Source organism: Cyanistes caeruleus, chromosome 2 (assembly GCF_971803275.1).
Source record: "Cyanistes caeruleus chromosome 2, bCyaCae1.hap1.1, whole genome shotgun sequence".
NCBI lineage: Eukaryota > Metazoa > Chordata > Aves > Passeriformes > Paridae > Cyanistes > Cyanistes caeruleus.
The window spans coordinates 72,435,973-72,508,061 of record NC_141702.1 but is presented as its reverse complement, the minus strand read 5'-3'; the positions used below and the strand labels follow the sequence as shown (position 1 = coordinate 72,508,061).

Here is a 72,089-nt window from a genome sequence, read left to right as displayed (position 1 = left end):
TATTCACTATCAGATGGAGTGTTTTTGGGAGACAAACAAAAAGTATGATTATTTACCTAGTTCTATTCTTTGGTGTCATCAGCATGCAGGAAGGGGCAGGGATACTGAGAAATCTCCATAAACATCTCAGCTGCAGGAGCATGCCTGCTATCACATCCTTTGCTGAGTAATTGCATATTTTCTCCCACAGCCCCATGAACCATGTTGAGGATCCCACCTCATCCTAGCTTGTGAAGTGCATCATGCTCATGATGAGGCACAGGAAGAATAACCTGTGTTGGGACTACAGTCTGTATTACTGAAGAAAGTATGTGGGTGTCATGTTCACATCCTCACCTTTAAAGGCATAGGTAGGATTGGTTGGGCTCTGAAGACCATTTTTTTTGCTCAGGACATGTCTGTGTATACCAAGTCAGTAATTTTCCACAGAGAAGGATGGCACCTACAAAATCTGAAACTGAACATTCAGTAAAAAAGAGCTTTAAGTAAGATGGACAGGTTTTCCCACAGCTAAGTGCTTTTCAGTTTTTTCAAGGAAAAATCATACTTCTTAACATGGTAAAAAGATGTAGACTCATCCTGCTGATGCTTGGGTGTATTATGGTTGCAGTGGTCACACAGCAGAGAGCAGCAGCATTGGCCAGAGTGTCTATCCATTTGTTTTAGTTCAGTTTGCCAAAGAGGTAGTGCTGCAGTATCACTCTCATGTGTGTGTTTCTTCACCTGTCTGTCTGCACTCCGCTGTGCTTCTCCCGCACCAGTAACTTTTGAATCTGTTAACTGATTTAAAAAAAAATGACAGACAATAGAAGGCCTCCAAGGTGTTAAATTCCAACACATTTTACAAAAATTGGCAGCTGGCTAGAGAAAAATCCAATTAGTGGCCTGTTTCACCTGTGGAGGTGAAAGCTGCAATGTGAATGTGACCCTTATTAGACAGTGAAGATCCCCCTGGGAAAGAGATATTATAAATGTCCACAGAGGGAAAAACAGATCAGCACTTACATCTTATTAGATACCAGACAATCCAATGCAAGCCCCAAGTTGTGTTCCAGGAAAATGGCTTCTTCAGCTCTGCTGCTCAAAGGACAACATGTCCATAACCTCCAGCTGGGGCACTCATAGCCTTCTTACATGCAGGCAGAGATAGAACTGAAGAGGAGGGAAAAATCAGTAAGGTGTTGGGCTAAGGGAAAGGGAAGAGCCTTCTTCCAACAGCTGTTGAATGCCTCCCATGATCATCCCTTCCAGCCCTTTCACTGATTGCTCTCAACCTTCTTTTCCATCTGTCCTGAGCATCTCATGAATCCCTTCTTACCTTTCACTTCCCCATCTTTTTGATTTTCCCTAAACAAGGCTCCAAATAATCCCCAAACAGCCAAAGGTCTTCACTGTTGTACTTTAGATCTCTGCCCTATCACCTTCTCAGAAATGTCCTTTGCTGTAGCCACAAACTAAATGCATAATTTTCAGGACAGTTTGCCCTCATTTTTGAAGAAGCAGAGTTAGTTTTTCCTGCACTGCTGGGAAACCTTGAGCTAGCTCTAGAATCATGGCACAATGAAACAGACAAGGACATTACGAATTGGGCCTGTCCTCAGGGACAAATTCATCCTTCTTATAACCTCCCTGAGGTCACTGTAGAGAAAACATAGCCCTAATTAATCCAGCCTGCTTTCATTACAAGAGATAACACAGCCTAGAGAAAAGCATCTGACTTAAAGAAGCAAGAGGGTCGTGATCTTACATGACTTTGTAACTGACTTGATCACTGCTGTTGAGCACATTCTTGAGCTGCATTTATAAATTCAAATTGTAGGACTTCAAGGGTCTGGATTCTCAGCTCAGATGGGCAACCATGTGCAGGCTACACTTTTGCAGCTAAAGCTATGTGAATCCACAGTGGCTTCACTGGTTTGCTGCTGAGGAGTGGAAAGAACTTACATTGAAAGGCACTGAGTGAACTGCAGGCTCACAGTAACACAGATGTCCTCCAAGGGTCTCCTTGGCTGTCCTTCAGCCCCTATCCTGTGTTCTTCCTCGGGAAAACTGCTTCCTTGTTATAATCATGCAGATCTCCAGCCCTTCTCTCTATGCTTCTGTTCCAGCTTTTCCCCTCCCTTCCCATTCCTCTGGTAACAAAATGTTACCAGAAACATTAAAAACCACTGGAAAACATATTTTAACTTTTAAAGTGAGAGGAATATAATAACTTCTGTAAAGACAAGAATAACAAGAGAAGGCAAGAGAGGGTCCCCACAGGAAATTATTTGGATTCTCCCTCTCCTGATCTCTACATAACTATTTAACCGAGTGGCATTTGAGATAAAGATTTATCTTATAGGAAAGTTCTGATAAGTGACTGGACAGATCTGTAGGTAATTGATCTCAGATATGTTTATATTTACTTAATTAAGTCTGCATCTAGTTAATTAAGGAGTGAAGTATTTGAAAACTCTGCAAATTGTGCAAAGAATTCACATCTGGCTAACAAAGCAACTCTGATGTACCACCAGTGAGTGCTCCATTCAGAAAATTTTGGGAATTTCACATACTGATATGTATGTAACCCAGGAGAACCCAGTGGCTCATCATAGTTATCAAAGGATAAAACCACAAGGATTTCAAAAAACCTTTCTGAGAAGGTCCTAGTAAACTCTAGGACACAGTTGCAGTAAGTGATGCTCCTGAAGTCAACAAAGAGCCTTGTGTAATTCAATTGAGAATGCTCCAAGAAAATGCTGCTGTCACCACACAACTCTCATGTACCTACCAGCTGTCTCCATTTGGAAAAGACAACCTTCATTTTCTAAAAGCAAAATATTTACCACTGTTCCAGTCTGTCCCTCCAGGATTCTTCCCCTCCTTGCATATGGATTTTCCTGAAGCTGCAACACAGGGCTCTGATGATCTCTCCAACTGTCTCCATCACTAGATGTCAGATGTCGGCATTCACAACAGCGCAGGCTTCTAGACATAGACTTAACACCAGTGCTTCAGCTGATTTGCTTTAAAGTCAAACACACATGGTTACATATGAAAGATTTGGTAGAGGTGTCTGATCCAAATAAGCATCCTGTTAGTTCCACAGAGCAAACCTGGAAGTCTCATAAGGACAGGTTCCACAGCCCTTCTGTGTATTTGCTCAGGCTATTAAAAGAGAGTCTTTAATCAATTTTTCACTAATATGATCCCAGTTATTTCACTAGAGTTGTTCTTGAGTAATGATTCAAGGGCATGCCGAGGAGTGGATTAGACTCCCTTAGTTTCCTCTTGGCAAAAAGCAGTAACAAAGGAAACCAACTACCCACATTTTCAGAGCTTTAAATACTTCTTAGTGACATTCAGTTCTGAAAGCAAGCAAAGGTTTGGGAACAAGCTTTTTTCTTCTTAGCCATTTCTAATTCCCCTTCTTATTACCATCCCTTGGATTTTTGAGCAATTACCTCACATTTTCTGACAGTCCCTCATCATTTTTCTACCCTGCCTGACCAGTTTGCTTCTGTTTTGGCCCTGGGCTGTTTGAGGTATGCCATACTCCAGAGAGATTGTCCTGGTTTAGGCATCGTTTCTCCATGTACCAAGCTTTGGCACCCATCCAGGAAGCCGTAATGTCAGCATATGGATTGGTGGATTGGCTGGCTAATCACAGGCCAAAAGTGCCGTATGTTGTTACTGAGGAGTTCTAAGAGCCAAATGCCCAAACACATCCAGGCTCCAGGGACAGATCACGTGGCAGATGCTGCGCACACTTAAGGCCCCAACTTCCAAAGCCATCCTCTTAATCTGACATCCAGCTCCAAAGACACTCCTTTGTTTGACATGACATTTCCTTGTGCACATTCCTCACAGCAGAGTTTTCTGTCCACACATTCCAAGGCTATCCTGTTCAGATTGCCCCTGAAGCTCTGACCAAGCCCCACTGGGATGAGGATTCCCATCTTGCTTGGGTATATCAGCTAGGGTAGAGACGGAAAGGCTCTCAGGACAAGTTATTGTCTCGAATTGCATTAAACTAATCACAAAATATTAATCTCGAGTAGGTCACAGCTACATTTATTCAGAAACTCATGCCAAGAAGTTCCCATAATTAAATAAAAATCCACTGACTTCCATCCGATTGTACTAGTGACTTTAAACCCTCCAATAGTTAGAATTTACGTAAACAAGAGACCTAATTGCCTGGCTGTAGCATGAAAAGCAACTGAGTGGGGCTGAAGTATACTTTGCATTTTATAAGAAGATTGTGGGATAACTTAAGTGTTCCACAGCACAGGAATAGGCAGAAACCTTAGCTAAAGGTTTTTTCCTATCCACACTCTGAGCCAACCACAGACAGTGTATCTCAGATAAGAAGTCACTTATGCCAAGCTAACATGGTTTTGACTTTCAGCAGGAACTTATTATGAGCCCTCTGATATGCACAGGGCAAACTTGAACCTTTCTGGTCTTTTCAAGTCTAAGGATCTCGGTATGTGAACAGAATGGATGGCATGCACTAACCTTTATTCTTTTGCTGGACAATTTGCAATGAATAAAAAACAGAAACAAGGATTGGTTGCTAAAACATTAGCAAGAACAGAAAACAAACATGAATACTTTTCTCTGGATATTGCCAATGTAAAAAGCTGATCTTTCTCATTTGCAATGAGGGTGGCATTTAATCTCAAACTGGAGTTGTACATTCTGGCATTTACTCTACAATACTGGGGAAGATGAAGGGCAGAGAGAAGGGAGACTGTTGATGTTGAATGATCGCATATTGACAACATGGCATTGTTGTGCTTGGGGAGGGGCAGAATTATGGGACCCACCACTGGCACTGCTAGGCCTGGGCTGCTTTCTGGCATCCCAAAAACTGCCAGCAGTGTAGTGGAACTATCATTTGACTGTGTACAAGGCTCTCACAAGTAGCTAATGGTTCAGCACCATCTCCTCAGGTGATGTAAATGCATCCATGCTCCTCTCAGAGGCAATCAAAGTACAGACTGGCAGGGAATTATGAGAATCCCCTTTGCACTGACACCCTGTCACTTTGTACCCCAGGGCTGACTGAAGGAAACATCTTACCAGCTGCAGAACTGGAAGCAATGTATGACCTACATATTTGTACTTCACTATGGACCTAAACAAGGGCTGGCCTCATTTCTTATTTTACTGTAAACTACCAAAATATATCTCCATCAGCCTGCAGGTTGTCCTAGTGGTCTCCCCAGCCAAGCACCACTGCCAAGGTTCCCCACTGTCACATTGTGCACCTTGGGAAAGCCATGTCTGCTGGCCTTGGCAGTGTTGATGGGCAGGAAAACCTCCAGTTAAACCTTCCTCCAGCACCGCATGCTGTGCTGGTGTCATGGACTCTCTACCTGCTTTCCTCACCTACAAAAATATGTGATAAGATGTGGCTGCATTCAAGCTATGGCTGGAAGTGGTGCTGAGAGGATATAAAAGGTGTCCTTTATACCCTCTCAAGATAATATTCCTCAAAATAAAGCCCCCCCCATCACTAAATTTCTTGCTTTGCTACCTTCCAAGGAAAACCAGACAATTCTACCCCAACTGCTTACCATAAATTTCAAGTGAAATGATTAAAACAGTTTTTGTTTGCTCTTTTATGGAAAGATTAAGTTCAGATTTTATTTTGAAAATCACAAACTCTCTCCAAAGCTGTTAGTCTTTGGCTGTAATTTGTGGCATAGCACATGATATTCTCTATGATAACAGACTGCAACACTAGTGGGACTGAATTGAGATTTATTGCTTTCACAGCCATGTATATAACCACCTATAGGTCATGGAATTCCCTATACATGCATATGCTGAATGATACGTATATACAACAGCGAGGGACAGGAATTAACAACCTTTCAGAGAGCAGAGAGTGATTTCTATGTATCTCTATGATCTTCAGAAAGGAAGCCCTGGGCGGAGATTTAATCACATGTCATTGTCTGTTATGCATTCATAAAAAGATGAATAATTATGGCAATTCAAGGAAACCTATCATCAACTGAGAGAAAAAGACTATTTTTCTGAAGCATACAAATTCAGTCTTTTATGACAAAATGACTACTTAAGACTTAAAACTCTAATCATTACCATTTGCTTCCTAAAATATCCTCCTCCCTTTATGTGCACATTGAACTGAAAACACAAATCTCTCGAAACGTTGCTGGTCTCTAAAGGGGTGAATGTGTTTTTTTCCTTTCCCAATTCTGCAGCCAGGTAGAGGGGGCAGCACTTCTTCTCTCTTGATGTCAAACAAGTCATACTGGGCATAGCACAACCCTGCAGGAGCTGATCAGTTCCTGCCTAGGGTGCTGGCACAGGGGCAACCGTGAGGTGTTCCCGCATCCCTTCCTGCAGGGCCATACAAACAAGCCCCCACCACACCCTGTAGTCAGGAAGGTGGTGCTAATGGGAGATGGTTTTGAAGGTTTAATATAGCCTCTGCAACACCTCTCAGAAGAGGAAAGGGGTGCCCAGCTTACTACAGCTGAAAAAACAAAGAAAGGAGGGAGAAAAAAGTAAGCTATTTCCTCTAAGTTCCTAATTTTTATTGCACTTTCCAGACACAAGCAAAAGATGCCCTGTCAGAGGGTGGGGGGGGGAAAGTCATGCAGCTCTGTGCTGCTGGGACTTGGTTTGCTAGGGGAACTCAAAGCTCTGGGCTCAGGACCATTTCTACAGTCCTTACTCATGAAAACCACTTTGACAGGACATAACTAAGCTTGGCCAGGCATCCAGGTAGCTTCGGAGGGGAGCCGGCAGGCTGGCAGCCCTGTTTCTGAGCTCTGCAGACTGAGGACAGTGCCGCCCTGTGTGTTCCAAATTTCTCTTGCCTCTTCTTCCATCCTCTGCATCAGGGAGCATGGGGTATCTGCACATCTCTTTTGCCACTGGAGTGACTGAATCCCTTTGACACACGACAGCCAAGGAAGTGGATGTGGGTGTGAGTGCCTATGGCTCTGCGTGGGGCTGTCTGAGTATCAACACTTTGCTTTTAATCCCTCTCCTGTGGTGCAGAGCAGAGCAGTGTCAGTGTATATCCAGATTGCATCCAGCAGCAAGGAAAGGCCAATACCTGTTCCACTGGGGAATCTGCCACCCAGGCATGTCTCTTCTTCCTGATCAAATTCTCAAGCAGCAGGTTAAATGGGTTTACAGATCAGCTGCACTGCACTGCACTGCAGAGCAGAATCGAGAGCACAGAGCAGGGATTGGGGCTCCCCCTCCCCTGTGTCTGATGAAGCCCTGCAGAAGGTCTTGGCTGCGCTGGGGAGCGACAGCAAACTGCTGTGCCACACAGCCCATTACACACCATGTACAATGAACACCTTCTTCCTCTGTGGTGTCAAACACAAAAGACCCTCAATTATTATCTGGTTTTGGGGAAAAAAACACATTGAAATCATTGTACTGGCAAGGGAAGCTGCATCAGGAAGAACTAAAGCTTTAGTAGCCTTTTTGCTAAGCTATGGACCCCCTCACTCAGTGCACAGCAGGCAACCAACACTACGGTAAACCTTGGCATGGAGAAGCAGCAATGTCAAAGCGAGCTGCCTCCCCTCCTTCATGTGAAGCTCCACTGTGTTTTGCAGGGAGGTTGCCATTTCCCCTGTGCTCCTGCCATGGCCAAGCAAGCCCAGTTGAGCCTCCCCAGCTGAACTTCTGGTCCAACACTTCCTTCAGGAGTTTGTGCTGTCAGATTGGAAGGGTGGGCTCAGGAGGATATGGGTGGGACGCAGTGGCAGCAAGGAAACCCTTGTTCACAGCTCATTCGGGGAGGAAACGGGCACCGATCCCAAGGAAATTGTTTTGTGTTCCTGAGCAGCGGCGGGGGGAGGAAGGTGGCGGTACAGGCCGGACTTTCCCGCTGCAGCCAAAGGCCAGCGCTGCTCCAGCGTGGACACGGGCATGGGGCTCCAGCCTTTCGTGCCCTGGACAATGCGCCCCGCAGGGACACGGGGACAGCAGCCCACTCAGGCTCCATGGTGCCAAGTGTTTCTGCTCGCCCCACCCGAGCGTCAGCACAAGGGGAAACCACAGGGGTCCCAGCCAGGCCTTCCCTGCTCTCAGCGTCTCCCAGAGGCACTGGCACACGCACCAAAGCAGGAGGGGAAAAAAGGGACCTGCCCTTTGTACAAAGCGCCCAGCTGGACATGCTGGCTCCCATCTCTTCTTCCCCCGCCACTCTGTCCTTGCCCCTCCGTGGAGGTGACTTGGCCACACTCTGGGAACTGACGCAGAGATGTCACAGACACTCGATGCAAGCCTGAAGGCACAGCCACCTCTCAGAGCTCCTCCTGGAAATAAGCACATATTGTCACTTGCGGTCTGGACCGGGCTGCAGAGGGGCCCCGTGACTCGCTCCAGGGGGCATTAAACATAACCTGCAAGCCCACAGTGTGGAGCGGGGAACAGGGCGGGAGCTCTCAAGGAAATATTTTGCTGAAAACAAAACTTTCAAAGCCTTTCAACAGCAGAGCACCGAAAATAGACTTCAGACTCCAAGGGAGGGGGAATTGGAAAAGGTTAGAAGCGGGGGAGAGAGAGAAAGAGGGAAAGATCAAACGATCGACGACAACCCTGGGGAAAAAGGGGGCGCAGAGGTTGCCAAAGATTTTTTAAGTCCATTTCCTGCAGGAGCTGGAGACGAGGAGGGTCAGTTTATTGCAGTTTGGCCTGAGCAGAGAGCTCTGCAAGAAGCTCTTCAGGCTCACTCCAAACACAGCCATTCATTACCCACTGCTGCATCCTTCAAAACAGGAAGCGTTGCCAGAGCATTAATTTATCTCTTAATCGCCGTCCTTTTGTTGCCGTGAAAAATGTTTAGTCATAGATTTAATTCCTCTCACTCCACCCCCCTACATCCCGACCACCTCTGATCACAAACACCATGAAGAGACAGGGCTTGACGGCTTTTCTGATGGTTTTACTACAATTTAACTTTCAGAAGATCAGCTAACTTGCTCACAGATTCTATTGAAGAATCCTGCATAGCAACAAGAGAGCTGCCTCTGGCTCAAAGTGGGAGTGTAGTTCTTTGGGATTTCGCCTTGTCATTATTATTTCTTGCTCTTGTTATTGTCTCCAGTCCATCCTCCCCAGCCCCAATTTACTTTAAACAGATGTCTTATTTGTTCATAGCATGCCGAGGATTTGCCCTGGCAAAGAGATCTTTTTTTGTATTTTGTTTTGCCTTTTTTTCCCTTAAATCTGTTTTAAATTTTGAGACGAGCCCATGAAACAATAGCAGATGTGTTGTAGCTACAATTAATTGGATAATTAACCTAATTCGTGTATTGCATTTTAGGTTTGTGTTTCTTAGGCAAGCGAGCGTGTGTGCTAGAAGCTGGGGTGGGCATGAGCAGTGGGGAGGAAGAGAAGCTCTTGTTGGGGAGGTACATCGGGGGGGTCCCAGCCCTGGGTCCCCCAGCCAAGGGCATGAGCAGTGGGGAGAAGGCAGTGCAGAGAAGGGGCCACGCATTTCAGCAGGGGCCAAGTGACTAAAGCTGCAGCCAGTGGTGAACGCAGGAGCCTGGGCTGCAGCAGTTTCCTGGGGTTATGTCCCATCAGACACGCACACAGAGGACTGTGGGGTGTATGGATAAAGTCTGGGAGGCAGGGATTCAGATCCCCTAAGCCTCCAAGACACCTCCTGAGGGAAAGCAGAAGGATGCATGGACGACCAGTCCATGCCACCAGGGCCATTGGGATATACCTGGGATGGAACCACTCCCCACCAGCACCAGGCCAGCTCAGCATCAGGCTGCCCCATATTCAGAGCTTGTGGCCCACCAAACATGCCCACATCTCATCTGAAGCCATTTGTCAGTGAATGTCTGTCCTGCAGTGAACAGCCTCAAAACCTCGGTGACCTCTCAGCTGTGCACTGTCTGCAGAGCCCAGGACGCCAGCGCTGCCACCCAGGCAGGCCGGCCATCCGTAGACGTGATTATTGCTCCTTGGTATGGAGCCCCGCCAGGCGACACAGTTCCGGCTGGGCTGCACGCCCGCCCAGTGGGAGGGTCAGGATCTGGCCCTGAGTGTTAACAGCCCTCCATGTCTCCTACTTAAAACTTTTTCAAAGTCCTTCCGTGGCTATTTCATGTTAGCCCTGGCTGCTGTCATCCTTCGTGTGTAAATGCTCCCAGTGTCTTCGGCAGCAGCTGTGTCCACAAGGCACCAGGGTGTATTCTGCAGCCCCAAAAATACCCTTTGTGACTTAGCCTGCACCCACCCTCTGGAGGACTCAAAACATTTCACAAACACTAAGCTCTCAAGACAGGTACAATGCCCACTGCCATTCATAGCAGACTTTCTGGCTGCAGCCCTGGTGAATTTTCTTCTCTTGGCTTTAGCATGGGGCTCGAGAGGAGGGGCTGAGAAGTGGTGTCAAAGCAACACCGGGTCCAGTTCTAGCCCAGCTCAGAGCAGCTGAATGACACAAGGAAGAACAAGGCTGGTGACTGCAAGGCAGATTTGGACTGGATCCTGAAGCAAGCTCCAGGCAGGCAGACAGCATCCACCCAGAGCTCTCTGACTCCCAAGGCTGCCCATGCTGTGCTCAGAGCAAGACCAAGACTTTGGTTCTTATTAACAAGAGCCTGTGTGCGACTTGAGGTTACTAACTTCACTGCAAGCATTTTTTAAGCAGCATTGTCCTTAGGAAACATCACAGCACTGGTAGAAGCATCTGTCTTTTATGCACTATTGCTTATAGCAATCAGAAGAACAACTGCAACAAGAAAAATCTATTTTTTATATTAAAATAGATTTTTTTTCTATAAAATTTGCAGTAAAAATGCATCCCAACAAGTTGTTCACGAAAACAGAACAAAAAACCCTTCAAAGTGCTCAGATGAGAACAAATGATACTGCTAATTGCAGTGTACAATGCCAGATATTGGCATTTAACTCTAACTATGCTAAATGCAAATGTCAGCTGGAATGACACAGTTCGGCTTCATCACCCAAGGCATAATTTCCAAGCCAGGCTTAGACAGATCCAAATTTCCTACATTTTTTTCTTTTCTTCTCCTGTGGCAGCAGATGAGTGCAGAGAATGGAACTATTTAGCCTTCAAAAAGGCTGGGAATGGGAACCCACAGAGGTCCTGGTTCATGCTTGACTAACAAATTACGGTAAAAACACAACATCACTAGCAGGGCTATTGGAGAGAATTATACCCAGAAGAAGTCCTCAGAAGAGGCTAAAAAGAAAATCCTGTTTAAACTAAAAGGGAAAATGTTATTCAGTACAGCATTTTTCTACTCCTTTCCTTCTGGGTTGGTTTTTTTCCTACCATATTCAGTTTCTTTTATTTTGGAGGCTGCAAAGTTGCCAATTATTCTTTTACTACTTTGTTGGGGGTTTTTTACCCCTACAATGTCAGCAATATTTGGCACTTTTCTGGGATGCAGAGCACCTGGATCAATGGAATTAATGAATATTAGCTGAATTCAGACAGGGAAGAAAGAGGCATTTAGCCTTTGTGGTAGAGGACAGAGCTCAAACTTGCCATGAACCTCAGAAAAACAGCTATAGCAGTGAACCAAGTAGCCTGTAAGGCTCAGGAGCCAGAAGCAATTAAGAGGGACCCCAAAGCTTTAATGTTTTGTTATTGCACATGATGATTTCTAAGGCAGCTGCAACAGCCAGGGTGGGAGAGACAGAAGCTGAGCCATGATTTATGGATACTTTGGGCTCATATTACTGGCGTCATTAATCACAACTGCTGATAAATTAATCCACCTTCTAATTTGTGTGCAAGATGCTCAGCTGAAAATAGAGGAAATACCAGTGATTCACATAAGGTGCTCTTAGAGCTTACCACAAAAGGCTGTGTTTGAACCTTAAGCAACCTGGTAGTTTCTCCTGACAAACACCAGCCAACGGTGAGCACAATACAGAAAGTGGCTGCTGTCACAAAGGGGGTCCCAGGACATGAAATCAAGGGAAAGGATGGAGCCAACCACAGTTTAGCACTATGGTGGCTAATCAAAGCCTCTGACCTAGGCTGAATCCTGCACTCCAAACAACCATGTTTGAACTTTTTCCAAACCAGCTTCCTCCAAATCTCTGAAGGACATTCCTTACATTTTAGTGAAGGCCACAAGTTTTCATTTCTCAAGTATTCAGAGACAGAATGAAATGACCACATATGGGAAGGATAAAAAAAGCAGTTGCTTAGCTATGGTGAATTTCTAATAATGAATATAGACAAAATGAGAAGTTCACTCATTCACAGATCCTTAATGATAACTGTATATAGAAGACAACTCCAAGAGAGGAGCTTGAGATGGTTCTGAGAAAACTTTTCAAATTACATTTCATTCATAAAGTTACTTTTGTATTATTTTAAAATATTTTTGGGACTCTTCCTGACCTCTAGAAAACCACACTCGGAACAGATAAATTGTCAAGCTTCATAAACTTCATAAGGAGGAAATAAAAAGTGATTAGGGTATGTTGATTTAAAATAAAAACAAACTTTCCAATGCATCCTTACATGATTATTTTTCAGTTAATTTTGTAGCCTATGCAGAACACCTGAAACTGTGGTTTAAAAATTTCTTGAGCTATAACACTGAGAAAGAAGTTGTCCTTTCACAGAAAGGTTTCAGTGGTTTCAGACCTTAAGCCTGTGGTTAATTCATGACTGATTTCCATCCATCGTAAAATTCGGAATGAAAAAGTGCTATGTGTAGAAAGACAGACGGAAGCACCTATTCTGACAGGTTGATTTGCAGAAATAATGGTGCAGAAATAATTTTTGAAAATGATCAGACTTTTTGATTGCTAGAAGCAGTCCCATTAGGAATGCATTAGCAGGCGGAGTGCAGCTGAGGTGGTCAAAGGTGCACCATAAATGAAATTTATCTTACCAATATCACTTTCATGTATATGATGTCTAATGTTTGTATGCCCTGGGTATATGTGTGGTTCCCTGGGTATGTGTGTGAGGTGTAGAGAAGCAAGTCCAGCTCTGCTTTGGTTTACTCCTATACAGCTATTAAAATTGCTAGTTCTGTAATTGGAATAGTGTAATATGGCTAGTTCACATAACTAGCAGAAGCAGAAGTAGATGTGACATTTACTTTGAAATGTAAACTCCATTGTGTGAGTGCCATAACTTCTATGGTATAATTTTGTATTTCAAACCCATAGGTTGCAAGCTGTTATTATGAGACAGATGGATGGATAAATCAATCAGTTGATCAAATGATCAATCTTTCTTTCTTTTTTATTGTCCAGGAAGTCAGAATGCTTTTTCTCAAGTATTTTCCACTCACTAATGTCCTCCCTCTTGAGTACATGTCAGTGAATTGAGTCCGGTATTTCCTCAATTAAGATATCTAAAGTGAAAGCAGAGACAACCCTGCTCCCACTCCCTAATTTTGACTCTGCCAGCCCAAGCTTTTCCCATACACTCTTCCCTGTCTAGTGCAGTGGCACCAGAATTTACAGCATGGTGAAGAGGAGATGAAGCACCTTGCTGGTCAGCTATCCTATGCTCGGGCCTGCAAACAACCAGGTGCCATTGTATTCATGTGCTTGCTTGGGTGGGAAAGCACCCCCTTTTCATGAGGGTAAGGTTGATCAGACTTTGCCATATCCCCTTCTCTGGTTGCAATGCACTGAGAGTATCACAGCAATGTAAGGAGGCAAGTCCCTTCCATGAGGATGGGATTTACCCAGGGACCCCTCTCTAATGTGAAATCTTCATCTGTCATCATTGCCAGTTAAATAGTCATTCCTGTTTTCCATCAGCAAGTGAAAGCAGTATGAGGTTTCCTTTGAGCTCTGGGACAAAAGAGTCATGGAAATTGTCAACACAGGGCAAGAGCAGTTTTAAGAACAGGCCAGGTCTCAGCAATCTAAAATGCCAGTTTTCTTTTCCCCTCCTCCTTTTCCCTTGCAAACTCTCTGCCATCCCATTTTATCAACCACATGCAGCCCTGGGCTGTGCTGGCCTTGCAGAGCTCGGCAGGGACAATTACTACATGCCTGGAAACCCCTTTCCAGGTTCCCAGGGCCTCAGCAGTTCCTTTAAAGGAGCTGCTTTTCATGACGTGAAAGTAAATAGACATAATTTCTAATCCCTTGAGCTGCAAAGTTATGGAGAGTTTAAAGCCTGCTGCTCCAACAGCAAGTTTAGCAGTCCATTAGAAAAGAAGGGTGTCCCCAGTTATCTGACCTTTCAGGAAATTGAAGCATCTTTTCTACTGACTCTTTCACTGCCCCCAGAGAGCCACTGATGAGATCTGGATATGGACTGGAGGAGCAAAGAAGAGCTGTGATTTATTATTCCAAGGAGAAGAGAGACAGGTGGCAGAGCTGCTGCACCTTGGAGATTTGTGCTTGCCTATGCTATGCTGGGGTCCAACACAGTGCAGCAGATCCATCGTCACCAGTTTGAGATATCCAAGGGCCTGGCCCCCTCCATGGAGGCTGTGACTCAAAAGGAGCAGGGAAGAAGGGAATAAATACCAGGAATGAATCTATGAGGGCCGTATGCTTTGTTCGGGCTGCAGAGGACAACCTTTGGGATCTGCAAGGTACATTAGTTCTCCATCTGCACCAGCCCTGGAGGCACTTTAACAGGCTGCCGACTTCTGTCTCTTCTGAGGCTCTTCCCCCACAATAGATTGCCTTGCTGACTAATACCACCTGGCATAGCTGAGCTGTTCCAGCCAGAGGTGAGGGTATTCCTGCCTGTACTCCAGCTAACCTCTGCCAGCTTTATGGCCTTCATTGCCAATTCCATCTCCTTTTGCCAGGAAGACAGACCATTTTCATGCACACAACAGAACTGAAGATAGTCAGAAGCCTGAAGCCAGGATGACTCTTGCCTCACATTTCTCCTAGGCTTGGATATTCAGGGTGAACTACAAATCTTGCCTTCAGAAACCCTTTCTGTTGATTTAAAAGGGCTGCTCCTGCCAGTAGATGTTTTATTTAGGAACAGTCTGGTACATGATAATTAATGTTAAGAGGCCATGTTTCCCTGCTGAGCAGTAGCATATGTCAGGAGCAGTTCCATTTCCTGTGCTGGGAAGGCATCGGGATCAAGGCGCTGCCCTCCAGGAGTAGGGAGGCTCAGCTCCTGGCTTCACAAACACCTCAGCCAGGCTGGCAAGGGATTTGCCATGGGGCAGCCTAATTGAATTAAACAAACACTGGCACCAGGATGAGAGAGGCACAGAAGAGGACCCCCAGTCACTGAGGGACACTAGTGGGTGCATTTATTAAACCAACATTGATAAAGCCTCTGACCCTCTGAATCTCTCGGCCTGAATAAAGCCAGCTGCGCCAAGCAAGCTTACTTCTTTGTTACTGTCTCACTTCCCCATGAACTTCTCTCTTCTTTGTCCTTAGCTGATGTTTGCTTTGCCACAGGATTCATGTTCCTCTCTGGCTCCATCTCTCTGGCTTAGGAGATGGAGATAGAATCAGCAAAGCTGGGTTTTAACCCTGCATCCTTTCACACACATTCCCCATCAAGCACATTTGAGGGACGTGATGTCACCCTCTCAGGTCACATTTTAACTTTGCAGGACACACAAATGTAGTCTGAACCCATGGGGTAGTCTCCTTGTAGACCTTCTATAGAGAAAACTCTTTTCCAAAAAAAAAGATCCACCTATCCAAAATCAACCTTCCGGTCATGTGCACACACACCCATGCAAGAGTGCACCAGATTGAGCCACCCTCCAATTCCACCCATCCTCTGCACTGACACACCTTGGGTGTGCACATGGCCGCTCCAATCCCCTTCCCAAGTATTTTTGGAAGGAAAGAGGTTAATTCATTCAGAGAATATCAGCTAGCCACTCTAAAGAGTTGTGGGCTTTAGTTTTCGGGTACTGTGGGATTTTTAAACACATACAGTGCTATTTTTAGTGGAATCAGCATTAGACAAATTCAAAGGAGGGATTTCAGCACAAGCGGAGTCAAATCAATGTTAAAAGATTATGAAAAGCTCCAAGCAATAAACACAGCATGAGAGGGCCGTGATAGTCAGAAGAAAGGATAGCCATTGCACCTGTATTATTCTGCTATATAAACATTTTCCAAGGCCTGGTACCAAGTATATTAAAAATGATGCCAAGTTCCCAGGGCCCTTTTTCCTCCCAAAGCCTCCTCCCCCCTCAGCTGGCTCTTTTGGCGACGCTTTCAGCCCAGCTCTTCACAGGCGCCAGGAGGAACGATGAGCTAAAAACACCCCCAAACACCCAGACTCTGCCCTTCAGGGAGGGATAGGGAGCAGGCAGGGGAGGTTGGTGTTGTTTCAGCTTTACCATGCAGCCTGGAGCACTACTCCTGCATTGCACTCACCCAGAGGCATTGCCCCCTCCCAGGAGATTAGCTCAGACCCAGCACTGATGATATTCAGATCTCTGTCTCTTTTTCTCTTAGATATAAAAGCATGTAGGAACCTACAGGGAGTCAGAAGTTCACAGACCGTCTGGTACTTGCTTGAATTGATGTGAACCTCTGCTGTGGAAATTTTTCTGGGACATGCTTTCTCATGAGCACACCACACTTTCAGTCTGGGTGAAAATTCCACAAGAATAACCTTTCTCATGGTATTTCAGTATTTATTTTCTGGTTCCTGTCCAACCCTAAATCAGGAAGTGCAGAAGCGTGAGAAAATTTTATAAAAAGAAAAAAAGAAGTCAAATAATAGTTTTCAAGTCTAGAAAAAGTTTCTGTTCTGCTTGAGCCCAAGGCAAAAGTTTGTTCTTGTTTTATTCCGGCAGGTTCATCCATTTTTAGCTGCTGCTGCAAGAGCTGTCACATCACTGTGAGGCTTTCAGCAGAGAAGCCAGGGGAAGCCCTGAGCCTTGCCCTTGACTTCTGATGTGCTACAGACTCCTTAGCCAAGTCACTTGGGCACTGTGAGTGTCTATTCCTAGACTTTCTATGAAGATCACTAATGGTTAGCTTGCTTTGAGAAGTGCTTCAAGATTCTTGGGTGAAACCTCCTATGCAAGTTTCAAATTCTTTCCAAAAATTAATATCTCTATTAATACCTTTTCTCTTTTTACCCTTTACGAGTGTGACTGAGCCTGTATGTACCCCTTTAAGTCTTTAAACAGTGGGATCCTTTCATAGTGACTTAGGATATGATGTAATGTCTATGCATTGTTAACGGGACCAAAGTGTAATAAACATTCATTTTAATGAACAAAGCAAAGAGATGTAACTCAGAAGACCCACGGGGAGATGTGTTGTATAGAGTTGCCATGTTTGCATACATGCTTTTCTGACTGCAGTCAGCTTTAACAAGGGTAAAATACTATTGATGTTAAATCACATGTGGGTTTTTGTTGTTGTGGGGGTTTTGTTGTTTTGGGTTTTTGTGTTGTTCTGTTGTTTTGTTGGTTTTTTTTTAACGAGCCTCAGAATTGCAGGGGTGTTCCTGAAGACACAATGGCTACATCTGTACTAATAAGCTAAATGCATCCAGGGCTGTGCCATGGCCCCAAGGCTAACTGGCATGGAAAAGCCCACCTCCATGCTATTGAACTCTCCTTGTCTCCAGAACAGCAGGGCCACATCCAACCCACCTCCTGGGAGCTGGCGCTGGCTGGCACTGGCTGCAGCACCGTGCCAGGAATTGTTTGGGAGAGCATTAGCTGGCACCAGGCTCAGCCATGCCAGAGACCATTCGAACAATTAACAGCGCCGACATGCAAGTGCCAGGGCCTGGCACCATTCCCTGTCACTGCTCGATTTATTAATATCAAGTAGCCATGTGGCCTGCAGAGCCTTTATTGCTGGTGACAGTACCAGGAAAGGAGAAAGTTTGGGTTACTTTTGCAAGGCTGGCAGATAGAAAAAAAAAAAAAAAAACCAACAGGCTGCTTGGGTTCTTTTCTTGTAAACTCCACATGCTTTATATGGAAATTATTAAGAGACGATCAAAGTGGGAGCCTGCAATGCTGCCTTGGCAAAGCTGCATTTCAGCCTTGCAGTGTTTTGAAAAAGACTTCACGCTCAAGAGTTCTCAGTACTAAAGAATACCTGGTCAAACTCATTTTTCTTATTTTTATTTGAATAAAGTGACGTAACCAGGACAACGTATTGTTTTTACAACTCCACTGTGTCCCATGAAGTCCCTGGAGCCCCATGGCACCTTATTTAGTTGCAACTAAATAACTAGGACATCTGATGTTACCACATGTAAATCCTTTACATATAAAATGTTTTGCCCAAACTCCTGTGCTTCACTGTTGTTTGGATGATGTTCAATTAAAATTAAAGAGAGCTCTAGAAATCTATGTTCTTTCTTTCATGTTTTCCTAGAAAAAGTTTGCAAGTAGTACATAGAAATCAGAGGGAAGCTATTATGTTCCTATCTAAGTACTCAGTGTTTTTTCTTTTCCAGAAATTTCCTTGCATTAGAGAGAAATTATCAGTACCACATGTGTACAGCAGAAGCATCTGTCATTGATGTATGATCTGCATACCTAGTGAGAGCATTAGGTTATCAAATGCTAAACAGTTCTTTAATACCTTCTAAATAGCTGAATATGAGAAACCTGCCCATCCAACCCAGCACTTCATTGGCATATAGGAATTTCAGCCTTTTCTTGTTGGGAAATGAATCCTCAATCACTCAAAAGAGAAACTGCTTAACTTTCTCTTGTTGACATAGCAGTGGATTGACAGGGTAAACAGGCTTCTGAATTCTCCCATAAAAAATTGTTTCAAGAAGTGATGGTCCAGGAACAGACAGCCATGACAGCAGTTTTGTCTACTTATTTCAGTGTATCACCCAGCACAGAGTCCAGGGCCCCACCAAAATAAATGTTTTTCTAATCTACAATGGCAGTTGCCCTGAGGACCTCATGGTGGAGCAGGTTCTGATGCTGGTTTGGGAGACCCAAGTTCTGCTACTGTTATTGCTCACTAATTTATTTCTCTTCCTCCCTGCCTCTGGGCTCAGTTCAGCAAGCAGCATGTGCTTAACCTCTCTGTTTTCAAGAACAATTTAGGCACCAAACCAGGGCTGTAAATGCTTTTCTGAGTAGGCATGTTGGTTGGTCAAGCCAGAGGCTGTTCCATACCTGATTTCTGCCCGCAAGAGCTTCTCAGCTGCCTGAACACACACCTAGGCTTGAACATTTAGCCTTCATTTGGAAGAGGAGCTAGGCTTCCAAAAACTGCAGACCATGAGCTCTTTGGTTTGGATTATTTTCCCTTTCAGTCTTACCTCTTTCTGCTTTACTCACCTGGTCCAGCCAGAACAAGGAGCCTCATAAGCAAAGCTCACTTCAGCCTCACGGCCAGGTTTATCCCACTTGAGAGATCCTGGCAGTACTGAAAACCACCTGGCCTGAGTTTGGTGTTGTTTCTAAATGTTAGTCTGAAACCCAATCTACGTGAGCTCTAATATTATAGTATTCATGACCTCCTCTCCCCTCTTCACCAGCTCAGGCTACAGGACTTTGATATGAGCAAGCTGATGTCAGTATGATGTCAGCAGAACAAAAGAGCATTTCTGGGACTTAGAGCTGACCAGCATGGTCTCCTCTGCCTGGTCCCTGGACCAGGGCAGCCTCTGCAAAGACTTGCTAGATTGCCATAGACTATGCACAGCCAGCTGGTCAGGTTTGCCAAAAACTGCATTAATTCATGATGATGGCTGCTGCTTTACAAGGAAATAAAAGGCTGCTCTGCAGACACTCAGCCTCCTTGCAGCAGCTCCTTGGTGGTGTTTAGCTTTAAATGTATTTTGCCCCAGCACCTTAGCAATGTTTTTTGGTCAATAGGAAGCTTAGAAGCCAGAGGAATTCATAAGGCCAGTCCTTGATTCATCCTGTAACCTAAAAATACAGACTGATTCCTGCAGTGGTTATTTTAGTACCAGACAGAAAACTGCTTCCTTGAGATGAAAAGGCTCAAAGACCGGCACCCTCCTCATAAACAGGATCTTGAGGTATAGGGAGAAGAGTAAGACAATTTAGACCGCACAAGGCTTGCACAAATGCAGACACAAAAATACACAAACATGCCAGCAAGGCAAGATAAGCAACACTGCTCTTCACAGAAATTCCTGCCTGTCATTCCATTTGAGGCAAGATAAGCAAATAATAATAGTAATAATTTACCAAAAAAAAAAAAAAAAAAGCAATTAAGCTCTCCCTTTTGTTTCTTCTAGGCTCTTCCTGCACTTGAGAGTTACCAGTCTAAACATGCTCTCCCAGCCGTTCTACACCTGAAGGAATATGAGTTCATAAAAAAAGTGTACAGATCATGCAGTACTTTAATACAGCACCCAGTGTTCTCCTTGTCTCTCACCCTGGAGGTTGGTCCCAGTTTATATAAGAAGAGAGTGGGGGAAGAAAACTAGAGAGAAGGTGTGTTTTCACAGCACATTTTCTGTCAGCCCAAAGACACTCCAAGTGTGAGTTTGAATTGTAAAGAGTTGACACTTTGCAGCCAACCCTGTTGCTGGAGCTTCAGCAAGAAGGGACACATTTTTGGGGAGTTCATGTTCATGTCTTTGGGGAGTTTCATGTACAACCCTTTGCCATTGCTCTTGCTGATGTCTTGAATCAATCAGTGCTACACTCTCCTAAATGCAGAGTGTCCAGAAATATCTGTGAGTACTCCATGACAGGAAATTTAATTCTCCTTTGCAAACAAATATCCAGATTCCAAAAAGGACTTTTCTGAAGTAAACTGCTCTCAAAGGTTTGACTCCCTACTTATTTGTACCACTGGGATTTTAAGGGCAGCTTCTGTGTGTAAAGATTAGCCAAGTGTGTCTGAACCCTGGTGAATCACCATTCAAAAGAAGTTTTCAAGAGTCCAGCTACTATTTTAAGGTCTGACAGTAATATAGCTGTAATGCAGGTTTCTTCAATGTAGAAAAGGGTAGTGAGAGTTTCCAGCTGAAGAAGTCCTTTCTCATCACTTTCAATATCTTTTTGCTTGTGCTTCACTGAAAATGAGATGCAAATAAATAGTTGAACTAGGAGGTTTTGAACCTGAAACAATTTTTATAGAGAAGTGAGAGAAGACAGTAAGGTGAATAGCCAAACAGGAAGAACAGGGGTATGAGCTCCACTGTAACACCACTGGAGATGCTCCAAAGAGGAACTGTAGTGGAATTCTCTTTGACAAGGATGCTGTTTCAGGGGATAGCTGTGGTTTTGGTGTTGGGTGGAATGATGCTCTTCATGGAGCATGGACCCACCCCTGTACCTCTGGAGTGGAGGAAGAACAGTACAGATTGGACAAGCACACACAACTCAGGGACTCTCATACCTCTCAGCCTCCAGTGTTGCATCAGAAATCTCACAGGCCAGTTTTCATGTGTTTACTCAGCTACATTAACCTTTCCTTCCGAGAAACACTGTCATGACAACAAGAGAAACTACTTTTCTTCACACCTTAGAAAGGGTTCATCACAAGTTTGTTTTGCTCTCATGTTTGGGTTGGGCAGATGCAAGGGTGTTGTTTCTGATTTCTTTCCCAGCTGGTTTATTCCTGCTTTTGCTTTCGTGTGCCTGTTATCTTTAGGAAAGCATTCCCTGCAGGAATAAGGTGGCATCTCCCCAGACTGCCTCCAAGCTACCGCTGACATTCATGCTGCAGCCCATCCCCCGTCAGAAGGTGAGTAATCAATTACACATAGTCCACAGCTCCTCAGAACAGATTTTCTAAGATCTGGTGAAGAATAGGAAAAACACTAATAACTATGTCAGGCTACCCCATGCTTCTTACAAGAAAGAAAGCAGATAAAGAGCTTAGTGCCTCAGCTGATAGCTTCTCTCACATGGGCTCACACAGCAGCCAACAGCCACTTTCCATGTGCCCCCACGGCTGGGAGACAGCTCCAGAGAGGGGGCAGGAGAGCCAGGGAGACTGGCTCGATTGTTTTCAAGAAGGGATGGCAAAATGAAGCTTTTAAAGCCTTTGCTGATGTTTGGGACAGGCACAAACACTCTCACGCTGACATCACACTGATGCCAGAAGCTGCTTCTTACCACTCTCCTTCCCCCCACCCGCCACACCTCTGGCAAGGAGACCAGTGTCCCTCTTCCTAAAATTCAGTGGTGGCAAGGGGCAAGGGGGTCACCCAGCCCTGTCAGTGGTAGCAGGGCAGTGAGCAAGCCTACATATGAGCACCACGTTCATGCACACCATTCAGGATACACATACAACAGGGGCTGAATTTTACTGGTACAGATTCCCTCTGCTTTGGCCCTTCTCAGCCTGTGAGTACTTTTCCTTTACAATCTGCACAGCGCTCAATCTGCATAATTTTCAGCACATGCACACAGCATTTTCTGAGCATGCTGCTTCTCAGAACACTTTGAACAGGCTCAATAAAAACACATTTATGCCAATGTTGGCTTCTTTTGTCAGAGCAGAAATAGTCCAGCTCCATCCCACAGACCTCCTACTGCTCTGCGTGTGTTAGAGCCAGTTCAAGTGCCTCTGCTCCGCCCTGCCAACAAGCAGGCTCTGCCCTCACACCCTCTTGCTTTCCTTAGCACCCCCCTCCATCTTAGGAAATAATTAGCAAAGAAGAATTAATAAAGCAGCGTGGAGTGCACTCCTGAGGCCTCCAACAGCTGTTGGCAGCCACTCTCACTCCTGGTGCTGCCCCACTTCCCTAGAGAACCACGTAAGCCTTCCCTTTCAGGTGCTCCCAGCCTCTGCACACCTGGGCTGAGGTCAGAAGAGAAAGGCACCAGCCTCTTGCAACGTGGAAATTCTGGGAGCTGGGGACTGTGCATTTCCCTCGGGGCAGAAAAAGCAAGCCTTTGCAGAGTCACAGTGCCCCTCTGCCTAACACCCTGACACAATGAATAGGTAGGCTGGAGGTACAAGATATTAATAGGCCCTGCAAAGTGCTGCTAAAGCAGCACACACATCTGTGGTGTTGCTTGCCTCAGCCAAAAGTGTCCCAAATTATGAGCACAACAGCAGAAAAGGATATCACAGCCTGATGTGCACTCGTGAGTGATTCTGCAATTTGAGAGATAATGGAGCAACAAGTGTGCAGACTGCAGAGCTCCCTGGCACCAGGACAGGCACCAAGGGGATATCCCTTCACTTCCTACTTCTCAGGAGAGATGGCCAAAGGGGAAGACACAGCCCCTTTGCTATCTCCTCTCAGGCCTCAGCTGCTCTATCAAGAGCCACTACAGAGGTGTCAGTAAATAGCAATGATGAAAATTCCTCCATAATTGTCCAAACAAGAGTCAAGTACCCCAACACAAAAGTACGGCCAGGGAGTGAAGCAATACATTATTCTTGCACAAGGCCAGACATAAACAAGCACTCCTGATGGGGCTGGGGCAAGGGCTTTGCCATCCATTAGCTACCTGCTGTGCATAAATGTCTTTGGCTGCATGGATGTACTGACATGGGCATGCTCATATGCTCTTCTTCTAAATAATGAGAACAGACAAAAATATGGACTGTTGTAGAAGCCACGAGAAATACCTGTAGGTGCAGTCCTGCAAGAAAGAGGATTTCTGGTTCTGGGCAGCTTAGAAGAAGTGGGAATAGCTGTTCAATGTAATTTTGTCTAATATCTGATCTCACCTATGGATGTCTGCACCAGGGAGATCAGGATTTTCTGACGTTCCAGGAAACTCTGTGCCACCTTGTGTAGTCTGGAACATTCCTTCCACTTTGCCATATACATAACATGACATATGTTCACTGGTTTTCACTGATGTCATATGATTGCATTATCCTTATCTGATTAGCAAGCTCAGGCATGCTTGGCTCGTGTTGTATCTCAATTAATTTTACTGACAAACATTGATGTACTAAATCCTGAAACAATGCCTACATAACTCCCCAGGGCATTGTTTTGATTCCACCCTGGAACAAGGTCACTCTCCTCTTGACGGATGGTTTTTCATTCTTTATCTTTTCCTAACAGTTGTTTCTTAAACAAGATTTTCACTGGCAATAAACAGAATAATGTTCGCAAACTGTTTCAAAATTTAATGTCTCCTGCCAGCTGTTGTTCAGAAGTTTAAAGTACATATTTTCATTTTAGTGCTTGTTGAATCCAATAGCCAAATACGGATTTGATGTCTAAAGGCTTCCTCTAACAACCTGAGTATGCTGCAAAACAGGGATGCAGATGTCGTGAGCACATGGTCTCCAAAGTAAGCCTGATTGCATTTGCAGATTGCCAAACGTACTGACCTGAAATTTTCTGACCGCTGTCAGTGCCCAGGCTGCACCTCTCCAGAGCACTGCATTGCTCCACCCTACACACCAGATGGGCACACCAGGTACTGCCAGCTACCTCTCACCACGGACAGCTGGGAGAACCTCTTGAGGAAGATGTGCTTTCACTATTGAAAGTATGAACCCTACTTGTTCATACCTCCCACCTGCTCGGGAGGACCATGGATCCTTTCCAGGATGCTTTTTTTACTCCCTGCCTTATCAGCTCTGCTGGAAGAGTTCTGAACTATTCCAGGATCCTGGCATGCTGCCTCACCCATCCTGCCTGCTGCTCACAGCACCACCCAGCCCATCCCACCACTCTATCATCCTCCAGTGACTATTACAAGACACTTATCTGGAGACCATGATTCTCCAGGCACTTGCACCTTTTGAAGCTTTTCATCCAGGGCACCTGAGAACTTGCCCCGCATGCTGGGTGGGTGGTGGGGGACTGTGGGCCTCTGCCAAGGGGTTCAGTTCCAGACTTACCTTCCAGAAAATGACCTGCAAGTGAAATGTAGAAAAAGTAGTATCCAGATCATCATCTGGTATAAATCAACAAAGCCCCACTAAAGACATTAAAGCTCTACTGGTTTACACCATCTGGAAATTTGGCCACAGGGGAGGACTTAATGTTTTTAGCCTTTATCACAGATATACATGGGATGGAAGGCTAGTGCCCTATCTGCTCTCAGCTAGTGTTACCAACCCCTACAGAGATCAATAGGAGCTCCCTGCTCACATCAAGAGCAGAATGATGCCCTAAAATTAGCATGTGTTTGAATCAGTGCATTGTATCTTGTTTGCAGATTAGTAGCACTGAGCAGATATTGAGGGCATCGGAAAGCTAGCCAGTTTAAACAAAATAAGAATTGACCTAAATTTCTGCTAAGCTGAAACTGATCTCTTTGGAAGGGAAAGAAAAAAGGTGTCCAGAAATACTCATATTTTGGTTCATTTGATTATTTCATGCACAGCTTCAGCAGACAAGAGGTAGTAAAATTCAGCACACTTGGACTGAACCAGGAGGTGTCGGGCTCCTGTCCTCAGAATGGAAGGTTTCAATTCTAATTTATAGACCAAACAGATAATGACAAATGGGCTTTGGGTGGTTTATCTAAATCCTCTAAAGCTGTGTCCATCAACTAGCTATAAGCTTGGGCAACAACTTGGTTAGTCAAGAATGTCTTGCAAAGACAAATCATATTTGCTGTGTAGTGTTACAGATATTTCTGCATCCTGTCTCACAACCACATTCTAAATAGCAAAACTGGGGGAAATCTGGAGTGAAACGAAAGTAACATGTTTATTCTTTATATTTATGGTGGCAATAAATTTCCTTAAGGTGCTGCCTTTTCTGTTTAATGCAGTGAGTACCAAATATGGGCTGGGTAATGGATGTTTTATGAATACAGCCTTGCCTCAAGCAATTGATTTCTTAATTAAAAAGATTAAAGATTGAAGCAGGCAAAATTAAGAAAGAAAAAAAAAACTACCATGAACAGGTTATGATTATATATCAGTTTCAGCAAGCTAGCGGGTAAATTACAATTATAACAGAAGATTTAATATAATTAAATCTTCAATAAACAGCCTCTTCTTTTAAGAACACTTGTGTAATATTTTACAATTTCTGTACTTTTCTGAAAGAAAAAGGTCCCACACTCTGCTTTGTAGTTTATATTACTTTAAACCAGACAAGACTTTTTATTTTTCTTTTTTTTTTCTTTGTCATTGTATATTTCTTTTTCTGTGGATAACATTTTTCCTGCTGGAAGAATGTAGAGGGTGTATGCAGAGAACTGTTTCCCCTAGGTCCTAGTGCACTTCCTCTATCTAAGCCATGAGCCAAAGAGTACCTGAGTGAATTGCTATTTCACAAAGCAGAAGTGTAAGCACTCTTCTTTTCTTTCTGCTGTTTTTTCATCCAGCTGTGCCTTTTTCTTGTTTATCATAGAGATATATATATTTTTTTTCATCTAATATAGCCCATGGGTGAATGATTAGAGACCCAGTGAAAAGCAAAATTACTGAGATGGACTGGTTACTAATGTGAGGTGTATTTGCTAGTGTATTTATCCACTGATTCCACTGTTATGAATAATACACATATTCATCACGCTGCTGCTTCAAGGGACAATGTTCTCATCCAGGCCCTCTGTGCATTTTAAGTAGCTGGGGCTTCCCCTGAGATCTGGGACTAAAGGGCTAAATTTATCTTTGGTGTAAACTCTACAGAGATCAGTGAAACCACTGAGACCTAGGATGAATCTGACCCAGGGAGAGAGACTCCCAAGAGCTCCATTTAATCTCTGTCACAGCATGAATTTCCCCAGGAATCACCATAGCCATCCATCTCTCTAACACCCATAATAAATAATTTACTCACAGATATAAGGAAGCACTTTGCCTCAATCTACTAATGATTTTAGCTCTGAAAGGGGCTCTGCCATGCTTAAACCCTCTTTACATTGCCTGAGAGATTCAAAGTGCCATTATGGTAAAATGAGATAACAAGAAATGAATAGGAGACAGTACAGTACAGTAATTATCAGCATTTCCACTGCAATTTTCAGGTGGATCTTCAACTATTTAAATATCCAAGTGAGATTCATCTAAAGTCTGTCTAGTCAACAGAGACCAACACTTCTAGAGGGGGTCTTTTTGTATTACAGATGGAGCCTGCGTGATCCGTAAAGGTTTTGACAGCTAAAGCTAAGTGGGATTAATCCCATTCCTAAATATCTGTTTGAACTCAGTCCTTTCTCGCCAAGCTTGGTGTCCCTCTGACACTTGCCTTGCGTAGCTCTTAAGCCACAGTGAAGGGGCAACAGTAGGACCTTGGGATTTGGCTTCATCCATCTGCAAACCCCACAGCTGGAAGCAGGATACAGTTGCAAATGTCTAGATAGTCCTCATCTCCAGAGGCCAGCTTCCAGTCTTGTCTACATCCCGGCCCAAGACCCGCTAAGTGTGGCAAGTGCAGCAGCAATCCTCAGAGTTGATGTCTTTGTAGCAGAGAAACGTACTTGCTGCAATCCCTTTCTCACTTGCACAAGGTCTGTCCTCTATTTGTCTGACTCCCATGCTACGTACATTTGAGGACTCTCCTCTCTAGGTCAAAATTACCTGCATGCTGGCTTTTCCTATCAAATGCTGTTCCAGTCTAGAAGCTTCCAATATAAGTCTTTCATGGCAGCTTTAATATCGCTGGTTAATTTCCTCCTTGATCTGCCCTTTTTTATTGCCCTAAGTAATTCATTTCCATCCCTGGCACTGCACCTTTTAAGAATTGATTTAAAATTAATACATGAATAAAACAGTATAAATAATGTATGGTTGCTGTATTTAATATTAATAGCCATTAAGTGAAGAAAAAAATTGCATACCTGCAGATGATTTGCAAAATCATTTTGTGGGGCCATAGTATTACATTCCAAAGAGAGACATTGAGGCTGCCCAATGCTTCCTATCAAAAGAGATTTTTTATTTCAGCTGCCTACAGATTTGTCAGACTTCTCTCCTGTAGAGATTCTTTTGAAAACAGACTTTTGCCTCAGAGTGAATTATTCACTGCTATGCACATTGTGGAAAACATCTCCCAAATAGCTCAGACATTTCTGTGAATGAAACAAGGCAGAAAAGTGTGTTGTCTGCTGGCATAAGACAAGCTAAGTGTGCAGAGTTAGTAGCACTGTGCTGTGGAGCAAGAACCAGGCAGAGACCTAGCCAGTCTGTCTTGCAATGCCCCTGTGAAAATTCATCTCCTGCCCCAAATCTGGCCTTGTGGAAGTGTTTGAAGCTCCCAAGCACTGACTTGCTGGAACACCTCCATACACATTTGCTTGCCGAGCAGTCCGTCCTCCTTTCTGTGCATCACAGCAAGCCTGGGCTCCTACAGCAGAGGTTCTCCCCTTGACCTGAGCTCAGTAGGCAAAAGGATCACACCAAGGAGAACCAGGATGGGGCATGAGGACAGGAGCCATGGCAGAAAATAAGACTGCAGGCTGGTAGGCAAGACCAGAAAGGTACACTAGCAATTAGAGAAGAGTCCCAATGTGGAGAAGAGACCAGGATTTAGTAAAACTGGGAATTAAGGAGAGTAAAATAGAGAAGAAAACACTGGGAGGGGCAGTGCCATTCAGAGAGATGCTGAATTTCCTACCACTGTGCATTTCAATGTGTCTTTGCACCTGTGTCCCATAGCTAGTGTGCACTACAGTGTACCCAGAACTTCTACAGGGCCATGACCTTCCCTGCTGCCCTGCCAGGAGAGCAAACAAGCAGAGACCTGGAGGTTTTGTCCTGGCTTTCAAACATACCTCTCTCTTTCATATGCTGTTTTATTCTGGAAGACGAACGGGGAGGCCCTGGCATTTAGGAACAGCTCTCCTCCAGAAAAACTGCCCTTCCTCATCCTGAGCATACACAGGGATCACACACCACTGGCCATCACACAGGTCGGATGAGCTGGGCTGGCTGTCAGGGATGGATACTAAGGGGAGAGAAAGGCTGGGATCAAGGAGACCAACATCCACAGGATATGTTTGGTTTCCAGTAAGCAAGGGGTTAATGCTAGTTGGAGCCCTCACACAGGTGTAGGGAGTCAGGGCCAGAACTGATGGCTGTCAAGGAGGGAACACAGGAAACTTTCACTCTTTAGGAAGGAAGGTGGAGGGAAGAAAGGATTGTTTACAATCTTGATGAACACAGGGTTTTGTCCATCAGTGCAGGGATTTCACCTTTAACAAGTCAGTCAAAGGCTCAGAGTTTTTTCACACACTTTTCCATGGTGCAGACCCAGCTCTGAAAGCTTTTCTTGTAGTGGCTTTTTCTTACCTGCTTGTGCAGTTGTCATCCCACCATGACCTCATGACTCCCTTGTCAGGTTCAGTGGGGAGAGAAGGAGCTTTATGTTGTTTTCACATTACAGAGACCCTGATCAAGTTTCAGCTGCAATGGCTGGGATGCTAGAAGCAAAAAAAGGATGTCCCAAAGACAATTTACATGCCTCTGTCGAGGTTTTGTGAATATGTTAATAATTTTTCTGTTTGTGTGTGATTATTTGTGAGGCTAAGACAGGAAGGTGCAAGTAGCGAGATGAGGCTAGTAGAGCTCAGAGGAGCTTCTTCCATGAATGAGTGCCTGCAGTGCCTCATCCATGGGTGATTAGTCCTCCTGCATTTTGTCTTGTCAGGAACCCTTCTGTGCTTTGGTCACAGCTGTTTCCATAGTCTCCCTAAGAAGAGAGGTTGCTTATTTATTCGTGGGTAACCTTCTCAGAAGTAGGCAATGAGGATTTCCAAATCATCCCAGTGGTGACAGTAAATTCCCAAACTCGCTGGATGTGTTTTGTATACTGTTCAATTGTTATAGCAGCCTGGCTTTAGAGGTAAACAACTTCTGTCATTGAACAGCATTTACTTCATCAAGACATACTTTAGCTACAAGGCTGTCCCATGATACAACTCAACTCCATCATATTCAGCTAAAGAAGTGGGACTCAGCACCTTCAGATGAAGAAGTAACACTAGCACCAAGAAATTAACGGCCAGATACTACAAGACATACCTGATTTATTGAAAATATTAAAATGTTTAAAATATTTATTTTATATTAAATAGTAATTTTGTTCAGAGATAATTTCATAGGGCAGAGCAAGGTGAGTAGACCCTTCTCAGCCCATGCCTACACTGTGTCTGATATCCAAGTGCAAACCCCTGACATCCAGGTGGGAGCAGGCTTGTCCGGAGCAGCCCAACGGGGATGAAGTGATCGTGCCCTGCAGAACAGCAGTTCAGATTTGGCAGAGGTCTGCAGTGATTTTTGCTTCCAGAGGGAAGCACAGACTGTTTCTGCACACAGTGACCGGCACCAGTTCCGCTGCACACCTGCCTGCCTGGGGCATGAGGAAGGGAGCTGACCCGCAAGGGCTGCGTCCCCAGAGGCCACTGTGGGGCCATGCCTTGTCCTGTGTGCCTAGAGAGTGGCAAACTGTGCCGGCAGACAGAGGGGCTGGGAGCCTTCGCCCACCCCTCCCACAGCACAGCCCTCCCTGTGCAGCCGAGGCCGCAGGGCTGGGGCCTTATATGGAGCAGGGAGCAAACATGGAGAGCGTGACTGTTTAAATGCCTGAAGCCTGAATCGCCACCGCTTTCTTGGAAGTTACGTGCTGCGCTTCCCGGGTGAGCGGTATGCTGACAAACAGTGCGCTTGTCAGTTCTGAGAAACAGAAGAGAATGAAATCCTAAGTTGCTGAGTTGCTCAACCTTTGCTGTGGTTTGGCAAGGAAAAAAATGTGTAGGAATTTTTTACAACTTCCTGCAAAGTGATGGATATGTCAACTAAGGAGCGAGGTATATTGGGAACACCTTAACATGTGAAGGAAAGGGGGAGCACCGGAGCCAGGTTTCAGCCAGAGGCGAGAAATGCTGCACATCCAAAAGATCAAGACAATCTGTAGGGATGGGGACTGCATGGTCTCAGCTTTCTGACAGCTTCTAAAAGTCACCCTCCTTCTCCTCTTCTGCTCCCCCAGTTTGCCTGACCTCATCTGCCCCTCAGTGACGCATCTCTGGTGCTGTCTAATGACCCCCCAGTCTCCTTCAAACCTCAGAAGCTTAGTGGAAGCTGCAAGAGTTAGATCTTCCCCAGCTCCAGAGAAACGTAAGAAATCCATGAGGAAGGACCACCATGCAGAACCACAGCAGCCAGTGGAGACGGAGTAGGTGTGTGGCTGAGAGCAGTCATGTCTGCTGGCATTGAGGGAAGCATGGAAGTACAAGGCACCCTCTAGTCCTTCCAAACAAAGGAACTTGAAGCGCAGAGGAAACAACTGACCACATTATCAGTGACAGCCAAAGTCAGATAAATGATTGCTGAAGTGAACTCCATGCTGGAATGGTACCAAAGGAATTTTAAGTTCCAAAGTTGTCTTCATCTGCACTTCCCATGTCATGGTTTGCCTGAGATCTCTCTCAGAGTCATCTCTACATTCACCAAATTATCTGGATCACTTGAAGGTCTGTCATGCCATAACTGGAAACTATATTCTGCTCCAAAATATGAGACTCTGAGAATCATGCCCTACTCCAAGTGTGAATGTCAAAGCACACACACAGCTGTGGAGACCTTTCTGGGCAGCCAGGCTGCTGCCTCAAGGAGGTTTTCTTCCTCTTGTTATCACAGGAGAAAAGAGGCTCCTTCCATAGCCTTCTGTGCTCCTTTCCCCTAGCAGCTGTCAGAGCCTCACGTTTTAGTCAGCTATTTTACAATAAGAAACACCTTTCCAAGCCTACCCTCATTTCATGGGTGCAGTGCCAGCTGTCAAAGCAAAACAAGTAGTTCTTTTCGCATGCCCTGTGGGCTGTGCATGCTGAGTCTGGTCCTCCAGCCTTTCCTAGCTCCAAAAGACACAAGCCTTGGCACGGGGGCCCAGAAGCTGTCCTGTTCTAGAGCTGCGGGAGCCTCTGCCTCGACGTGCATAGCAAACAAGTGTGTCCTGTTGAGTCCCTTCCCCAGCAGCCTTGAGGCTATGGTCTTGACTTTGACATGACCTAGTCATGCCTCTTGCCTGACTCCTGCATTGTTTCAAAGGCAGAATCCAAGGACTTGCTGTCAATTTAAAGCATTCGTCATCCTCTACCGCTCAGTCATTCTGCCACGGGGCTTGGGGGCAGCCTGAGCGTGATGCAGCAGTTCAGCTGCCGCAGGGCAGCAGATGCAATCTCTCTCCGGCACGTTCAGGTCTTGTTTGCGGTCAAACCTCTGCTCGTGCTGCGTGCAGATGGTGGCATGCGCCCACAGGAATCTGCCTAACAAATACACTCCTTTGCCAGCTGAGAAGGAAAGGGATTTGGGGGTGGAAAGGTGCTGAGCAGGAGCCATCATGCTTCTTACTTCCTGTCTAGCAAGCTGTCCAGCTCTACAGCCACTCTCACAGCTGTGGGCAGAGAGCCAGGCAGAAAACAAATCCCACTTCTCTGAACAGGGCTGTTGGTACCCAGCAGAGATGCTGAGATTCACCTGGAGCCCAGGTGGCTGCAGACAGCAGGACTGCAAATGCCCGGATACAACCTTTCCGGTGACTGCCTCCGTGCTGGGGCTGGGCTGGCAGCGCTGCCATGGCCAGCTCTCCGTCCTCACCATGAAGCAGCCTCACACCCAGTGACCCATCCCTTCCTCCCAGAAGGCCACTGTGGCTGTTTCTGAACTGCTGCCCGAGCAGCATGAGGCAGAACCGTGGCAGAGAAGGAGGCACAAGGGCCCGATGTTATCGACTCCGGCCAGCGAGCGGGCAGTGTAATCTGTCTGCTTTTGTTCCGTTCGCTTGGTGGTGTGCTCTCATTAGCCCCCCACCAACAGTCAACCTGTCAGCAGGTCTGCGCTCCAACTGCCTGACCTCTGACTTCCACTCATTCTTCCACAAATTAATTTCCCAAATTGACAAATTAAAGTGCACAGTATGCCCAAGGTCACTAAATCACACTGGGTTCTGGTAAATGTCAACTAGCGTCGAGGGGAGAAAAGGGGAAAAAAAAAGGAAAAAATAGGGGGAGGGAAAGCATAGAGGGTGAAAAGGGATAAAGGAAAAAAAAAAATACCATATTTGTTTGAAAGAAATGGACAAAATCTCTGAACTGTAGTTTCCCATTTGCAGAGGATGATGCTATGTGAGAGCAATTAAAATGGAGGCTGACAGCTCACCCGGCACACGAGAAGGGCTGAAACAAGACTGGCCAGATCTCTGTGCCCCATCAGATCACCCTGATGGCTTCCCAAAATGGCCTTGGCTGGCCCACAAACATGGTGAAACTGTGAAACCTGGGCTGGGTCTCATCTCACTTACAGTGCCACCACACTGACACATTGCAGTTGGGTTTTTCCTGACTTCTGTCAGTCAAATGGAAATGCCAGCCAGAGTCTGGGCACAGATTTTAGGAAAGCCAGTGCACACAGATACCCAAGGAGAGGGCAGAAGGGCAGACTGACATTGGGAAGCCCCAGGGAGTAAAGAGCATTTACCATTGCACCAACCCCCACTAAGCCTCGGGTGCCAGCCAGCAAGACGTGGCCACAAGGAACCTGTAGGGACATCAGCCCCATGATGCCACTGTCACCACAATCTTCCCCAAAGACCAAACTAATGCCTTTCTGCCACACTCTGCCCATGAGTGACCATAAACCCTGCAATCCTCAGAGTATCCATGGTCAGTTTGTATTTGTTCGTTTGCCAGTGTTGTCTCTGAGCTCATGCTTTCCTCCCCACTGCATTTACCCACTGCTTATTTAGAGAAAGCCCCTGTGTCACCTCGCAGCTGCCGCTCACTGGGTGATGGAGACCCGAGCTGATAAGATCCTCTGATGCTCCTAATAGCCTGTCTCTGCACCTGCGCTGCCAGGGCTTCATCTTTCTTTACCACAGCAGACAGCAGTGCTCCAGGGGAGATCTCACCCCTCTCCAGTGGCATTATTACTTCCCTGCCTCTTGGGAAGGCTGTAACTCATACACCCTACACTCACATTTGTCTTTTTCATGGTGGCATGATATCTCTGCTTCTTAGTTAGCCCATCAACTAATACACCCAAGTCTTTCTCTTCTACGCTTGTTTTGAGCTGATAAGCTTTCAGCTTATAGTGGAAATTCGTGTTATTAGTCCCTAAGTGCATGACCTTGCACTCTGTAATATTGAATTTCATCCCTTTTCTATTAGTCCAGCCCTCAAGGTCAGTCAGTGCTTCCTGTATCATGCCCTGATCTTGCATAATAACTATGGTCCCAAACTTGCTCTCATCTACAAATTTCATCCACACACTCCTACATTCCATCAGATGGCCATACTGAAAATGTTAAGCAGAATCAGACCCAAGATTATTCCTTGAGCAACTGTACAAGCAGTCTCCTCCTCCAGCTTGATCATCCCCACACCAACATCACTTGTATTCATCCCCTTCTTAGCCAGACCTCCACACACTGTTCTTGTGCCTAACCCCATCATTCCCCATTGAATTAATAATTTCCCATGTGGTGTCACATCAAATGCTTTGCTGATAGTCAGATCAACTGTGTTTCCTTTACAAGGAAAATCAATTAGCTTTCTCTGATAAGATATCAGATTCTTCTGGCACAATTCACCTTTGACAAAACCAGGCAGCAGACAAACAATCTTGCTTTTTATTTGTGTCTTTTTTTCTACAGACTCCAAAGACGTTTGCCTTGGACAGAGTGCTGATGAAAGCACGCTGGCTGTGCAGACACAAGCAGCGATCGTTGTTCCATTAGTGGTGTTTTCATCTAGGAGGACACAAGAAGGAAAGCACTGCTGTTGCAGCGATCCTTCCTTTGCCCTGCTTTCTGCAGCCCTTCTCCTTCTACAGCGTGGGCATAGCAGCATTTGGCATAACCCCTGTCCAAATCAAGGTATTGTACATAGCGAAGAATTTGCCTACACAACCAAAAATTGGTGTTCATTAAAAACACTAAAGAGCAGACTAAGACTAGACACTCCTGTTCCATTCTCCCTACACATGGCACCTCGTGGTCCTGCTGAAATCCTCAGGACTGTTCATAGAGTAAACTATTACTCTATAAACTGGGTTCAGTGGCTGCCATCTGGAGAAATTTTATGGCTTGCCTGAGTTGTTTCTATGATCACTACAGACAGAGGTCAGCAAATATGAGCACTCAGCCTACATTTGTTATCCTCATTGTTTTTGTTGCTTATCAGAGAACTCTCCCAAGGAGTTATGCTTTCAACAGGCTCCACTGTAGTGTTGTCAGTGCCATCCTATCATTCAGGAAAGCATTGAGAAGGGGAGAACTGAGGTTTTACTCTTGCTGCATGAAGACAAAACCACCAGTCTGTGATTCCTTGAAACAATTTTGTGATTCTGTAGGGCTAAATTCTGCATGGTCTGCTGTACTGGGCAAGAGGTTAGGGAACTGACTCCACAGGCAGGATATGAAATGTTGTAACCCTGGAGAGTTATTCCATGGTTGCATTGTGGCTCTTTGAAAGGGATCCCTGCACCATTCACTCTGTAAGCAAAAGACAAGGAGAAATGACAGCTCTCATCCATTCCCATTTTCTCTTTCTCAGGCATTGGTCCTGACAGCACAAGGAAAAAGTTGGGTCTTCTCCCTCCAAGGTCAAGCAATGCTTCTTGAAGGAAAGCATGGCATACATTCTCTTAAGTCTTAGAGGACAGCACTATGGTTTTGAACAGAAATCTCTCTGGGTTCCCCCTGATCACCAAGTCTCTGCTCTAACTTGCAGGTGGGTGGGCATTTACTGCTTCTCTCTGTCACGGGCAGCTGGAGCTACATAGGGAGGGACAAAGACTCTGCCTGTCAATGCTCAGCATTTGCTGCAGTGAAAAACTCATCAGTCAAACAGTCCTGTATATTTTTATGTGTTTGGATAAAAGATGGAATCTTCCTGTTAGATGTCTGAGGGGAATGCTTAGGCACCTTCATTCCCTTGCACCGGCATGTAATCTGGGTTAAAGATCAGCAGAATAAACTCCTAGTCCTAACTCATCTGAGCATGGTTGGGCAGGTATGAATCTGTGCATTTCACATGGAAACTCCTTTCTTCTTCCCTGCTCCCACAAGGTAAAACACAGAGTAAAAGCAAATCAGCATCTGAAGAATTTTGTTGGTCTTGGGAGGGGAATTTTTATAATGGTTTATCTGCTTCCCTATAACAATGACATTGTACCTCTCCAGCCAGCAGTTCAGCTCATAAAATATGCTCATCTGAGTAAAAAATTAGTGTCACCCAGAAGTTTATGCATTACTTTTAAGACCTCTAATTGATTCTGCTGCTCTGATATCCCCTTGCATGGGATTCCAGAGCCTAGAAACAGGCAAATGCTCTGGCACCAGCTGTCTTAAGCCTAAATCTAGTCTCCACCAAAAGTCTGGCATTAGATGTCTTCTCATTTTACATGTTTGCATTTTTAAAACAACATTCCACAGTTTTGAGGCTACTGGAGGCTGGCTGAAGAATAAATCTGGTGACCTACAACCTGAGTCTTACCCCAGGAGATGAAAAGCAATGACCACGATAGAAAAGAAAGCTGGAACTGTTTCTTTGCATCAGCTCTGGAGAGTATGCGCCTCCCAGCACATGGATATAAATTAGCGTGACCATGTCATTTATTCTTCTGGGTCCAGGGACCTCTCCAATATAAGTAAAGGAGGGTGTTTTGTTTCCATGTTGGTTGAAACACATAAAATTCTACCCTCTCTTCTTAATACTGCACTTAGTGCTGCTGCAGTTATCTTGCTGCTGCTCATGACAACATCCTCCTGCATGCTGCCTTTCCACAAACCACACTGCGCAAATGGGAAAGGCAGACACAAGTGGACAAGTCTTTTACAGCAGCTACTTAGCCAACACAGCTGGAAGTCCCATGGCACCAACCAGAATCACCTCTCCCATCTTGTAACATGTAGTGATTTTAATTTAAGAGAGATCAAGCCTCACTCCTTAGTCCTTGCATCCGTTTTCACAAAACACAGGAAGTGAAAACCACAAACCACAGAGAATGTAACAAAATTCAACCAGGCTACCAGTTTAAACCTCTAGCCTGGAGCTGGCAGACACACTCTAGATTTACCCTGGTGAATGTGAAATCAGCATTTCAACCTGTTTCTTTCACAGCTAGCTGTGATTAGAGTCTGCACCTGGGATTTGCTGCTTTCAGTGTTGTAAAATAAAGCACAAAAAAAGCAAACACATTAGTGAAACACAGGCACAGAAAAGAAAGGCAAGAGCACTTATTATAATCAAAACTTTGCACTTCATGTCACCAAGTGGACTTGTCAGTCTCACATGCATAGCCAAGGAAATCAACCCTAGACCCCAGAAATTACACTACGTATCATATAACCTGCTGGCATATTAATACTCTTTCCTTTTAAAATCTTTGCTCTCCCTTTGGAGCCTGCCCTCTCACTGGGGATCAGACTGACACATTATAGGCTCAGTTTTCTTTCTGAGCTGACACCTCGTCCAGGAAGGGCTGGCTAGGATGTCAGTCTTTGGAGGGTACATAGAAAATTCCAATGTGCAATTTGCATATCATCACTTTACTGGAAGGTACCATAAGAAGAAATAAATATTTCTGTCTTATAGGGCAATACCTTCAGCTTTTAGCCAGCAAATCAGACTTGAATTAAAAAAAAATAAACAAAACCCAAGCTTGCACTGAGTTTCACTAGGTGACCATCTTCTCAATAATGTCAAGCTGAGAAAAAGTCAGTGCAGAAAGAACCATCTCCCTTTCCCCTTCTCCCCACATCTATTTATGGAAAATGTGGAAACTGAAATATTGACCTTATTTTAGGTGACTCCAGTTGTCAACCTTTTGAAACCTTCCTGAAAAGCTACCTATAAAGAAAAAAAACCAAAAAACTGTATAAAATGAAGTCTAGAATGATAAAATAGGAACAGAAAACCTGAGGAACTGATTAGTTGCTTTCATCTTCTTCCCAACATGTAGACTTTGGTCACAGAAAAATCACTACTGAAAACGATAAACTGTGGGGTTTTTAAACAGAGCAGATGATTACATAATTATAGCAATATAATATCACCTCATAGTTATACTTGCAAGTATTTTTACCATGCAACAGAGACTTCATTTCTCCCATCACATTGTGAGTGTACACTTGTATGGACATGGAATTAAATAAACTCGGAGGAAAAGCTGCACCTGGACGCCAGCAGCCACATACTCATAGCAGTGACCTTTCTAGGGAGCCCCCTTGTAGGAGCTCAGGCTGACTGGTGTCTGGGAAACATGTGCCTCTCTTCTCCACAGGTGGGTCCTCTTAACTCAGCAATGAGAGTAAAGTCCACAAGCAGGTCAGCTACTACTGGTGTCTAATTTACAGACCAACCTTTGGACGATGTCTGTGGTCAAGAGAGGGATGAGCCTCAGCTTGCTCCCAGGACCTCAGCAGATCCAGCAGGCAGCCCAGTAGCATGTGGGGATAGGAAAACATTACCAGCAGCTGTGGAGAGAACATGCCCTGACAGAAATTTTGACACCTCTTTTGAGCAGTGTCCACTCCACCTAATACAAAAAACAAAAACAAAAAAAAAAAGCAATGCTACGATTTTGTCATCTTCCACAATTCCCTACCTCATACCACCCTAAAAAGACAGAAGACAGAATTCTCTTGACTGCTGAAGAAGAGATGTGAAAAATTGAGTTATTTGCACCTTCTCAACACCACCACGTTCCCCCATAAAGCCTACCAGAATACAGCCCTCAGTGACCTAGACAAATTTACAAGGGGCAAGCCATATAAGTTTTTAAAAGTGAAGAATTTGAGAAACTACCTACATTCTGTTTATTCTATGATCTGTTTGTACATGTTTTGGATCTTCTTGCACAGGAAAGGTATTACCTCACAGACACTTACCACTGGAAAGCAAGCATTAAAATTAACTCAAACTTGTATTATCAGGACAGATGAAGGATCAGGAATATATGAGCACTTTTCTCACAAGTTTTGTTGAGCAAATTCCTTTCTCCTTAGAGTTACTTGCAGAAATGGTACAGTGTGACTGTTTCAGGAGTCTGTTTCCTCTGGACAGCAACACCCATATGACCACCATAAGGGTGCTTAAAAAATCAGCATGACTTACACCAAGGAGGCATAGCTGTGTGCCCAAGAAGAGTTTCTTGCATTTTGCATCTTAAAAATGGGGTGTGTTCCAAGTTAAATCCTTTTGTCTTCATTCTTCTATCCATAAAGCAGAAAGTAAGAAGATTGTGACTCTGAAAAGTAGCTTTACATATAGAGACAGTCCTCCATGTCTGAGACCATCCAGAGGTTTACAGCCCTGCAGCTCTGAATCCATCTGTCTCAATGGCTTTGTCCCTACTGATTTTGACATGGTTTTGCTGCAGTCCCATTGTCACTTTCCTACTGGCCAGGCCTCTAAGGGCCTGACTTGTGTCAGACAGAAGCATTTTAAAACCTCATTCCAGATCTCTGCAGCTAATACTGTACATGGCTAGCACAGCTAGGTGAATAAGGACACAGCTCCAAGCTGACGATAGAATCTCTCCTCTCATTCACTGAATACCAGCAAAGTCTGTGTGTCTTCAGCTAGTTAACTTCTTCTGTAAGAAGACTTTTTTTCCCCAACAATTAAATAAAAATGACCCCTAAGTCAATTTACTGACTGGTAATGACTGTACCTTCCTTCCAGTTTCTCTCCTGTGATTATTTGTGGCCAGGAGAGGCCATGCAGATTTAATTAGTGGAAATAAAATGTGGGAGTTCTGTATCTATGACATTGCTGTTGTTCTACAAGGATCAGTTTCAGAGGTTCTCCTAATGTTATGAAGTTGCATCCTTCAGGTTTAGGGGCTGGTATATCATAAGCACAACTTTTCTCTGAGGTACTTCCTTTGTCTGATTTAGTCTTATGTTGAGGTTGGGACCAAGGTGCCAAGGGAACATCAGTCCACATTGCGCTGTCTGAAGGCACCCAACAGCAGGATAAGATCAACTCTCTCAGCACAGTAGCAACTGAAGAGAGAGTCTAGAGGAGCTCTGAGGAGCAAGCCATCTGTCTTGCTTTTCTTTTTACCAGGCAGCATGAGAAATGCTTGCCCTTTCTTACATGCTTTTCACTCTCTTTTGGGGGGTTGCTCTATCTCACCACATTTGCTGATCTGGGCAATCTCAGTGCAGCCAGGTGTGCCTCACATCAGAAAAGCAATGCGTGAGCTGCTGATCTGCAGGTGAGAGCCCCCAGCTGTATGTGCTGTTCAGCCCTACTGCCCAGCAAACTCAGTGGGAGTGGGACAGCATTCCTGCTGCAAAAGTTCAGCGAGGAACCACCTTAAACTGAAGGCTGTCAGATTGCCACCAGCATACCGTGCTCCATCTCCAACACTGATAGGTGTAGGCAGCCTGTATTTTGTGGGTTTATTTTTTCCCAGGAGGCATAATCTGGTCCACAGTGTTTTCCCTGTTCAGTAAGATGACCCCATCTTTGAGGAGGAACTGGGATTTCAGTCAGGAAATCTCTGAATGGTATCTAAGTACTTTTCAGCATCAGCTATGGTTCACTATGTAGTTTCATCCAAAGATGAATCATCCTCAAAGATAAACACCCTGGGTGGGGCATTGATGGGTCTCCCTCCTTGCCCCCACCCCCAGTGCTTTGAATACTGCAGTGTTTTGATTTTTAAAACATATGTCTAACAAATGTAGCAGTGATAATGAGGAACATGTCAATCTGCCATGTTTCCTGTTCAAATTTCCGTTTTCATTTCTAAAGTTCAAGTACATCTTGATCCCCGCAAGATAAACATGAGCAAGTACAACAGAAATGTGAAGAGGTAAGAGCTCAGAGCTGCAATGAAAGCCAGAACCACTGCACAACACAGCCAGGCTCTTCTGGGGCATAAGACTGGCCCAGAAGCCCCAAACACCCTGATGAACCATTTAGGTTGAAGGACCTGATCCCCAGTTTTGGCAGGGCCTGTGCACTGCCCCAGCGAGTCTTGTTGTGTTCAGTTCCTAATAGATTTGCTTTCTGCTGCCAAAGAGACAGTGAAAGTTCCTGTGGTCAAAATCTCTGCTTCCCTCTCATGCCCCAATTGCATCTAACAATTTTCTTAAATTTACTTGAGGACCAAGGACCACATCAGCTGCCATTTTAAGTGCCTGAACTGCCATGTGCTGTGTCTTTGTTGCCCAGAGTCCTGCCTGCCTCCATGGCTGATGCAGAGACTACACAAACAGCACAGGGCACTACCACACATAACGTGAGCACACGTGCCATCCTTCCATGTAGGTGGGGTGATGTTTCAGGAAAGAGATGATAGAGAGACACAATATCCATGGAGAAACTCCTCTTTCACCAGCCAGACAGCTAAAACTTTACTAACAAGAAAATGCTATCCACATCTCTTAGACCACACTCTTCAGCTTTTTCATTAAAAGAGAACACTTTGAGTCATTCTTTCAACCACAGGCCAGTTCCTAGAGTTTGTGAGTCAATTAGATCAGTCCATCCTGACACACTTCTCTATGGTTTTGATTCTGAGAACACCTTCACTATGCTTAAGATTAGAAATTATAAGTAATGTAAAAATCTTGGGGGGAAGGGAAAGGAGAGAAGATGGCTGTCTAGGTTTATGAGAGCTATATTCAGAGATTTCAGAAGAATGGTAAACAGCTATAGAAAAGTTGACTGGTCTTGTCAAAAGCCCTAATGAAAAAATATGGTCCAGATATCACGGAAGTAAAGGCAAGGAGATAAAATATGAAAGTGCTATCAAGAGATGACGTCTGAGATGAAATCTTGTCCTGCTTGCCACAACCATGAGCAGTTAAGTAACCAAATTCTGTCTATCACCAATAGGTCAGAATAGATAAGGGCAGTCCACTTAAGCTATTGTTCATCTGTTCATGGCAATCTTGGAGACCAACCAACCTTCTGGTAATGAGCATTATCTACCACCACAAGTTCCTCCTTGTCCTCCTCGCAGTCATGCATTTCAGAAGTGCCACAGTGCCAGCATCTGGAGTTGTCTCTTTCTCCAAAGAACACTCAGCCATACTGCTGTTTTGACAATCTTCCCATTTGCATGCAATCAGAGAAGGTTTCCACTGATCTCAGCTATTCTTATGCAGTCTAACATGGCCAAATAACCAGCCTTAAGAAATGAGTTAAACACATTTGTCTCCTATCCCGGCTTCACCGGTGCTGGGATTTTTTCTTAACATGAAGTAGAACACATAGGTGTCCAGTGTCATTTGGGATGTCTCTGGGCATCCAGCACATCTAGGGAACAGCTGCACCCTTTGGGAGTGCGAGTTGGATGCCAGGTGGGTGTGGGGAATTGCACTGCATGCCTCTGTGTGGGTACTACATTTCTTCCTCCCTCTGGGCTGAGCTACCAGGCCTCTAAGTAACCACATTTGCTTCTCCTACTCTAAAAATGCTGATGATGTCTTTTAAAAAAACTTCAGTACTTCAGAATAATCTTGTCTTATATCTCCTGATAAGCCCTGATTTTAAGCACTTTCTCAGCTGTTTCTACAGAAAACAGTAAATATCAATAGAGCAAATATCAAGACAAAACTGTAGAATCTGGCAATGGAACACCCAAAATCCCCATCCTTTTAAGACAACAGCCCTTTATTAGTAACAATGAACTTTCCTCTGTCAAATCTTTCAAATTAACAATAGTCACAATGATGTCAATTATTTATTAGCAATGCACTGGGAACCAGAGATTGATTGTTGCATTATAATTTATCAACAGCTACTCCTGCTAGAGAAAGGGAAGAATCACTTATAGAGCTGGACACTGTGACATCTGGGCTGGCAGGGGTCAGTCTGGCTGCCTCTTGCTTAAGGTTGAGCTGACTGATCAAGTGTCACAGCCAAGGTGACCCTGCAAACCCATGGCTTAGGAGGGATTACAGCACAGCAAGATCCTTAGCGATAGTCGCTCTTGCCCTCTGAACCCTAGACCCTATGGCTCCTCATCAAAATGTGACCTGCTCAGATAAAAATATCCAGTTTTTTTTCACTCTGGAGCAACTGGCTTAAAAAATGACTAGAGCCTGGTCTTGTTCTGTTTTCAGTGAGCAGCACAATTTTCCTCCTCTGCCTGTGTTACTTTCAACATGCTGCTACTGTTAAAACTAAATAGCTAACTTGCCAGCCAAGGACACTGGAAATGAGAATGTGCCCAATCAGCACATAGTGACATAAGCACATATCATCATATAATCAGCACATTTGGCAAAACCAAACCAGTCAGTCCTTTAGGTTGCATCCAGAAAAATCACCCTCTCCCTGAGAGCACAGGAGGAGCAGGCAGCACACCGGGCTCACCAGAGCCAGTATCTCTCAAAAAGTACTGCCTGTGCATCACAACCCACGTGCATGTGTGGTGAACAAACCAAGTTTTGTGAGCAAGCAGCTCAAGGGTTCAGACACACAGCTTGCGTGCGGGGCTTATGGAGTTGCTATATGTCAGTCAAACCTTTGTAATTGTCCATGTCTGTGTTTTCAATTTGTTTCAGTTCAAGCTTCTTTCAGCAAGTTTTCAGGCAAATTATATTACCTCACATCTAGGGCAGACCAAAACCATGCATGGCAAACAGCTACCAAGTTTGCCACAGCTCAGCTGACACATGGCTTGTGTACGAGGGCACTACGCAGAGGAGGCTCGCACGATCAGGTGAAAACAAAGAATGGTGGTAGTGAAGAGTACCTCAGTCCTTTAACATTTTCTTTCTGAAATCCAGAAGACTCAGGAGGTTGTATGCCACTGAGATATATTCTCAATATGAAGTCTTTCACTGGAAGTTTTGCTGCCTGGAGCTAGAGAAACCTAGGAGCTGGGCATGGAGTAGTAAAGTATTCTCTGCTTCAAAGCAAAGCACTGTTTGTGGAGTCCTTAATGATGTAGTAGGCAATCCTTACTATGAAATCATAAACTTGACACCACTGAATGCTGGGGCTGCACAGGATCTGAGTTCTCAAGATGTAACCATGGTGATTACAAAAAAAAGCTGATGTCATAACATTTCCAAATTTCTCAATAAGATGTTGAATATGCTCAGTTTTGATTAAGGCTGTAATACAGCCTATGCATCATCAGTGACTTCCTGCACGTGAGGAATATCCATGGCAATTCAAAGCTAAAAAAAAAAAGCCCATCACTCTGCCAAGAGGAATTGCATAGGGAAATGCTGCTATCTGAGGACAAGGGAGCTGAGAGATCCCATTTAAGCTGGAAGAAGATTGACCACATTTCCACCATGAAATGCCTACCTAGGGCACCCAGACTTGGAAGTCTGTTTCAGTTTCACTTCCCATCAGAGATCACTGCAATCACAGCTCCACACCATAACTTTAAGCATTTGACTTTCTTTCTGTATCTTGACATCCTGTCTCTAAAGAAAAGAAGTAACTCTAGAATTCCTCACTGGAGGTCCTCTGAGATTTGTTTCATGCCTGCTCAGCAACATAAGGAAGGAAGGTGAAAAGAAATGCAAGGGAGGATTAATAAGTATTGTCCATGGAGTGAGAATATCTCTTGCTACAAAAAAAAATCTCTGCACTTTCCAGCTGTTACTTGAACTTGTGACGTAGAGTGGAGCTGCTGGCTTTCTCAGCAATTAAAGCTCAGCTGTTATTAAGGATGTTTCCCAACACATTTCCACAATGGGAAAACAAACACAAATACTCAGTATCTTACCAGCAGCAAAGGAAGAATTTGCAAGCAAAGCTTAGCACACCAGGCTGAAAGTCTACTTGATTACACCAATACATAGTGGTGTGATAAAGGCAGTCCTGTGCTCCTCAGTAATTGAAACAAAAGGGGTTTTCCTATTCAGATCTGTCCATTCCAGTGACAATTAAGTCATCTGGGGTGAAAAGTGTCATAATTGGGCCTTCATTAGCTTTGGGTTGCTGACAGAACTTCCCTCTTTCATGTTCTATCACTCTGCTTCTCCCTAAGAGAGCACTGGGGAACCACTGCAGACAAAAAGCAATCCTTCATCAAAGCACCTGGTTAGCAGGCAGGTGAACCACTTTAATTCCTCAAAAAGAGCACTTGAACACTGACTCAAGTTATCCAAAAGTAGGTTTCTGTTTGGAAATGAGATCACAGCTTCTTTATATCTCATCAAAAAACTGGCCTCGTGCCACCAACACTGTCAACCGCCCCTATGACTTTGACCAGGATGGGCTAAAGTATGCAAGGAACCTCTATTCAGCTGCTCTCTCTGCCTCTCTCTGCAGTGGTCACCCACCTTTTCAAGCATTTCAGGAACACATTAAGTCATTCTAGACAAGCTTTGCTATGCAGCTAAACAAATGACCCTTTCTGAGCATCAAGCAAAATAAGAGCTCAGGAACAATTGGAGGAAGTGAACCGAGCAGACGCTCCTGCAGTAATTATCATCATTCACTTAGGGAAGAGGGGGAGCAGGGGAGCACCCTAGCTAGGACCACCCTCTCCTCTGAGCCTGGGGTCTGCTCCCATTGTTCTCACCAGGAGCCATACCACCGCCTCCTGCGGGAGCAGGACCAGGTCCTTTAATCCCCATTTCCTCTTGGCCGAATGAACCGCAGTGTATGCCAGTGACAGCTAAATGAAGGATTCCTTTTTCCAGAGGACCGGCAACAGCTCTTAACTCATAAACTCAAGGTAATTGACATTACAAACAAGCCTTACCCAGAGGGACCCCAAAGCAGTCAACAATTGTGCTTTAATGAGTAGGAAGGGAGAAGGGGGGAAGTCTTTATATGCTGCAGTAGGACATTCTAAGAAAAGCTCTTTCCCTTTTCCAGGCAAGGCAATGATTAAAGTCTGTGCATGAAACCCAGCAAGGAGAGAGGCCATGCTGAAAACGCCTTTCTTCCTGGCTTTCCTGTGGAAAAACAAGGGGGTTGAAAAATGGTTGTTGGGACTTGAGAAGGACAACAGCAGCCAGTTAACAAACCCAAACAATAAAAGAGGAAGCCAAGCTCAGACGAAAAAAGTTGAAGATCCCAGCACTCAGGAGTTTTGCACACAAACGGAATTCAAATACTAGTATAAACTGCCATAGAAGGGCAGAGTGGGGTGGAAGTAGCTGAGGCTGATGTAACACCACTACCTTGCTGGCATTCTTCTTTAAATACTGTAAACCTGTGCAAGGCAAACCAGAGGCAAATTCACAGCGTGCAGACAGTTGTATACAACTGACTGTGAATTGCCTAGACCAGTAAGATCATTTTGCTTGAGACCTCAAACTGAACCCAAACCACGTTCCCAACTTTGAAAGGCCAGTGCATTATCTGCTAAGCCATCCATCCTACTGGAAAATCTTCTCCATGTTCATACAAAAGGAGAATAAAACCCAGGCTGCTCTGGGCTCTAAGCCAAGTCTGAACACAACATACAGACTCCCCAACAGGCAGGGAAAGTGTTGCACCAGGGTTTGGCAATTATGAACTGGCACCAATATTTGCAAACTAGGCTTTGCCACAGAAGTCTTCATGCTGACAGCCTTGACTATGCTATACCAGCTGTTTGTAAGCTGCAGGTATGTTTCTTTGCTAGTGCTATTGCATTCCTCCTGGAAGGGAAGGCAAAGCTGGGGTGTGCTAACCCTCAGTAGAGGAGAGCTATGTAAAAAGAGACTCTTGAAATGCAGGGCACCATCTTGTTTGTTCTTTTCTTCTGTGCCCTTCTAGACTGTAAGTGCCTTTATTTTACCAGGGCAGGTGCAGAGGCACTCAGAACAACATTTTCTCCTATCTCATTCTTTGCTTTGAAATCTCTGGTCACTGCAGTCTCCTGTGAAAGCTATGTCCTACATTCCACGGTGGAAGCTTTCACCTAGCTGACATGCAGTTATTCTTCAAGAACATACCCCATGTGAGACTCTATCACTTTGTAGGTCTATTGCTACTTACATTTTAACAATTTATTGGCTTGTTCCATATCAAAGCAAGGCACTGTTTATTACCCTTTATCTACATGCCAAACTCCCCTTGAGGTGACTGAAAATGTGCCCATATTCAGCTGTTATATTGCAAATAAGATGCAGCACCAATGGTTTATGGTTTGGTTATTGGTTAATAGTGCTCGGCTGGCATCACAGTTTCCACAAGAACAGTGACAGCTTGCCAGCAGATGTGACACACTGAAAGCCCACTTCCAGGGGATACTACTGGACATTAATAAGTGATTTCTCCAACTTCTGCTCCAGAAAAACCAGTCCCATTGCTCTTTCTAGTGTTATGTTCAAGGAAAACCGTTGTAGTGCTGAGGGGTGGTAACACTCCTGCAGGACTCTGCAGTGCGTGGCACTAGGCTGAAGGCAGAGCTTTGCGAATGAACATCTCCACTGGCACTAGGGGATACTCTCTTCAAGGTCACACAACTACTTCTGATGGAATATTTTTATGGTGGAAAGGATTTTCCGAAAAAGTGAGATGTATACGCAGTGCTGGAAGTGACCTGACAGCATTACAAAAGACAGGACAGAGGGGTTATTTTTGGATATATGAATAAAGTCCAATAGAGACATGGAAAGAGCAGGAGCTATCCATGTCTTTGAAAAAAAGTGTAAGGAGAAAAAAGTGTAAGGCTATTTTGAATTTATTATATTTATACAGCACAGGCATCTTGTGTGGCTTGAAAATTCATGTACAACATTGCACATGGCATATCAAGAAAGTTAAGGAGCTGAAGTGCATGCAGCCAACAAGCCTGATTCAGAGAAAAGGAAATTTATTCAGAGTCCTTCTGAGTAAACCCCTACTTTTATAAGAAACACCATGAACTGCATGGCTTAGCCACTTCTGCATAACAAACTGTTTATCAGTTTCAGAGTAGCTTAAGGCAGTATCAATTTTACCTAGATTTGTATCTACAGTTCCAAAGTACAGAGATAAAATAAACTTATGTTTAGACCACAGTCAAAACCCCTACTCCCTCAGCAGGGTTCTTTTTATGGATCTTTTACTGTTTAGGCATTGCATGAAAGAGATAAATGGACACTAGTTCACAGAATCACAGAGTGGGTCAGGTTGGAAGGCACCACAGGAGATCATCTGGCCCAACCTCCCCGCTCGAGCACGGTCATTCTAGAGCACCTGGCACAGGATTGTGTCCAGACAGTTCTTGAATATATCCAGTGAAGGACACTCCACAAACACAATGGTTCAGAGGCCATTAAAATTCGTATTAGTAAACATTAGTGAGCATTATCACTGAGGCCTTGATTGTGGACTCCTTGGTGATATCCCCAAACAATGTGGTGCTTTAAAACTTGCCAGGTGATGTGAAGTGTTTCCCAGTCACCAGTGCAGTGCTTGGAAGGAGAATGAGTCTGCATTTGACAGTGAAAACCTTCCTAAGCTTTGCCATTTGAAAACACTGGACCCCTAACCAGATTTTTGTTACTCACTGAGAAATCATTCCTAGCCATGCGAATTGCCACAAAATTCTCCCCTGAAGCTCAATTACCATGGGGAATGACTTCAAGTACTAACTTATTTGAATTTCTTGCCTCCTTGGAGACAAAGGGTCCTATGAATAAAACTCACCTGGCCTTCCTCTAGCTACCAAATCTGCTTGGGCTGGGCACAGGTCCAACATGGATGCCACTGGGGTTTGAAAGAGCCTAAAGCCCTCTGGCCTTGCCAAATCCCCAGTCAGTGCCTCCCTCTGATGCCTGGAGAAGGCTGACCTAGAACAGAGGCTAGACAGAGTTAAGAATAAATTAGGGATTTATTGAAAGGCCCTAAAGGACACACCTTGGGCAGTACAAGAGCCTGGCCAGGGCTACATCCAAGATGAACCCAAAATGGTCACAAAATGGATGGCTGTTCTCAAGGTCTCACACTTTCACAAGCTTTTATTCATCGGCATATTGGAATTAATTGTCCAGTTACAGCTTCGGGTTACAAAGTCCCATCTTCCTTGTTTTCTCTCTTCAGTCCACCATTGCTTTTGGGCCTGAAACTTGTAACAATTGTCCTTGGTATTAAGCTAGAAAAGGAATTGTTTTGTCTACCTACTCTGTGAAGAGAGCTCACTAACACTTAATATGAAACTCAAAACTACACACCTAGGCAGTGCAGAATCTGAAAAATATGAAAGCTAAAACTTAAGGCATCACCTCAGCTGGGCCAAGCTGCCATCCTGATCCTGCAGGAAACAGCAAGTGTTGCAAGCTGCTATGCCACTTGCATGTGCCTCCAGCCAGGCTTGAAAACAGTCCCAACCCTACTGTGATGCAGCAACAGACTACTTTAGATGGACATGCCTGCAAGAGAGGGTTCCCCTCCTTCTCCAAAATATGGCTTGTTCCATGAGACCACAGACAGGTTCACAAGACCACACATGAGACCACAAAGCAAGTTCCTCATCTTCCTAAGTGATTCTGTGGCTTCATTTTCCCAGAGCCACTGAAGGTCCAGTGTCTACTCCGAGTAATGGGAGTTGTAGGCACTGAGCATCTGAAACAGGTGGCTTTAGGAGCCTTTATTCCTCATGATCAATCATTTTAAAGCCTCCACAGTGTTTGGAGACTTAGCTGGAGGTGCATAGAGCAACCAGGGATCAGACTTCTGGGGACCGTAACCACGTAAAGGTCTCATCAGCAAGGCAGCTGTACAAAACTGATAGAGGCATCTGCAGAGAACGAGAGCTGTTTGGAAAGAGCCTCTTGCACCCGCCCGGCTGGCCCAGCGCAGCGCCGGTGCGCAGCCCAGCAGCCACGAGACGCACACGCCGCCCGCAGCAGCAACTGCTATTCACAGAGATGGAAGGAGCCATTTTTTTGTCATTAACAAAAGGCAGTGTCTATTAAAAAATAAAAGGCGTCACAAAACAAACAAAATGATTCATTGGGATTTTAGAACTCACCTCCAGACACAGCGGGAGGGGAAGAGCTTGCCATTACCCATTCTGGCTGCAGAATGGGATCAGCCCAAGAAAAAGCATGTTCCCACAGTAGACAGTTTGAGCTTGTTTTGTCAGACACTGAGGTTCAAATGACCTTTCTTTTTTGGCACAAGGATTTTGGCAGCCTGGAGAATGGTGGTGCTAAATAACAGTAACACCAGCTTTTTCCTGGTACCACACAGAGTAAACAATGCAAACAGTGTTTCAGGGACTTGGTGGGGCTGAGCTGCTGATTCGAATGCAGAGACGGATCAAACTTTGGTTAGAGAATGAATAGCTCTTATTTAGTTGTAATCTCCACCTTGGTGGGAGACACAGACGTGCATGTGAGAGAAACTCCTTCTTCAAAAAGATTTTTCACCTTTCTTGTCTCTGTGCTCTGCTTCTTCAAGTGTCTTCTTGGATGTCATCTTGTCAGTGAATGTGTCATGCATGAAAAGTGCGTGGTACCCAGTCACAGGAACAGTATTGAGAAGCAAATGTACAGCATTCACAGCTACAGAAAAAGAAAACATAATCCTGCACTGTGAGTTTTCTACCTCAAGTTACCTTTTAATTCAGCTAGTTGTGAATTTATGTCTATTTTTTGTTTAAAAACTTTTGAATTCATAGGAAATTTTCAATGAATTTTTTCAGAGGGATAGGGATATTTTGTACTTCAGCTTCTCAAAAGGTTTGTGAAAGGCTTTGTGAGAAGAGTCCCTCTTAAGTTCTGATACAGACACTGCTCCCTGGGGTCTCTCGGTCATTATTAGGCATCAAAGAATCCAAGCAGAAGCCAGATTCCTTCTCCAGACCTGTTTGGTCTGCATCTTGCTAAACTGCACTCCACTCTAAAATCGAGTATGTAGGTATCTACAGCTCCCTCCAGCTTTCTACCAGGAGCAGATTTCTCAGAAGGCCAATAGAAGGCATTTCAGTTGGGGAAAAAAAAAACCCAAAAAACAACACAATCCAAAAGGTAAGTGTCATTATCTTTTGATCAGTTTAGATTTAGATTCACTCAAGGCAGCAGGGCAGAAGGCTTGCTGGGAACTCTCAAAGACACAAGAAAGACATTGCATGGCTCAGTATTACCTGGAAATGTTTGATTTATGTCCTGAAGACATTGACCTTCTTGAATGCTCCAACAGCTTTACTTTCTGTCCAGCTGTTTTTCCACTGTTCCACTCTTGACCTCACTGCTAAAATTCCAGTTCTTCCAAATTAGGCTTTTTACACATTATTACAACATTGAAATTAATCCAGGTGGTAGTTTTCAAAGGAGCTGAAGGTAGAAAGTCAGCACCTCACTTCCTTTCAGAACCTTTGACAATCCCATCTTCAATCCCAGCTCCCTGCAGCAGTGGGCATAGCAGTTCACGCAGGAAGGACAGGGAGGGAGGATGCAGTCAACCATCACTCAAAAGAAGGAGGTCATCAGTCTCTTGGAGGGAGCTCAGCTGCGGTACCCACTTGGCAGGGAGCAGTGCAGCCATTGGAAAGGATGCGATGGTGCAGACTAAGTTCCTACAAAAACACAAAGCTGTCCAGGTCTCAGGCTGCAGGGAGTGCCAGAGCCTGGCACTGGAACTGGATGACAGCAGAGACAACAGCTGTGTGAAATGTGACCAGGCAGATGATCTGCTCATCATGGTGGCAGTGCTTAGAGAGGAGGTGGAAAGGTTAAGAAGCATCAGGGACCCTGAGGAGGAGATTGGCTGGTGGAGCCACTCTACACCATCCCTGTGGCAAATGCACCAGCTGCTGCATCACGAGAAGCAGAGGATCCCCTACTGTCTCACCACATCAGGCAGAAGAAGGGGACTTCATAGATGGGGGGCAGGATGGAAACAGGTCTCTGCTAGAAGCAGCAGGTGAATCCCCTCCCACAGGGAAATCTGATGTAAAAGTTCTTTGAAAGTGAAATTGCTTTTTGTATTGACCTCAAATACACTGAAAAACATCAGGAGGCATTTTTCTTCCTCTGGAAACTGATAATACTATTTTTTTTTCACAGAAATAATGTAAATGTCTTACTGCTTTTGCTCTGTTCAAGTATAACAAATACTTCACTAACATTATGGCAGCAAAAAAGTTAAGACTGAATGAAGAAATCTTTGCACAGAAGCAAACCCTACTACAAGCCAATTAACATCTATCCTAAGGAAAGTACTTATCTTGCAATATTAAACCATTGCTCCTTTACGTAACAAAAACTTATTTTTCTGAAAATGGTGGGTACTTCTTTCTAATCTGACCATAGACTATTCTTCTGTATACCTTTCTGTCTGTCCATCTACTTCTGTTCTCCCCACAGAGTTACCTGTAATACCTCAAATGTAAAGAAGTTCAGACTCCAGAAAGGTGAGAACAACTCATGTTTTTTGGGAGGAATACCCCTTTCTCATCAAGGAGGTGAGGTGGAACACTGAGCAGAAGCATCCAGGGGTCCCACTGTCAGTAGGAAGAAGAGAGCTACATTAAAGGAAATAATTACATGTTTTCCTATTTGTCCAAAAGAATACAGGAAAAGGAAAGGCCAGAGGGTATCTACAGGAGCAGCATGGATCAATACTGCTAACAACAGGAATCTGATCACCTTAAGTAGAAATAAGTCATTCATATTTAGAAACATAAGCAATGTTCCAAAAGGTCCACACATATGTCAGTGGCACAAATTCTGTTTGCTTGCGTCTGGTCAGATTAGTCAGGAGTATGAACAGCAGATTTTCAGGAGCAAAGGCATCTTGAAGGTGGATTGATCAGCTACCTGGGTATTAAGCCACAGCCCATCCAAATGCCAAGAGAGCTGTTAAATATTTCTTCCATTAAACTCCACCAATGCTACCTCTGCTTTCCCCATGGGCAGATGGCCACACTGCCCAAACCCAGCCTGATCCCTCCTGCGACCATTATACTGAGCCCTGTCCCCAGATCCCAGGCCTTGCCTTCCCTCCAAAATTAGGGTTCTGTCTCTCTGCTTCAGCCTCTGCCTGAGGCACACTGCCTGGCTGCTGCCAGTGAAGCTCTGAGACTGGAGTGGATGGCAACCAGAGCTCCCTTCTTCTTCTGCACTCCTGGGATGAAATGCCCCATTTTCAAACTCAGACAATGAAGTTCAGCACCCTGACCCTGCAATACATTCCACAAGTGTCTTTTAGATTAGTAAAACAGGTATTTAGGGACCAGTGCACTCATTTGAATGTTCAGACACAGTAATTTAGCACCTGGTCCTGATTTGGAAACTGGGTCAACTGTTATTTTCTCCTCTGATCTGCCTCCTTTCACCTGTGACAGTCAGCAAAAACTACTTTTCTAATCCAAGTCAGTCTTGCAGATAAAAATGGCAGAACATCAGCACTTATATCAGAGAATTACTATGAGGCAGCAAAACTATGTAGTTCATCCTATTGAAAAGGTAGGATCTCAGCAGCCTTTGCTGCTCAGAATTACATCCTGAGACATACAACAATTCTCCCAACAAACAGATGTGTCCAGTGAGAGAGAGCTTTAATATGTCCCTGAAAAACCTTCATAGGCTGGTGTTGTGAACATGGTCAAGAGGCATAATTTGCCATGTCCCCTAAGCAGAAGCTCAGGTAAAAAACTATACAGAGGGCAGGTGGAAAGACTGAAAAGGGGATTGATTGTGAAAAACATATTCTATAGTCTGAATGCATATTGAATTTATATCGGTTTCACTTCTGGTCATCTCTGTGCTGACACAGTGGTTTGCTGCCTACTTCTCAGTTTTATTATTTTTTTGTGTCAATCCTGTACCCAGAACTGCTCACAACCAGAAAGTTTGGGGTGTTACCCATTTTGATTTAGAAACTGCCAAACGGAGAGCTGTTGACCTCAAGCTTTCTGTTCACTAGAACAAAACCAAAAGTCTGCAAATCCAAGTTAACTCACCTTGATCAACTACACAGAAAAATCATGATCAGGCTGGGCTCAGTGTTTGACTAGGATGTGCCAATTCTGAACCCCAGCCCACTCCATGGAGCCTGTGAGAAGGAACAACTGAGGCAGCAAAGTAAATCACAGAATCAGAATCTCAATGCCTTTGCATTGGAGAGACCTTGGTACCCCCAACCCAGCTTGTCTCACCTGAAGGTGCCACAGTCCTGGGTGAACACACAAGCACCATCACTAAACTCAAGTGAGGTTTTCAACACAGAGGCTACTTGGGAACTCAAGAGGCAGCCTAGTATCCAGTAACATCTTTTTAGCCTGATTCATAAATCACAGCTTCCTATACATAATTGCTGGGAGTGATATAATTGTACACAGCCCCTCTGGATACAATTACAGGTTGTTGTCTCTAGCCAATCATTCCCTCTGTGTCATCTTGTGTGAACTCCTGCCAGCTGACCTTCATCCCAGCCCAAAACTTCTGTAAATGTGAGATCATCTTTTCCACCACACCATCAACACCAACTGTGGTGAAAACATCCCACTAGGTTTCAGAACCATGCTGCAGACACCACTCTTGGTGTTTGCTGGTTCACCCTCAGGAACTGGACACCTAAAGCCTCTGGGATCTCCCAAAGGAAAATGATGGAGGTGACCGGCACCTGACTGGCTTGATTGTAGCTTTGGGTGTTGTCATGATCTGCTCGCAGCGCCCTTGCCCTGGCCTCTGTTACTCTTAGCATGTTGGACACACTTTAATTCAAATTTTCATTTATGCCTGGTGTTTCAGTATAACCCTGCAAAATTCAAGTTCCTGTTTTGAGCAGCACGCTGCATGTTTATGGTGATAAGTCCCAAGACACTCATCAACAGATGCTTGTTGCTTAGGCTGACAAGTGATGTCTGAGATCATATACTGTGTTTTGGCTGTGGTTTTTTTTAAGTCTCAATTCAAGACATTTTTTTTGCCAATATCAAAGCACAGCTGAACTACCAGAAGCACTCATGCTTAGCTTGGATGTATTTACTATCAAGTGTATTATTACAGCTCTCCTTTTTCTAAACTGACTGACCTTGCGCATTTCCATTGCAACTATTTTGGAAAGAGATGCTCAGGGGAACAGGAGTTCCTCAGTGCTCTCGTGAGATTGATCCATCTCCAAGCCCTATTTAAGAAAAGTTACCTGAAGACTCAGTGTATTGGCAGAGGCTGTCTCCAGCAGTGTGTCATCCCAGCCATTCTCTCCCAATGACAGGGCCAAAGCAGGGAGCTGTGAGGGCCAGCTGCATGGCCAAGGACCTTCAGCTACTCACATCAGGATTTCTCCAGCCACACACAGAACTGGAAAAGCAACAAAACACTCTGTCAGCATAGAGAATGTTTAAGTCTTCCAGAATGTTTGTTTAATTTTATGATTCTGCTAATAAAACATGGGGAGGTGACCTATTTCACATTGTTTCTTCTTTTCTTTACTGCTTCTTCTATCTTATCAGCTGTTCTTCCCATAAACACTTTTGCTGTGAAACAGAGACGTTTTTCCATTAAAAAAAAAATAAAAAATTATAATTTCTATCATTGACCAGGCTCTTGTTTGTTGCACTGTGCTCTACTAGGAACTGGGAGGATGAGCTCCATGGCCAGACCCCCACTTTGCAAGCACCGGGATGCGCGTGTGCATGAGCATGTGCGTGTGTGCAGAAAGGGAATGCAAGAGGGATAGAATGTGTGTGTCCCCAGTTTAATTAGAAAATTTAATTGGATGGAGTTTGGGTCATTTTTTCCTCCCCCTTTAGAGCTGGCTGCAATAAACAGACTTTTCTCTTTCCCTTTCATCCTTCAGTGGTTTGTAGTTCTGCATCTGCTCTGCTGGCATTGTCTCTGCTAACGGCCATACCGATCAGGAAGCCAGAGCCAGGAGGCAAATGAAGGGACTGCATTGATACCGCTGATCACTGAGCCCCACATAACTGGCAACTGTTTCTGTCTTTTACCTCTGGAGATGAGTTGAACAGATTGTGCAAAATTTGGTGGCTTCCAAAAAAGAAAGGGGGGGGTGGGGGAAAGAGGGACATCTTACTGCCCTCGGCCCTCTTGCTACCTGGTACCCAGGGGTCTGTTCAAACAACATCCTCAGCACAGGAAGCAAAAGTGAAAAATTCATGGAAGTGAGCAAATCCGCTGATTTCAGGGAATGTTTGTACAAAAGAGTGGGAGACTAAACACACTGCTCCTTTTTCTCTGGGGACAGATGCTAGAGGCTTAGGTCCTGCCACAGAACCCTCCACCTCTTAGCTTTGGCTCTGCTGTGCAAGAGAGCAGGCAAAGCCTTGCACCACACACTTGGGAAAGTGCTGAGCTTGGACATGGAGGAACCAGTGCCAGGAACAGTGACTAACATTCGAGAGTCTGAGCATGTGGGACACTTCTCACAGATGCTATTTTTCATTTCTCAGCAGCATCTCATCACACAGGATATGGGCCGCAGTCATACGGTGAGATGGATATTTGTCATCTCTACCCAGAAAATATAACCAAAGTTGTGGCTTTCTTGTTCTCTTCAGTTTGACTTTCAAGCAAGATAGCAAAGATCTTCTCCCTCACCATGTTCTGACACCTTTCTGCACATGTTAACAGCTCTCCTGATGTTTGCTGTGTGTTTGAGAATGCGGATGATTTACATGGAAGTGTCTAGCACAGACAAGGATTATGACAAAATAAACCTCTAATAGAGGACAAATTTTGATGCACACAGTTCCTTTCTCCGAATTTTAAGACGAAAGGGACAAGGTGGGCCCCTACCATATCATCCTGCTGGTTCCTCAGGTGGATCAAGTTCAAACACAAGCATTATATGGTCCACACACCCCATAATCTCTCTCTCTTTTTCTTCTTGCTTTCCCTGCCCCACCCCCTACCCCCCCAACCACATTACACAGTCAGGCTGGGATCAAATTCAGCTTACTTGAATGTATATCATTTCCAAGTTGAAGTCTAATCTGCAGCCTTGTCCCCAGTGAGATACTCAATTTACCACTCCTGTAACTAAAGCTCATTGTTACGGCTATAATAATCAAATGTATCACTTTCCTAAAGGATACTTCTGGTCAACATTTTGCATTTTTTAGAAAGTTCTCTATAAAACTCTTCTCTTTGTTATGGCACACACAGGCTTCCTGCTCCATTTAGCATTTTTCTTTCTGGGTCCTATTCATTACAGCAATCTAGAGGCAAAAAAAAAAAAAAAAAAAAAAAAAAAAAAATTATATTTCCCGTGGAAGAATCAAAACTGTTCATGTCTATGAAAGAATAATAGCATGACCAGGGGACTACAGATCAATGTTATCCAGATCAGCACTTAAATGGAAATCACTCTGCATGAAAAATTCACGATGCCCTCTGTCCTTTACATGGATAATGGGGACATCTGGTTACAGCAGTCAGAATCATTTTACTTACATATATATATGTGATATACAGAATTGTGGGCTTTCAGCGTAATTCAGACAATGATTGACATTGCCAGAATTAGTTATTTTGTAACTATTTTGAGGACACTAATACACCTTCCTCTAATGAAGACAAGTTCCTAATAGTAGCATTATCAAGATAGGACAATGGGCTAGATAAGATCACTGATGAGATCCTATGATACCTGCAGGTTTTACTTGCTTCTATTTTTTAATTGAAATTTTTCATACTGATAAAAGGAATGGTGGCCAATCTTCTCATCCATTCATTTCTCTTTCTTTGGCCTCAGCCCCAGTGAGGTTTCTGCAGCCCTTGGATTCTTGGCAACACCTGCATTAAGAAGGAGGAAGTGCAGAGCCTGAGCCTCCCCACACCCCAGGAACTCTGCACACTTTTTGCCCACAGGTGTCCAAAATTTATTTAGATTATGCCATGATGGACTCATAGAGCAGCTAGGGAAAAACTGTGTCTTAAAGCTCTGACCACACTACTGAGGATTGCACAAACCACACACTTACCTACCACCCTGCCCTTCTAAAGGCTAATGCCTCAATGCTTTATGTCCCAGGACTGAACAGGACCTTCTTACCCTTTAAACACAGCTGGAGGATAAATGTCAGCAGCTCCTCTGGCCTTCTGATGTAGTGTACTTGGGCTAGGAACATCCTTCAAGAAAGTGGAAAACCCAGCTTGTTCCCTTCCCTGCTCCCACAGGATTTGATCCCATGGTCTCACTAGTCTGAGTAGAGAAAGCCTTAAAGAAGAGGCTGAGCAAAGAGGCAATGCCTCCACCTTTCCTCCCACAAGAGGCCACTGCATGAAGGCTTCAAGGGCTAGAAGGAGAAGCAGTGTCAAACAGAGCCCTGTGCTGCAGTCTTCACATTTAAAGGCATAAATGAGGCTCAATTTCTCAGCCTTACCCCTCTGTGGATTTATACTTAACATGATCCAGTCTTTGGACAGAAGTTGCTCGTTTTGATTTGTAATGGGGATATCCCTGTCTTTAGTTAGGCTTTTGAAAAGAACATTAGGCCTATATTGTATTTCCTCTCACAGAACTCTCACAGCTGCTTCAGTTTTGCCTGAAAACACATCAGAAGTTTAAAGAAATCGGTGAGCTTCCCTCCTCTTTCTCAGGAAAGTTAAGGGTCAGTGTGCAGTGTTGCCCAGCACCCCAGAGCCCACAGGGCATCTCTTGCCTTTGCCCACTGGCAGCCAAGAGCAGAGGACAGGAGGTCAAGCCTGGAGTTCAGGAAGGGACACAGCAGCACCTCATCAGTGTGCAGTAACATGGAGGAATGAAAAGTGGGCAGCAGTGGCGCTTTTAACTGTTGAGCATGAAATGTAAAGGCAGAGGCCTTTCTCCAGCATGGAGAAAATGGGACCAACCCAAATGGCTTCAGGATATATTATATATATAAAGGTGCACACAAGTTAGCATTTGAGATTAATACTTGGAGATTAATACTTTGTCTTATACCTGGAGGAAAAACATCAACAAAAGATACACAAATTCAGCAATCCAGACATAGAAATTATAACACATGAATCAAGGTTATCTCCCACCACAGAGGAAAATCAAATAGCATATTCGTTGTTCAAGTTAAGGCTACATCAGCATATGCTTTTATTATCTATATATATTTAACTGTCTTGGACAATATAATCAGATTAGATCAACGGAAAAGGATCCCATACTACACACTTATGCCCTAATAAATATGCACAAGAACTGCTTCACACGCTACTCAGGCCAGAAGCTGCTCTCTCCATTGCCATTAATATTGATTGGTGTTTAAGTGGAACTCACTGTCAGTCCATTGCACCAGCTCTAATGTGACAGCCCTGGTTAGTGCAATTTCTGTTCCTAACAAAGACTTTAACCTTCCTGCACTTCCTGATTCCCTCAGTATCCTCGGTCTCCTCAGGTGCTGCCTAGGTCAAACAAAGGCCCGAGATGTGGTCTACATAGAGAAGAATTTTAAATATATTAAGAGCATAAAATTTTTTCCCATCACTCACACAATTTTAAACATTCAAATGAGGAAATTAGTGTTGAGTGGTACAGACTAGATCTAATCTCATTAATCCAGCAATAATTGAAATCCAGGACTTCCCCTGAGGCCATGGATTAATGACCAGCTAGGTGGAGCTGCTGACATGAAGCACAGCCAAGTGCCATTAACCCCAACCAGGCATTATTTAATCCCAGAGGAAATGTCCTGTGCAATATTTGTTAGCTCTTGGGCGAGAGGAAGAGGGAGGAGAAAGGTGCACGTGGGCTGGGTGCATAGAAGGCGCCCTTCCGGCTGTCGCGCACGGGGCATCCCTGCAGACTCCCACGTGTCTCCCACGTCTGACCCAACCCACGCTGACCAGTGGACACATAATTAAAATGAATTAATGATCTGAAGCAGAAACTGTGTTTAATGAAGCCCCACTCAGACTTGTGTGCTAATGCCAGCCCTGTTTGCAGACAAATATTTACTAACCCTCTGTGCATAAAGTGACAGGCCACCTGTTCTCCCCTCATTATGTCTCCCTAAGTCTAAAGGTAACACTGTCTGGTTAGACTACTACATTCAAGCCACCTCAGAGGCTCATAAACATCTTCAACAAAGCTGAGCCAGATCTGCCAAGCTCTATTTGTTTCAGCCTCCATCTTTTTTAACTCCACTTATTGTGCACTCCCTTAGATGCAAACTCAACTAAATGCTGTTGCCTCTTTTATCGTAAGAGATAATTTCCTGTATAGCTTCTCACCAAATAATTTCTGTCTTCTCAACCAGAAATCCTTTAAGGTGCATAGGTTTCTCCCAGCCTTGACAAAGAGTTCCAAAGAAAAGCAATAGGCAATGCCATATTATTAGTTGGAATAACAATACTAGCAATGTTAATAGTTATAAAAGACATCACAGTCATAGCAGTTGTATTTAGCATCATTGTAATGTAATTAATAGCAGTAATGGTTTAAGAGTCTGCTCTTGTTTTCATTGAACTAGATGGGAGTTTTGGGATTTACTCCAGGGGAACAGGGTCAGATCCTAAACAAGCAAGGATTATCCTACAAAAAAAAAAAAAAAAAAAAAGGAAGCGGTATAGGATTAAGTCTCCCTCCCCTTCCCACTCCAAGCAAAAGAAAACCAGGAAAGATTAGAAAGCTGTCAGGGAGACAGAAAAGCAAGAGACAAGCAGAGGTTAAAAAGCAAACAAAGCTGCATGTATAGCATTGGTGGTGCCACCTATTCACACCAGCAGGGGAATGTCCACCTGAGCAGTCCCCTGTCAAGGGGAATGAGGGACTCCATGCACAGGTCCTCTGGAGGAATTAAAATGTGCCTCACATTTCACCTCTCTGCTCAGTGGCTTATGCTTTGATACTTCGCTGAGGTGTTAGGTGCTCCTACATGTTCAGGCTGCCCAGCACCAGAATATGTGAGTGTGGGAAGTTCTAGGATCCATGGGAGGAGGCAGTGTTCCCACACAGGCAGGTAACTCTCCTCCTTTGGTACACGGGATGAGGGTTGCTGCACACAGACAAACCAACACACCGGGGTGAGCAACTTTAGCTTGGACATTCAAGTGACACCAAGCACATGTTTTCTTTACAGCAGGCCAAGTCTGAGCTCACAAGAGCCAAAGCTGAACCAAAATGTACCCTGTCAAAGGCTGGGAAAAAGAGCCCTACAAGCAGCCCTGTTCACACCGCACTGTGTTCAGCAGAGATTTTGGTAAGCTAGAACCAGAGGGGCAGCTCTGGCTCTGGAGGTAGGCTGAGTCATGAGCTCCTGGTGGCACAAGGAAGAGTGGTTGTGAGCGCAAATGAACTCGACAGCTTTTTTCCACCTCTGCCTGCTCTGATCTGCCATCAGCCACAAAACTTTCTCTTTCACATCTGTGTTTTTCTGGGAATGGCACAACACAAAGCAAAGCCCCGTAGTATTACAAGGTCATGAAAAAAAGGCAACCAAAAAGAAAAATACATATATATATATAAATAAAATAAAAAAGGTACAGCCTGCTTGCTTGTTCCTCCATCTCACCACAGCCAAACATTAACAACTGACTGTTCCTTTGTAGATAGTTGACTGCTTCCAGCCCTGACCATGTGCAATCACTTTCTGGTGTCCCACCCGACAAAGCACAGTGTGAAAGGATGTACACATGAAAGCTAGGGTAAATTCAAAAACATCAGTCCCAGGCTGCAAGGGAGCCGAGTTCAATATCAGCAAAACATACAGGAAAGGACAATGTATAATGGAAGTGGAGGGGGACAGAAGGGAAGGCGTGCAGGGGGAGGGGATAACATAAACATTCACGCATGAAAATATTAGATGATTGTTGTTGCACAGTGACTTGAATTCAAAGTATTTATGTGGTCATTTCCATTTCTTTTCCCAAGAGGGTGCTGGGACTGGCATGGCTGTCAGAGGAGTGTGAGAAGATGCCAGCACAGGCAAGCAGTTTCCAAGGCAGAACTACAGCAATGCCTGATATTGTATTAATGTGAGTGCTGGCCATCTGGCCATTAGGGACAAGCTGCTGCCAGGGTGTCTCTCTTTTTCCATCTCATTTCAGAAGCTCTGGAGCCTGGGACTGAGACCCCTAGGGAGATTCTGGCTAAAGATCATTCCAGCATCCACTCAGATATTGTAGAGAAAGGGCCAGAGAGCTGATAAGGCAGGAGAATGTGCTCACACCCACACAGGGAAAAAAAAAAAAAAAAAAAAAAAAAAAAACAGAGAATAACACTGAATGGGGGGGTAAAAGGCAGAAAGAAAATGAGAGCAGATGAACAAGGGAATGGTTTAAACAAATAAGAGGGAGGAAGCAGGAAAAGGAAAAGAAAAATAAGAGGCACAGCACTTACTCAAAGGAGCCTTTAAAGGAGGAGAGAGGAACAGAGAAGAAAAGGAGTAGAAAGGGTTCAATAAGGAGAAATGGCTATCATTAAAGGCACAGGGGCTATGAAAGGACTACTAACACAATGCACCTTTTTGGATTTTAACTACTCAGAACTAAAGTAAGGGCTTTCAGTCTGCCCTCTTGAATAGCACCTTATCCCAGGAGCCTGCTGAAGCCAGTGCTCGGGTTAATGGATTAGGGAGTGTGGGTAAAGGTGCCAAAACTTTGTCTTGTCAAAATAAATGCTCTTCCTTATGTTTCTTCATCTACTTTTTAACCGTCCTTGGAAGTGCTTAGACTGGGAATTTTTTCACTCTATAGAAAGACAAGCACAAAGTTGATAGTCACCATTTTATGTCAGTATGGAAGACTGCATTCCTGGAAATGTCAGCGAGACATTCCAGTCTAAATCAGAGAGACAGAGAAAGAGAGAGAGAAAGAAAATAAAATTAAAGAAAGATGTGGGCACCCAATTCTTCTGTAAAGTAAAGCGAAACATCAGCCTACAAAATATATCTTGGTTAATGGGTGAGAAAGTGTCATGGAAGATCAAGAGCACTTACATGACAACCTGTGAAACCTCACTTCCTGCAAAAACTACTCAAGAACCAGTGTTACACTGTGATTTCCTGAGTAAATTACTGAAAAGTAGGCATCATGTGCAACTGTTACTTCTCTTGCTATTATTACTACATGATTTATCATTAGTATTAGAAAAATCATTATCATGATTTTTGGTCCAAGAGGATCTGTAGTCTGAAAGACTGATATCTGAAAAGAGGATCCCTTCTGAGATTTCCCATGCTTCCTCATTTTACCTAACATCTGTCTGATCTGTCTCTGGCATTCCATGAAGGATCTTCTTCAAAAAGTCACTTCTGGCATTTAAAGAATCTTCTTCAAAAAGATATTTCTGGCATGAAAACTGCAGCATTAACTCCAAACAGAGGAGCCTAAGTCCATCTCTGGATCATGCCAAACCAGGGGGGCAATCTGAACTCCACTGTGACACAAAGGGCACAGATGTCAGTGATGAGTCTAGTATGGGTCTCACAGTTTGGAGTTATCAGTAATGCCAGAGGACATTTATTACAAGAGGGGGGAGCTGGGCGGAGAAGAATTTTCATTGACAGGGGACTCCCACTGTAGGAGTGGTCAAAGAGGATACCAGTGTTCTGTAGGGCCTCTGGGTTAATCTGGTTGGACAAAGCAAACCCAGAGCCCAACTATATGCTGCCTAGTGGAGTTAAAAGATGAGAAAGATCTCTCTCTTTAGATCATGTGGAGAAGTACCATTTTTCCCCGCCTCTGAGAAGCCTGAGACCATCACTGATTCCCCAGGGAGGTGACATGGGGCACAGCATGTCCTGGAGCAGAATAAGTGATCCCCTATTCAGAGAGGTAACGCTCAGCAGAAGGCTTCCTTGGCGCACCATCTGTACAGCTTCACTCCTGGTACTTCTGCTCTTTCTGAGGCCAGGAGGCAGCCACCACTGCACTGTGGCAGCAGTCACACAGCTGGGGCACAGATACAGCTACTGGTTTTGGCAGGAACACATGCTCTTGCAGCTGTGGAGATGCCTCGCCTCATCTGCTTGAGACAGCGAAGTAGCACAGGAATGAGAAGTGAGATAGAGACAAAACTGTGGGGAATCAGACCACAATACCACCACCACCTGCCAAAACAGGAGTTTGCAAAGGGCATTTCACAGAGCAACCTCAGAAATTATTGTCAAACTGTTATCAGTGTGGTTCTGTGATCTTGGCTGGACAGAGAAGCGATGACACAGAAATCAATGACAAAGTTTCCCACAGTGTCAGTTACATGAGGTTCACAGCACAGGAGAAAGCTGGAGATCATTCTGCAGGAAAGCACAAACCTCTACATCACAATTTCCAATGTCCAAAACACAATAGTGCTGAGGCCAGCTTTTCAATATTTACACCCTGCGATTATGTTTATCCATACGGGTCTCTTGGGTAAGAGAAGAACTAGTGAGCAATAATGGATTACACATGTTGCTTGGGATTTGATTTTGTCCTGTCCTGCGAATGGAGAAAAACTATGAAGGACTTATTATTCGGAAATATTATAATTCACACTCCAGAAAAATCAAATCCTAACACAAACATTTAAAAATAAATATGACCTTTTTCATAATATGCATCTTAACATTGGAACCTAACCTTGGCATGTCCTGATAGACCCAAGTTCTTCCAAAACTAAAGGTTCTCATTACCTTTCAGGACCAGCCCTCGGTCTCTCCTTAATGTTCATATGGAACATTCTTCCCTTTTTAGGCTTATTTTTGTTTTTAACCAAGAGCCAATTAGACAGATTTTGAATAAGGTTGGAGGACTTTTTGTTCAAATGAGAAATTTTTAGTCCCTTGAAGTGTAATGGGTTTTCAATAGAAATCCTCTCCTGCTGTGCATTGATCAGCTATTGATTGGTGAGGGTTTAAACCAAATTATCACTGCCAAATAAAAGACTTTCAGGATGAAGGAACTGAGCTGAGCACAGTGTTATATGAAAAGTAAGCCAATCCTTTGTGATGGAATCGAAAGGCCCTGGTCACTCTTGAAGAAAAAAAATGTTAATTGAAAAATTCCTTAAATAGGTAACAGCTCTGGAAGTCTGCTTTACATAAAAGATATGAAATCACAATCAGCCGGCAGAGAGAAAAGGATCCTGCAGCTCAAGTGGTTTTTCTCTCTAAATGGTGCTGATTACTTTCCCATTCATGGATGACATGGAGTGATGGAAATTAGTCATTTCAGAAGAAAGGCCTAATGACAGCTGAACTTGTGGGCACCGAGGCAAGTTTGACAATTGGCTCCTCGAGACAGAAAGTTAAAACAAAAGAACTTCCTGTTGGGTGGAAAGATTTATCCCAAAATAAATAACAAATACACAAGTTTGATAAGGCTTCAGAAGATCTGGTTTTTAATTTTTGCTTTCACCAGCAATCACGGGAGTTTCAAACTTTGAGAAAAGAGCAAGGGAAGATAATTGTGTTGACCACACCAAATTGACTATTAAAAGAAAAAGTTCTCAAACAAGCCATTCTCTTTCAACTTGGAAACTAAAAGAATGGATCTTGCTGATCATCTGAGACAGGTGTGGGAGGTCAGAGCTTCATCCAGCTGTTAAAACTTCAATCAAGACATGATCTACAAAGGCACTAAAAAGCTTTTGGTAACCTCCGTATAAGTTAAAAGGGAGCTCAGTATTCTTAAGGACAGGCCAGATCTTTGAGGTAGATCCCTGTAGATCCCTGTAGCTCAATGGATTGCACTCTGCTGGAGTCACAGAGCATTGTAGTCGCTCCAAAGACTCCAAAGCTGCATCCCCATATTCCCGCTGGAGAATGGACATGTCTTGTCTTGCCCATATCCTTGACTACATTCATCTCTGTCTCTATGCTGCAAAGCCCACCAGTATCACACTAGGCATGGCTCTGCCTTTCTGCTGGGAAATGTCTTTGTTGCCAGTCCCCAGAATGTCTTTTTAAGTGGCAGGTACTTAATACTGAACATCCGTCCTACCCTATTAATGGGTAATATGGAATAGGTTTGTTTAGCCAACACATTTAAACATGTCTTTTCATTACAAGCAAAGTTCTTTCAGAAGAACAAATCTATAACCCTGTTTGCAAGATTTCAGTACCTCAAAGTTCAGGATTCAGGACAATCTTTTTCCCATTTCTGAACAGCTGGCTCCACAACTCAATGTGGATTCCAAAACACCATCATTCAAATTCACATTTACAGGGATCTTGTAGTGTCTGATTTAGGGATTAGTTTAGTATGTTATCCATAGCTCTGGAAAAAAACAGTCTGGCTTAGACTCCACAAAAATTCACTTTCAGTCTGACATTTAGTACAACAATATCACATGCATTTCAGAATTTCAAAGGTGTCAGAGCCAACACGGTTGCTTGGTTTCCTTCAGCCAGAGGAACCATATCCAACTAGAAAAAGCAGTCTCTTTGATTATGCTACTCTGTACACATTCAGCTACTGGTAGTTGTAAACTTAGTGCTTGCCCAGATTGTGATACAAATATTTCCTCCAATAAGATCCAGTAGAAGCCTGCTATATAGCAGGGTATCACAGCAGTAACAGAATAAATACTCCTCTCTCATAACTTTGCCAGTATCATAAATATATTGGTCAAAGCCAGAGGCTTCAAAAGAATAATAAAATGTGTCATAAACTCCTCAATATTGTAGATGTGGATACCTTGAATGTTAATGTCCCAGAAGAGCCTTATCATTCATAATAAAAGACTGGATAGCATTCATGTAGGTAATCTTTTTATCCATACAGGTCTCTACTGCTTTTTTATTTATGTTACTTATTAATATCCCAAAGCTGTGAATTTCATTAAATAAGCACCTTTGCATCAGGAGAGCACAAGCTGTGCTTCAGGCAAGCGTGCACTGAACCAGGCTTGAGAGAAAGATAACTGGAAAAAATGTAATCTTTTATGATAAACATGAGGTCAAACTAAATTTTCTAGTTGTCCCATCTGGCCCACAGCTCTGTGAAATAATTTAACATAAAAAAATCATTCCCTTCTGCTCATTTTACACCCTCTGCTTTTTAATGGAGACAATTCATTTTTCATGTACTCTGTATGCTAGAGTAAGTAGGAAATAACATCTATCTCCAGTGCAATCTCCCATTGAAAACACTGATTTCCCCCATTTTTGCTTAAGTAATTACAACAGAAGATTATGTTGGATAATGAAAGCTCAGGTTTTTTACCCTACCAGTAGTGATGAGTCACCTGGCCTTAGAAGGAGTCAACCCTGAGGCAAATGAATTTGATGATGCAAAAGATAGCAGTCTGGGAGAAGGAAAACAAATGAAAAAGGGACTGCAAATATTTTCTTTCCCTGCTGGGAACAAAATATCTTCTTCATTATTGCACTTCACAGCATATTTTTGCAACAGGCAGAAAAATAAATTAAATACTACCTTCCTAATCTCCAGTCTATCCCCAGCGTGGATAGAATGAATTTTAGAATTAGAAGAAAAACTTATAATGAGGATGCAGAAGTTTATCATCCACATAGCAAATACTGACCAAATAATGTCAAGTTAAATCTGATGGTTTTACTGGAGGACCTGGTTTGACCCACAACCCATTGCCAGGTACCCTGTTATGTCTCTAGGGAATCAATGCTTTGGGTGGCTAAGAAGGTCTACTGGCCTGCAAAGCCAGGGTGCTGGAGCAATGCTGGGTACCTTCCCAGAACACTCCACACAAGCCTAGGGCCAGAGTTTGAAAAAGAGATTTAATAAAGGGAAGTCAAGTCTCACCTCTCCTGCACCTTGAATTTCAGAACCTACATTTTATGTGTCAAAGTTTCAGATTACAAGTGCCTTACAGTCAGACTTTGGCATCTGACACAACATGCCTACTGGGCATGTTTTTCAGACTCCAGAAACTCGCTGGGCAAATGAAGAATAATTTGTTTAACCATCCACACTACTCCTTTGATGCGGGTATAATGAAAATGTCAATTTCACAACAGAGAAAACTGAGGAATGGAAAAAATATCACCTATCCAAGGTGAGGAAACCAGCATCACAGACAATGCTAGAATGCAGATCCTCTAATTACTGGACTGTGTTCTCCTAATTGCCAAATAAACCCACAACCCTAGCACTGGAATGATTATACCGTCATCACCATCCTGTTTACTCAACAATCCAGTAATAGAGCAATGGCTGGGAGAAAATACACTTTGGTTTTGTAAAATTATCTCAGAGGTTTGACAAGTCCTCACACAGAGACCTGTAAGAAGTTCAAACCACTCTTAAATCTGAAACAAGCTTCTGAAAAGGAATCTGTGTCACTTTCTGAAATGAACTGTTCATTTATATTCCTTTAATGATCTGACTGTATTGAACCCAATGCACTGAACAACCCATGCAAGAAAGCTCATTTACACTTCCAACTTTGTTTTTCCAAGGGAGCTGTATTATTTACCTCCTCATTTCCTTTGGAGCATTTACAACGGGAGCTATAAGCTAAATCTTTCGAGCAATACATGTAAGATGAAAGGTGACCAAATATATTCAAGCAGATAATAAACAGAGAGCATTTGTAGGTGAAAACAACCAGCCTGGCATGAGAGAGAGGGAGATGGGGAGAGAGAGAGAGAGAGAAAGAGAGAAAGAGAGAGAGAGAGAGAGAGAGAGAGAGAGAGAGAAAGAGAGAGGGAGAGATAATGCAGTGGGTTTAATAGGAGGCTTTTAACGTTTCCTGTTCAGGATTGGCTGGCTTATTAATGATTTAAGCACAAATTGAATTAACCAAATATTGAACATATGTTCTTTTAAACTCTCTTAAATCTACCAGAGCCTTGCACGAGAGAGCTGTGCGGCCATGCTGTTCAAGAGGGGGGAGGATGACAAGGGGGTATTGAGGGTGACTGGGTAAGTAAAACATAACCTGAAGGTGGTCAATTTAATGCTGTGTTAGTGGCCTGAACTTTCAGTTCCCAAAGGGAAAGGATGATTAATGCCACTACCAAATGTATACCCATACCTGACCCTGATCTCATCAAATCCTGCTGCCACCATCTGCTGTTTTTAATTCCTCTGCAATATTTGTATTTGCTACCTCCCTCCTACAAAGAGAGGGAGAAAAAAAAAATGTTCCCTGCTTATGAATGGTGTGATCTGGTTGTACTGGCTGAACGCTGGCCAGGAGGCATCTGTTGCTTATAGTCCTGACAGCATCTGCTACTATTTCTCACTTTTCCCAGCATGCTGTGAGATATGGTTTCTCCCAAAGGTGGCCTTTGTATGCACCATTGTCAATTCCATCATTGTCTGCCACAGCCTGTTCCCACGATGCAGTGGTAGTTATTACCACGCTGCAAAACCTTTTCTTGCAGGCTATCTGTAATCTAAGATATTGTGTGATTGAGTTATGCAGTTAACCCTTTTCCTATGCATCAAACCATTAAAATAAAAAGAAATAGGCTGGACCATTTTTGGTAGGAAAAGCTTCAGAGCTTGCAATGGATGGGAAAATGAAGCGGATTTTTTTTTTTTTTTTTTTTTTTATTTGATAGGTTGTTTTGGTTTGGGGTTTGTTGGTTTTTTTGCTTTTAAAATTGTGACAGTTTGGCATTAAGTCAAGGTTTAAAAACAAATGAAAATACAAAAAGCAAAAAATGCCCCAACTAGCAGTTTTAATTCCTTTAAAAATACTATAAAGGATGCATTGTTTTTTCTCCTGATTCCTGATACGGCTATTAAGCATTGTAACCAAATGTGTGTGAATGCTATTATTTATGTGTCTGATCTTTAAATACCCTCTGCTAGTGGGATACAGACTGAGACTTCTGATGGACATAGGCGTCCCAAGCTGTCATCTTGCCTTGTCCTTCTGTCAAACAGTTAGTGTGTCAAGCACTTCTCTTGGGAACTTTTAGAGTACGAGACTGGAAGCGCAGAACGGTCCTGTCTCCAGAGAGCCACTTTTAACTCACGACAATATCCTTGGTGTCAGCTCAGAATAGCCCACTATGGGGCAAGGAGAAAGAAAGAGCAACAGATGTTACTAGTAAAACCATGTTTACAATTCGGTCAAGTTATTGCCCTTATGTACCTTCTGACCAAAACCCACTTAAAAGAAGGCCAGGTTCCTAGCGGATAGATTTTTTAAGTCAATTCTGTTCACATAAATCCTGACGTAGAGAAACGGTGCCATTAAAAGAGACATCACACCTCTCATATGCATGAGTCTCTCCCATTCCCTCCAAATCATCTCCAACACTGTGGACTTTGAAATAATATAGTTACGACCTACATATGTATTTATGGCCATTTCTATAGCCACATAAGCATTGTAAATATCTCTCCCTATAATACATAAATCACAAGTGATGTTTTATCTCCCCAAGTGCATTTATGTATCTCTTATCCTCTTTTCTTCCTCTTCAACTTTTCATTAATTTGGAGCTACTTACTACACATAAAATCACACTTAATCCCCTCAGAGGTACCTTTAAAATTTCACAGTAGTTAAAGTAGCCAAAATGTATGACTCTGGAAGTAGTAATAATAATTAGCTGAATTTTTAAATTCATTTTAGTGTTGACCAAAATACTGGAGAGAGGGAGGGGAATAAACAGCTATGGAATATGTGAAGAAGGCTTTTAATTTTAAGCCTCCCACTCCCCAAATCAACATCTCTCCTTCTGCCTAGTCTGAAGGAACTGTCAGGCAGTGCAAGTTTTGCACATGGTGACAAAACAGATATCAGAGAATCATTTATAAGACTGCATTTGGTTACTGTTCCTCTTAGTCTCATTTGTATTATATTTTGCATCATCTCTATTACATTTTTGGGCAGAAAAATACCACTGTGGCTTTTAATATCTCTGTGATTCCTATTTTAAATGGGGACTAGTGCTATTTTAACAGTGTTTTACACTGCCAGCTCCAATAAGGCCAAGTGCAGTATTAGCATGCAAGGAACGTGAAGAACAAGTATTGTATAGACATACTACTCTCTTTAGCACGAGACCACCTTGCCTTCACACATTTGCAAGTTATTACAGGTCCATTTTCAGTTCTATCACAAATTTAAATGAGGACTTCTGATTTAAAACTGGTTTGTGCTCTCTCTGTGCAGGTAACATGTTTAGGAAGAATAAGGGCACTTTACAGGCTAAGCCAGGTATGATGTTAGACAACAGATCTGCTGAGTTGCTGCTGGCTAAGACCATTTAAAATACATTGCTGAATCCAGGATCAAGGTCCTCTCTGCAGTCTGAAATCCTTTTTCCACAGGCAAGAGATAACAGAAAAACGTCTGGGTAACTCATTCACAGCTTTTTTCCCACTAAAACAAGATGAGCTTGGGGAAGTACAGGCCATCTACAGCTGGAATCCTGGACTTGATATTAGTCTCCACAATAGCTATAAAATATGAACAAGTTCATTTGCATGGAGAAATAAATTATTACTTTTTAAAAACTGAAGGATGAGAAAACATGCATGTGAAGGAATTCACACATACAAACTGTGTATGATCCACTTTTATACAAATTTATATCCATAGGCACAAAGCGATAAAATTATCTTAGCACCCAGAAAACACAACTTGTGTCATTGAGCAGGATTATAAAATACAAATGCTCTGAACTATAGATTTGAAACTGCCGATTTCTTCCTAGGTTGGCTGGGAGAGCTAAATTGCTGCAAACCTACCACCCACCAGTCTGTAGTTCCCTGAGGCACCACTGTATCCTCTGCTATTGCCATGAAGAGACGGGATCCTTTACTGACAGCTTTTTTTGCAGGAGGACCTGGGTGTTTACTATTCCCTGTAACAAGGTGAACCAAGGTAAGACCTGTCATGAAGGGCACCATGACCTCCCGGAGACCTTCAGAAAAACACAGCAAACCCCAGATGTGACGTGGGGAGGCACCTAAGCACTGCTTTCAACAGAAAGAAATTTGCACCCTAATGGCACGATATGGCTTCTAGGAGCCTCGCTGGGTATTTTCCCCAGTTCCAGGCCAACCATCCAGACTCTGCTGCTCTTCGTTTTCACCGCTCTCTGCTGGTGGCCTGGCTGAAGGCAGCGCACGGCTCCTGTGAGAGGTGCCAGCCAGGGGCACCAGCCCCACCTGAACCAGCCTGCCCGCAGCTGCCCTGACTTCAGAGCAGCACTGGCACCTTTACAGAAAAAACTGCGTATAAATGTTTTCGCGTGTCAGGAAATACTGCAGGGAGGCAACAGCGATTTTTTTTTTTTTTTTTTTTTTTCCTTGTTGTTCCAGCAGCAGGAACAAGTATGGACAAAATTCCATTTAGGATGGGTGTGCAGGGTATTTAGGTGAGGAGCTGTTGCCTCTCCTCCTGCCTGCAGCATTGCTGCCAGCAGATCCGTTCGCAAACAGAGAGGGGCCCGGCTGTGTGCGGGCAGGTTCGGATGGCAGGCGGGAGCTGCCGCCTGCCCCTGCTCACCCATCTCCGCTTGCTGCGGGAGCTGCCGAGCGGCTCCAGCTCCCGCCCCGCCGAACACAGCTGGAAACACAGCACAGCAGCGGCAGGAGAGGCCTGTGCTGGCATCGGGAAGGGGTC

General features: G+C 44.0%; 2 long non-coding RNA genes across 2 annotated transcripts; both read right to left on the bottom strand.

Annotated features, from left to right (window-relative positions):
• Positions 1-34,376: 34,376 nt before the first annotated feature.
• LOC111927032 (uncharacterized) lies at positions 34,377-43,671 on the bottom strand. The gene is made up of 2 exons (XR_015283420.1): positions 43,495-43,671; positions 34,377-38,310 (listed from the first exon to the last, which is right to left on the bottom strand). It is a non-coding gene; the product is annotated as an uncharacterized LOC111927032 (long non-coding RNA).
• Positions 43,672-45,484: 1,813 nt separating this feature from the next.
• On the bottom strand, positions 45,485-56,258 carry LOC147654915 (uncharacterized). Its single transcript, XR_015283419.1, has 4 exons — positions 56,195-56,258; positions 50,057-54,934; positions 48,333-48,487; positions 45,485-45,664 (listed from the first exon to the last, which is right to left on the bottom strand). It is a non-coding gene; the product is annotated as an uncharacterized LOC147654915 (long non-coding RNA).
• Between the last annotated feature and the right edge of the window lie 15,831 nt (positions 56,259-72,089).